At 36.9% G+C, this 60948-nt stretch overlaps 1 protein-coding gene across 2 annotated transcripts; it reads left to right on the forward strand.

Moving 5' to 3' along the window:
- Positions 1-13851: 13851 nt before the first annotated feature.
- LOC140141266 (uncharacterized) lies at positions 13852-55918 on the forward strand. 2 transcript variants are annotated; one of them, XM_072163073.1, is made up of 15 exons: positions 13852-14029; positions 23063-23150; positions 30228-34028; positions 37494-37555; positions 39341-39614; positions 41144-41382; positions 42276-42437; positions 43015-43178; positions 46797-46926; positions 47913-48113; positions 49353-49493; positions 50140-50275; positions 51480-51621; positions 54418-54549; positions 55176-55918. In XM_072163073.1, the coding sequence occupies exons 3-12, from the start codon at positions 30413-30415 to the stop codon at positions 50167-50169; spliced, it is 5019 nt and encodes a 1672-aa protein (XP_072019174.1). In that variant the 5' UTR covers positions 13852-14029; positions 23063-23150; positions 30228-30412; the 3' UTR covers positions 50170-50275; positions 51480-51621; positions 54418-54549; positions 55176-55918. The 2 variants fall into 2 exon arrangements, with proteins under 2 accessions (XP_072019174.1, XP_072019175.1); XM_072163074.1 differs by lacking the exon at positions 13852-14029 and having other exon boundaries at positions 22972-23150.
- The last annotated feature ends 5030 nt before the right edge of the window (positions 55919-60948 follow it).

Here is a 60948-nt window from a genome sequence, read left to right on the forward strand (position 1 = left end):
TAGCAAAAATATCTTGCAATTTTAATTACGTTCTGGTACACCAGAACAAAATTACAACACATTGTCTATGGAACAGTGCAATACACATAATCATGCATTAACTGGCAAACGCAAAATCGGAATCAACTGAAATTTTGGGAATAAGCGTTTTTTTCGTGGATATCCACTGAAAATGTCATAAAAAGAGGATGCTAGGATCACGAAATACTCCTTTAATGTATCCTGTATCTGATTGACCATGTTGACGATGACGTGCAATTGAAATTGACGCTTATGTAATAGATGCAGTTCAGAGGATGATTTAAGGAAGCCCCGTCATGCACTGCAAAAGTGTTATCACTAGAGTTTCAACTGCCACTTATAACTTTCAAATCCCATTGAACTCTGTGCAAAAGATGTTGTTTTAGAATTGTGTGTGTGTCATTATTACTTGGTCGATTTCAGAACAAAAGTGACGTGTGTATAAAGGATAATTCACACCTTCTGTAGATAACATAAAATGTGAAATCGACCAACAAATTAACAGTGTTTTTATTGTAAATATAGCAGTACAAATTCAAATTTTACCATGCATGTCTATGCAATATAGCGGAGTAGTGGTGTCATGTTACTCATACATGCAGCTCTGCTCACTGCACAGTTAACCCAGTGGGGTGTTGGGTAGTGCTTAAATCATCCTCTGGATGCAGTTGCGGCACCATGAGGGTTAGGGTTCATGTGCTGCCCGTCCCCCTAAGAAAATGTCAGAACAAACAATCATCTGAAAATGATTTTGGGCAAACAGTACCGATTTGGGAGCATACATTTCACATCTCGCTGCCGGGAACCAATAAGAACACTAAACACTTCTCCAAATCGGAAGGATAATGGCATTCTGGTGAAAGAAGTTGGAGCAAGTAAATCAGTGGAATTCCATCAAAGAGAAGCCAGGGTATCCGTTTCTAGCCATTTAAACCATACACGTATGGGGAATTGTCCCTGAAAAATTCGACGAGGTGCCCCCTCCCCAATGTTGAATGTGAAACGTGGTATCAAGGGGTTATAAAGCAATGCTGACAGCACTAAAACTAAAGATAATTATGGACATTCTACTAAATATTGTCTCATCGCCCCCCACCGCTCCTCTGATATATAACTGTAGTATGTGACTATAATGTAGTAATCATTTGCTAAACAATACTGTAGGCGCTACTCTGAAAGACTTCACAAATGCATTGAATTATAACTTAAGACTTCACGAAACATGAACTCAACCGGTATAAATACGCATGTAGCTTCAGAGCTATCACGATATTTTAACATAGAACATGTAGAAAGAATGATGGTTTATTTACGCGAATTTTGACATCACCTTCGTCCAATGTCGTTATGTCGTTCAAAAATCCCCGGGTAACCTGATTGACAATCTCATCCCCCACTTTACCTCATCAAAATGCTGATTTTGGTATCAGATGAAAGCTCATATTTTAAATTCCAAATCGGTATATTTCCGAAGAAATCATCAAAAAACTGCCGAATAATAGCTATTAATTAGGCAGTTTTTTGATGATATCTTCGGAAATACACTGAGTTGGAACTTCTAATTTCAATATGTTTATGAGAAAAATAGGGCCTTTCACTTGAAATCAATATACATGTATTACATGATCATGATGATTCTCATTCAATAAAAACACTGTAGATTATATCATGCTGTATAAATGTCGGTAATTCCATTTGGAATTAGTCACATTTACAAAAAAACATTTACATGTTCTTTTTGCATGAGTGCTTGAAAGGGATGACATTTTATGTTATACGTAAGTTTTAAAGAATTTTATTTTCCAAATATATCAGGTCACCTTCCTTTAACAACATAAGTGAGGCGTGTAAAACCCCTCATTATCTTCGCGCTGAATTCAAATCAATACAATTTACTGCAATACACTGAGACAACAATATCTAACAAATTGGGGTCGAAATGAGGTGTCAAATTACCATAACTAAATGTTCGGAGTGAAAATTTCCCCCACTTGAACCCATATCTTATATGCACAGTTTATCCCTTACAATACACTGTGTCTTGAATAGATATTGTAGCCCATCAACCCTGTGGTTAAGAGGCTAGGAAATAATTTCTAATGTCTCATACCTAGGTTTGTATCCCTTTATTTAATCCTCCCCCACATGACAAGGACTTTTTAGCACATCTTATCTTGTATTGAGACAATGGCAGACAGGACTATTTTTTGCCTCTTTTCTAAGCATGTTTACTATTGGATTGAGCCATCACATGATTATAATAGGCTTTACTGATTGGTGGGTAAGGTCAATGCTATTGCTTATTTTGTGATAAGGCTGAGCATATTACTGCATATATGAAAAATACTATTTTGATACAGGCGATTTACTCAATTATACACTTCCAACTGACAAAATTAAGTTCCTGATATCTACCCAGTAATGTTTGCTTATGTTAATTAGAGCTCTAGTGGGCCAAGGTTATTATTTGCATGGTATAATTGACTTGGAAAGTTTGTTTGCTGGAGAGTTATATTATGCCTCAAATCACTAATTTATTGTAAGATCAGTGCAGAGTAGGTTAGATATGAAAATGGAAAGTTGCAACTGATTCGTGAACTGTGTCTTTTTGAAAGACTCTTCTTGTTCTTAGTGTTTTCAAATACCAAATACGACTAATTTGTTCAAAGTTATATACGTATTTTTAACGGATGGGTTAATTTCAGTGAAGCCTTTCTGGACATAAAAGTCCCACTCAGTGATTCCAGCGCAAGTGTATAAAAATTGCTTATAAGTTGCTTAAAAGTTAAGGATAAGATATACAAATTGTTATTTGGTATTTTTGACAAAATATTTGGCAAAAACAAAGAAAACAGCAGTATGAACGAAGTTGAAGCCCCATTCAAATACATGTAGCTAATTTATATACTGTTAGTATGTAAATTACCGTCAGATTCATGTTAATGCCTTATTTTGTCTTAAATACACAGCTTTCGGCTGAACTACTGACAGGCTATGTTAGCACATCTATGACAATGACAAAGGCACCAAAATCTGAATTATCCACAGACACTGAAATAAAGAAACCTCTCACACCAATTTTTGGACCTCTTGTCAGTCATTCAGAAAGAACGCATAATTTATTCGTGCAATGCTTTGAGAAAATTCATTGATATTTATTGATTTATGGTCAACTTTTTCGCTCGCGGTAATTACCCGACCGAGCCTCCCAAACAACTACTTTGAAAGCCAGTTGCGCCTATAAACCAAAAGTTCCCTTAAGGGGTCGAGCTGTCTTGTTTCAAATATCTCCGAAACGAGAGAAATTTGCCATGTTTGCTGTGAATTTTTGCCTAGCAATATTGATCATAGGTTCAAAATTGATGGTGCATATCAATGACCAAACTCTCTAGTTTTATATTTGAGCCTGATCACTTGTGTAAGGTCTTAGGAAATTATGTAAATAGGCGTGTATATTTGATGTTACAATATTGCTCACGCACTTTCTAGTGGCAACGAAGATTTCATGAATTTGCTTTGCGTTGATTTCGCCAGAAGTTCGCCTTAATATGTTGGACTCTCTATATAAATAATTACGGTACTTACTTTCAACTTGAGGGTAAGGCATGTGCCTTAATTGGTATCGTTTGTGCACACAATTCATCGTGATTTTGCAAGTTTGGAAACGCCTATTTCTTATTGCAATTTTGTCCATCAAAATTTAAAAAATGTCCCACTTTTTAACGAAAAAGACTTCTACACCCATTCCGTTAGCGAAGAAACCCACATTTGTGTGTATTTAGTACATGCATCCTATTCAAAACGTCCACTTTAGTGCTGAGTTTTGCCTTTATATGTCATATCTACAGAATTGATGTTATGGAATTTTTTAGCATAAATTCATTGATTTTACTATTTGTTACTCACCGCCTTGCCTCGAAATTTCACACATAAGAAGGCCAAACACAAGCGTTGCACAGTGGTTACTATGTTTCTTCCGATTGGTGTCTTGAATTAGTATAAATCCACATTTTCCTGGTAAAAGTCCATTGCAATACTTCATAACTAAAAACATGTGTCACTCTGAGCAGCTCTGGATTCAGTGTCGATATATTTATCATCATTTCAAGGGGTAGGTTGTCAATATACGCTTAATGTATAAAACCGAACTTAGTCTCTGGCCGCGATACTGCAGAGATCATTTTTCTACTGCCAAAATATGTTCTAAAAGCCTTCTAAACCTTGATCGCTTCGGCTAACGACTAAAATTTACAGGGACCGGCTTATTCTATACACTGTTCAATAGCCTTATTGTGATCTGGAGCTAACGTTTTTTCATAAATATCGCTTTCAGCATCTATTGGACTATAAACCATTCGATAAAGTAGGCTGGGCATACATCGGAAAAAACGACAACCAATATTTTATATTCCAACATGTATAATATAGAGTAATTTAGTGATGAGTTATTAGTAGAATTTAGTGTCGAGTTATTAGTAGAATTAGAGTTAGATCAGAATGGGGTATTGGGGGGGTAGCCCGGGGGTAGGGGTGTGTTTGAAGTCGATGGAGTGTGGATTTATTGATGTAGGTGCTGTAGGGGTTGTGTGGGATGTGCGTGTGTGAGTATTAAGGGTTGCGAGAAATGTGTGCATATAGGTGAGGAATTGGAAGTCAGAATTAAGATTCAGAGAGTCAGGGATTAGATAAGGTTTGGGGCTAGTTTTAGGTTTAGGATTAAAACTTAGGTTACAGGTTAAGGCGACGTTTAGGGTTATGGTTGGGGTTAGGTTTAGGGTATATTTGTGTCTTATCATTAATTGTGAACAAAAAGAAGGAAAGAAAAACAATAAAAAGATACATTTCAGCATATACCTTCATATTAAATAAATGTTTCATTCAGTCAAACATTTTACCTTATAAATCACCCTAAGAATATAATACCACAAGGCAAGGGCAAAAATTAGGAAAAAGCAACTTTTTTCGGCAGGCATAATTGATGACGTTTTAACGTGAAATGTGTACAATATTTCAAAACCAAATTGTTTTTGTATAGGACAACGGATCAATTTTTAATATGCCACAAATGGCCATTATTAAAAGATAAGCGCACCCTAAAACAAGCAACCCGCCCTACACACCATCACATGTTACGCCACACTATAGGCCTACATGCTACCACACAGAGAATGCTGCAGTATTTTAAAACGTAGTTTAAAAACGCTGCAAAGTAAATCACAACTCGCCAATACTATATATTCCACAAATATGGACATTAATGTATTCGGATCACTGAGGTGTGTCCAATTTAGACATTGGAACTGATTTCTATAAAGCTTAACAATATCAAGCTTAACAATATCAATTGTTATACCTTTATGGTTAAGCTCGTTTGGTTTATTCAGGGATGAGACATGGGACAGCTTTAAGGTGATAGAGGCACAGGTGTGTAGTTCGATTCCAAAACCACTAACTACCATTCATACCTATCACATGTTTTTATCTGTATTATCATTCGAATTGTCCGTGGTACCTTATACGATGTCAAAATTTTATATCGATGATGAGGTTGACATGATTGAGTGACATTATATTGTATACCCTCTGTTGCTTTAGACTTGACCAAGTCTTTTGACATGGTTAGAACAGTAAAATTAATTTTCAGAGAAAATTCATGTAGGCTGTATAGGCCTATGCCTAAATTACTAAGTTATAAGTCACGCGCAGGCATATAAAGCAATTGTTGAATAGGCCTATATTGTATGCTTTCCCACATGTGACTTATAGAACCAAAGCCTTGGGCCAAGGCTACTATAATTGCTTTAAGCAATGCATTATGTAAAGCCACAAAATTTATTACTCAAGGTCTGACCGTCTGTTAATGACCTGGCAACAGACACGCCCACGGTACAAATAGTTGTAGCTTGTAAACATGATAAAAGATAATGTTTATCGCAAAAAAACATTAAAAAACGATACTTTAAGGTATTGTTTTGTTAATTTTTGTATGGCACATCATACATACACATGTGCTGAGGTCAAAAAGGTAACAATTTTGTTTTTGACCCCTGACTCACCTGTCATTCAAAACAACCCCTTAACAGGGAATGATAGAGAAAATATAAAGACTCCATCTAACAATGGATAGAATATAAAGACTGCATCTAACGATGACAATATAAAAAGCCGCGGACTTACATATATCAAAAGAAATTAAATGGCTGACCCCTTTCTCATTTTCATATTATATTCATATTTAGATTACATGGTGGGCATCAGCAGAAACCAACGCCAAATCTTCTAGTAGGCAACTACCCACGAAGATTGGAAAGACTAAATAGAATTTATTAATGTAATATATGTATAATTATGTACATTAAATTGATCCAAATAACTGTCCCAGATTCCTTGACACACATTGTCATGCTTTGAAAGCTTATGATATCGTATACATCACTCGGTTATGATGCCTACTCTAAATACAATAGGACAGCCTACCCTAGAATTCAACGCGATAACTAGCCGGCTGCGCAATCTCATAAACACTTGATCACAATATTTCCTTTTTATATTTTGTTGAACAAGAAAAATCTGAGGGCATAGTACTTGGCCCCTGTCTAGCTACCCCATGCCAACCTGGTGTTGATTCCTTCCTTCCCGCTATACACAACATTCGTCAACCAAAATACCGCCCAAGACTGAAATGGCATAAATTTTTAACAATTTACTACTGCTTCTGAAGAAGAAGCAACTTAACCACACTATTTTACAACGAGATTTGAACATTTATAACTGCGCCACAGCATAAAAACGTGTTGCTGAATTAGAACTGAACCTGAAATGATCTATTCACGCACTCTCACACCTTAGTCATATTATTACGCACGGAAAGAACATCAGTATATTCTAACCCGAGGGCTCTCAACCAATTATGTTTTCCTTTCTCCTTCCAGACTCAAAATGGCACAATTTAAAATTAATTTTACTAATGCTTCTGAGGCAGAAGCAAACTTCACCACACTATTTCACTGAGAATAATATTACAAGTGGGCAACAGAATAGAACATGTTGCTGAGATCGAAATTGAAGCTGAAGTGAACTACTCACACACGTACATCCATATAGTCATACTATTATGCAACACAAAGAACCGTGACATCCAACATATTCTGATTTCATTTCAATCTTAATTACATTTTGACTTAACGATGAAACCTTTATGTGATTTGTCTCACTCTTGCGATACTAATTGTTGACGCCCTGTCCACTATTTTGATCAATTTTAATCCGATCAACCCTGACATAAAGGGAGTGGTGGGTGGAAAAAAATGTTACGCCCGCTCTGAACGCTTGACCGACAAAGAATGAATCCAAATATCGGCAACCCGTGCTGAGGTCCTGCCCGCGAAACTATCACGTGACTTCACTACGGAAGGAGATTCCAGCCAACGGGAAAATAGTGAAACTATCACGACTTCACTACGGAAGGCGATTTCAGCCGCCTGGATAATTGTGTTTTTATTCGACAAGCGAATTAAACTGCATTTTGATTTTGATGATTTTTACGATCGTCCGGATGAGCAAATCACTGAATAGGCCTTTAACTCTTGTAGACCTGTTTATGTTTTAGCGTAATAGTCTGCTTTATTGCTGCTGTTTTCATTGTAAAAGGATATGTTTTATACAGGTCTTTTCTATAATCGGCTCTGTATTATTATCTGTGTGATGTTTGATTTCAATGTATATATATTGTATTTTGATTGTTTGTTTCAATGTAATTCAATTCAATGCAGTTCATATCTTAACTGAAATGTTTAGATATGGGTTACTACCGGTATTTTATGTATTAGCAACGAATTTGAAATTGCCATGACAACCAACCATATGCTTCAACCTCATCTTTCGTCATTTGTTTACCCGCTCTTTTTATTTTTGACTTGGCCATAATTTATACTATTTTTATGTACCTTAAAATAACAAAACATTTTGAACAAAATAGAAAAAAAGTCTAATTTTGATCCTCTTTGGCCCATATTTTTAAACCGAAGACACATTAACTAGTGTTGTGTCTTTAAAACATTACACATGAAGTTTTTATCGATTTAGAAATTTAGGGTATAAGATAATATGGTGGAAAATCAAATTTGGCGGTTTTTATTTAAAAACTGCTCATCATCATAGTTGGATTTCTTCCGAAAATGTATACTTTTATGTACTTATTATTATTACTTTTATATAGACACAATACAAACATCTAAAACTTCCAACTTAGAGTGAACCCTGCTGATATTGATCCTCTAAGGGATCGTTCAATATTTACGCCAGGGGGAGTAGGAGTTTTGACCAAAAAAATCGACCAAAAAAACAAATTGCGTTGCCCCCTCGCGTCAGGTCAAAATGTTCAGATTCCCTCATGTTTTCCCAATTTTTCCCATTTAAATGCTTAAAATTTTCCCCTCATCGTTCAAGCAAAAAATTCAGATTCCGTTCTCCTCATGAAGACAAACAAAAGTCGGATTTCTAAAAGCGAGTATATTCACGACCTTTTAAGGGTAAAGCCAACCTTTTCAATATGTTGTTTTCTTCTGAATCAACATCTTCAAAGAGAATCTTAAAAGAGACAAACAAACATTTCACAAAATAATGGATGTAAATTGTAATAGAATTATAAGAACTCCATAATGCATGATTTATGGCCCGCTGCAACGAAACACTGTTAAGGGTATCTTACTTATTAAATAAGGTTAGGAATGTTTTCAGAAAGCAAAAACCGATACAAGGCCTCAATGATAAAACAAATTCCGTTTTCCTTTTGATTGCTGTATTTTGTTTGTTTCTTGTTGTTGTTGTTGTTGTTGTTGTTGTTGTTGTTGTTCTTGTTGTTCTTGTTTTAAGGTGTGTTTTTTTTTCAATTTTATTTAAAAGTGACTTGTCGCTTTTTTAAACTGGAATTTCACGGATATATTCAATAATTTATATTATAACCATAACAACTATAATTATACACATTTACCACAATTTTCATTAAATGTGTATTTCTTTAGGGGTAAAAAAATGCCATTAAAAACACAGCCGAATCTGTAATAAACAGCAACATGCAGACAGCAAAATTACCAGCATATTAAAAAATAATCTTTTTTTCCGTTTTCAAAAACATCCTATGATTTTCTTTTTAATCCGGACAATTAGCAAATACCTTTAAACCCAAAATTAGCAGCGAACAAACTTAATCAATATTATGAGGATGATGTAACAACAGCTAAAGATTCCGGTGATAAATATATTTTGAACTGAGATCAACATTTAATTTTTTTATATTCAGAAGAATTAATTACTTCAAGTTCAACGTTGTTTTTATTTTTGTTAGAGACAGTTATTTCCTACATAATCGATATTCTTGCGTAAAGAGCACCGTTAAATGATGATGCCCGGTTTGTATTTCCGTACTTAAAATTCGGAAGTGTGTAATTAAAGGAAAAGAATCCTTATGCTTCTGAAAATAGTACTTCTGACGATAGTATTACATAAAAGAAACTATAACCTTTTCCGCAGCCATTTCCCGTTTCTTGTTAAAATGTTTAAAGTAAATTTGCCCTCAATAATACTAATTGAAATAGATATCTACTGCTGATATTACTCATTGATGAAACTATTTACTGCTTATTTACACATTGATGAAGTAGATATCTACTGCTGATATTACTCATGCATGCATGTAATGGGGTGAAGCAGTGCATATCTTCTGCATGGTTCATCTTCCTGCATCCTCAGGACTGAGAGGTTTCAATCTGTTAATATTAATGGAGTGGTTTCGGACCCATTTCCATTACAGTACGGAGTCCCTCAAGGTTCCGTACTTGGGCCGGTTTTATTCACTCTTTATTCTCAACCTTTATCCGACATCATTATAATGCACAAATGTAATTTCCACAAGTACGCCGACGACACGGAAGTCTCGCAATCTGACACCCCAATAAACTTTGAGCTCACCATATCTTCCATTCAAAACTGTATTAGTTCCATCTTGAGTTGGATGAATAGCAACAAACTTTTGTTAAACACCGACAAGACTGAGATCTTAACTGTTGGTACGTCCTCTCGCATAAAACAAGTTGACAGAGAAGAAGATGATACCATCCAGATTTTGAATTCTGACATATCTTTCCAACAATCTGTTAAATACCTCGGTGTTCGGCTGGACCAAACGCTGTCCATGTCTGACCATATAAGTGATATATGTCGCTCTCTTTATTTATCTTTAAGACAACTTGGCACAATCCGTCCATATTTGTCTGAGAAAGCGACGTCGTGTCTTGTTAACTCTCTTATCACGTCTCGCCTTGATTTCTGTAATTCCACTTTGGCTGGTATCACTTCTGATCAAATTCTCCGCCTCCAGAGGATCCAAAACTCTGCCGCCCGGCTCATTGTTAAAAAACGTAAATATGATCACATCACCCCCATACTTTATGAGCTTCATTGGCTACCCATAAAATTCCGGATTCAGTTTAAATTATGTGTGTTTGCATACCGGCACTTTGAGGTACCCTTCCGTCTTACCTCTCCGCGGTTCTCTGTACTTATGTTCCTCAACGCTCCCTCCGTTCATCATCTGAAAAGCTACTCAGGACCCCGCGTGTTAATTTATCATCTGCCGGTATGCGTTCCTTTCGTTATGCTGCCCCTGTAGCTTGGAATTCCCTTCCCAACAACATCCGCAATATCACTTCTCTTGCTCAATTCAAATGTAGTCTTAAAACTCATTTTTTCCAACATGCTTTCCCTGATTCCTAAGGTTTTTTGTGTTTCACTGTGTGTCCTTTGGTTCTTTTTTGTTTTCGCGCCCTGAGATCTTTTTGATGATTTTTGCGCGTTATAAATACGCTCCATTATTATTATTATTATTATGTAGGTAGACCTCCTCGTGGAAGTGTAACACAGGGCTGACGAGAGCCAGGAATAGTTGTCGTGATCTGACAGAGTTGATAAGACGCACAGTGTTGGTGATGGTATAGACCCTTTCTTTCATGAAACATGATGTATACCAAAAGCAGATATTACTCATTGACGAAGTAGATATCTCCTGCTGATATTACTCATTAATAAATTAGCTATTTACTGTTGATATTACTCATTGATGATGTAGCTATCTACTGCTGATATTAGTCATTGATGAAGTAGCTATCTACTGCCAGGGCCGGATTTACCTTTTGGGGGGCCCTGGGCCAGGCCAAAATTTGGAGGCCCCCGTACGCACCGTGAGGAATGCATGTGCACTCAAGTGGTAAAGTTTTCAGACTCTATTAGGACATTTTCAATTTTATACTATTTTAGCCCAAATTGAAGCTGAAATTTGCTATACAATAGGCAATTTTGCAATTGTTGGTGTTACTGGTGTTTTTCGGCTAAAATGGAAGATGCACACTGCACAGGGCAATTTGGGGGGCCCTGGGCCCGGGCCCATCTGGCCCTATGGTAAATCCGGCCCCGTCTACTGCTGATATTAGTCATTGATGAAGTAGATATCTACTGCTGATATTAGTCATTGATGAAGTAGCCATCTACTGCTGATATTAGTCATTGATGAAGTAGATACCTATACTGCTGATATTAGTCATTGATGAAGTAGCTATTCACTGGTAATATTAGTTATTGGTGAAGTAGCTATCTACTGCTGATATTAGTCATTGATGAAGTAGATATCTACTGCTGATATTAGTCATTGATGATGTAGCTATTCACTGCTAATATTAGTCATTGGTGAAGTAGCTATCTACTGCTGATATATTACTCATTGACGGAGTAGCTATCTACTGCTGATATTAGTCATTGTCGATGAAGTACCTATCTACTGATAATATTAGTCATTTATGAAGTATAGCGATCTACTGCTTATATTACTCATTGATGAAGTAGCTATCTACTGCTGATAGGCCTATTACTCATTGATGAAGTAGCTATCTACTGCTGATATTACTCATTGATGAAGTAGCTATCTACTGCTGATATTACTCATTGATGAAGTAGCTATCTGCTGCTGATATTCCTCATTGATGAAGTAGCTATCTACTGCTGATAGTATTCATTGACGGAGTAGCTATCTACTGCTGATATTACTCATTGATGAAGTAGCTATCTACTGCTGATATTACTCATTGATGAAGTAGATTACTCTGCTGATGAGGTAAATATCTACTGCAGACAGGTCCGTAGCCAGGGGATGCGGGTGGGTGCGACTCCCCCCCCCCTCCAAATTTGCGAAAGTATATAAAAAGTCCCAAAATTAAAGAATTTGCTAGCGTAAAATCAGATTTTTAAAAGCTTTTTTGGCCAAAAAAGGTCCAAATTTGGGGAAGAAAGTCAACTTTTCACAAAATTTCCCTCTAGAAAAAAGTTCACTTTTTTCAAAATCAGCACCCCCAAAAAATATCTTGGCTTCGGGCCTGACTGCTGATATTACTCATTGATGAAGTATATATCTACTGCTGATATTACGCATTGATGAAGTACCGGTATATATCTACTGCTGATATTAATCATTGATGAGTTAGATTACTCTGCTGATGAGGTAAATACGGTATCTACTGCTGACAGGCCCGTAGCCAGAGGGTGCGGGGGTGCGACACATGATATTAATCATTGATGAAGTATAGACTGCTGATATTACTCATTGATGAAGTAGCTATCTACTGCTGATATTCCTCATTGATGAAGTATATATCTACTGCTGATATTACTCATTGATGAAGTAGCTATCTACTGCTGATATTACTTATTGATGAAGTAGCTATCTACTGCTGATATTACTCATTGACGGAGTAGCTATCTACTGCTGATATTACTCATTGATGAAGTAGCTATATATCTACTGCTGATATAAGGGCCTACTCATTGATGAAGTAGCTATCTACTGCTGATATTACACATTCATAAAGTAGCTATCTACTGCTGACATTAGTCATTGATGAAGTATATATACTGCTGATATTATTCATTGATGAAGTAGCTATCTACTCCTTATTACTCATTGATGGAGTAGATATCTACTCCTTATAGGCCCTATTACTCATTGATGAAGTAGATGTCTACTGCTTATGAAGTAGCCATCTACTGCTGATACCGGTAGCTTATCACTCATCGATGAAGAAAGAAAGAAAAAAAGAAAGAAAGAAAGAAAGAAAGAAAGAAAGAAAGAAAGAAAGAAAGAAAGAAAGAAAGAAAGAAAGAAAGAAAGAAAGAAAGAAAGAACAAAAGAAAGACAGAAAGAAAGACAGAAAGAAAGACAGAAAGAAAGACAGAAAGAAAGAAGAAAGAAAGAAAGAAGGAAAGAAAGACAGAAAGAAAGAAGGAAAGAAAGAAAGAAAGAATTAAAAAGAAAGAAAGAAAGAAAGAAAGAAAGAAAAAAAGAAAGAAAGAAGAAAGAAAGAAAGAAAAAAAGAAAGAAAGAAAGAAAGAAAGAAAGAAAGAAAAAAAAAAAGAAAAAAAGAAAGAAAGAAAAAAAAAAGAAAGAAAAAAAAAGAAAGAAAGAGTTTTACAATATTTAAATAAAATGAGGAAGGAGAGAAGAATATTTAATGTTTTAAATATGTCGAATTTTGCCTTTCACTATATTTGCCAACTTCTCAGTGTTTTCTCATGGTTTTCTGCAGTCAGCTGTTCAGCGCGTTCATCTATGGTTCGTAAGTGCGACCTCTCCTTTAATATTGTCTTGGTTTGTTCAAAAGATTTGAATCAAGTCTATGATGTAAAATAAAAATACCACCTGCTAGACTTGTCAGAAGTCTGCACACATATGCACCCCACACGTACACACATTCGATTCAGACGTGATTGCAAATCTGCACAGCACAAAATGGTTGAAATGATTGAGTAACGGGAAAGGGGAATTTCCCACGCTTCTGGGCCCACTTTAATTACTCTGAACTTGAGAGTTGTCTTACGGTTTCCATAGAGACGGATCCCTTGTCAATCCTGGAGGTTTTTAGACCACCGCTAATCATTTTAAGTCTGAGAAGTTCCAAAATGCAAGGTAAGTTAGTAAGCTTATTAATCAAAAATGCTATCATCACTCGAGCTCACACTGTTTACATTCAATGCCATGTTTAAGTGCAGCTTTGTGCACACTGCAATACTGCATAGACATTACAATACAATATGTCATGTTGAATGTAGCACATGATTCAGAGCACCATGGCATGAAACTATATTGATGTGCACTTGTGCAGCGAACTGCTGCCACAAAATGTACCGGAATTATTGAGCACAAACAACAATCCCACTTCTGACACCAACATCAACATGACCAATTGACGGGCAAAACAGACGTGTCATTTATTCATTTATCGGTATGACATTTTCATTATTGATGCTGCCCTATTTTAGCTAAGTACGGTATGGGTTCCTCGTACTAATGACCAATAGGGCGCTTGCACGAAAGGTTTAAAGGTTGATAAAAATGACCTGCATTGAGAGTCAGTCAAGTGCGGTGGAGGACAAACAAACTAAATCATCCTCTGTGAATCTTTGGCGCGTTATTCAAACCCATGCTTTGTAAGGAATATTAGCACTCTGTAGGTGATATTTCATTTTCACGTACCGTACTCCAATATCGCTGTTGTGCCTCCAGGGCTACATGTAGTGACCCGTGGCGTACATAAGGCCGTTTTATCGTTTGGTGGATAACTTCAGCAGCATAAAAAACACAGGGACTAGCAAATCATAAAATAAAAGGGAAAAAAATCATTTGATATCTATTGTGGAAAAAATATAACACATCTTTCAAAGCGGGACTTGAAATAATTTCACTCTTTCTTGTCCTACGTGTCACATCGTCTAGAAAATTTGATATAGCTTTGAGAAGATCAATAACCAATTTTGTGAAGTCATATTTGCCAAGAGCATGAAGACAACCTGCTGTTAATTCTTTTAGAACTTTTGCCCCTCGTGTAGGGTTGGCAGGGGTAGCGCGAGCACAAAAAATCAAGGGGTCCAATTTAATTTTCCTGGACCCTTTGGTACCTGCAATAACCAACATTTAAGGGGTCCGATGAGAATTCAAGGAGTCCATCTGTCCGAAATTCTAAACTTCGGAACTTGTCAAATATCCAGTGAAATTATTAGTGTTGTTGGCCTATGGCGATTCAAAAGATTTACGGATCTTTTTATTTTTTTATATTTTTATGATTTATTCCTCCATGCATCGTGAAATTAAGGAGTCGACCATACAATTTTATCACACCCTTTGGTCACTTTCAACTTGAGATTTAAGGAGTCCAAAATGGGCAAAATCAAAAAATAAGGAGTCCCTCCTTAAATGTGACCCCAGAGGGTTGGAGCATCAAATTTATTAAAATGGGGGGGGGGGGACACTTGTATCAAGTACAGTGCTGTACCTATTTAGGGTGTCAAAAATGCCAAAAATCAGGAAAAATTGTATACTTTTTAGACCAAAATACTTGCTTGGGGTACCAAAGTTTAATGGCAAAATAAGGGTTAAATAGGCTATGTTTGGCTGACAGTTAAGTGACAGTAAGTTATGGGCGAGTTACTGTTAGACCATTGGGCGAGTTACTGTACTGTTAGACCAATGGGCGAGTTACTGTACTGTTAGACCAATGGGCTGAGTTACTGTTAGACCATTGGGCGAGTTACTGTACTGTTAGACCAATGGGCGAGTTACTGTACTGTTAGACCAATGGGCGAGTTACTGTTAGACCATTGGGCGAGTTACTGTTAGACCATTGGGCGAGTTACTGCCTACTGTTAGACCAATGGGCGAGTTACTGTTAGACCATTGGGCGAGTTACTGTACTGTTAGACCAATGGGCGAGTTACTGTTAGACCATTGGGCGAGTTACTGTTAGACCATTGGGCGAGTTACTGTTAGGCCAATTGGCGAGTTACGGTTAGACCATTGGGTGGATATATATCCATATATATGCTAAGATGGTGTGGTGGTGTAGTGCAACAGGGTGGAAAGCAGTTAAACTGTAGCTTGGGGTGGGTTAAGGTGTGTTGGGAGGTGGATTAAGTTGTGGTCATTCAGGGTCATTTGCGGTCAAATCACTACCGGTACGGTATATGGCTCAAAATAAGCTAAGGTGTCATAAAAGTGTAACACACAATTATTTTTCCAGCTCTTTTCTTTTGGTCTCCAACCAGGTTTAAATTATAGTATGCACATATATCGTTCATAATACACTAAAAGAAAGATAAGTTATAGACCATTTACTTCACAAATTTAATTTTCTAGCCCTTGCGTACGTTATATTTGACAGACACAATTTTGATGGTTTTCTGCAATCAAATAAAAATTTATAAAGTATTACATAAGGTATTTTGTGGTTATTTAGGTGTAGGACCTACAGCAACTGATTGTGGAAAAAAATGTGTCCAAATATTACAATAAGGAGGATAAATTGTTATAAATAAAATATGTGTGTCTGTCAAGCCATAACATACGCAAGATGTCTGTCAAATGTAACATACAGAATAATAATTTGGCAAAAACAGTAGTTCAAGATGGAAAATTGAATAAAGATCACATGCAGTTTATAAATCACATGTTTTAAAACACTTTTATAAACTCTAAACTATCATCATAATGTGAACATCAAGTGATTTTTAATTTTTTTAAACATATTGCGTATGTTACTTTTGACAGACACATACAAATCTTGCGTATGTTACTTGCGTACAAATGTTTGACAGACAACACTTAACAATGGATTGTGTCATCAAAAAAGCTTCTCCTCACAAAGTGATAGTGCCACAAAGCTAGGTGGAGCTAAATGCTATGTCATGTAGCATAATTAGCTGTATCACCCTAGTTTAGCAGGAATTACAGCACCGTCTTGCGTATGTTACTATTTGACAGACATTTCAAGAAAAATTTTAAAATTGTTATATGTTCAAAAAAGATGGCAGCCACTTACAAATTGATTATAATATGGACAAATGAAGTTATTTACAATAGATTTACCCTTTAGTTTATGCTTCAAGTCTTTGTTTATAAAAAACTGAGGGACTTCAAAATCAATCAAAAGTTTGACAGACAATAGTAACATACATAAGGCAAACTTTTAAATCCTTTTTTGATCTGTTAACTTATAATTCATAATGCCTCTTTCTGTTTTTTTTTGATTGGTTTACTGCACCATTTTGGGAAACAGGTCACATGAATTTCTATAAGGATCCATAAAAAAATTAAAAGCTGTTGAATAAAGGCGTCTATTGGCATGTTACAAATAAAAGTGTAAAAATAGGCATTTTTACAGCTATTTTTATTATTTTTATTATTTAGAGTGAAAGGATTTTACTTAAATTGTGTATGCTATGTCTTTACTACCTAAACTTGCCACTAAACTAGCAAATATTCCATTTCTATAATTATTATTTTTAAAAAAAGATGTCAAAATATATGGCTATAATATGACACCTTAGCATATTTTGAGCCATATAGGTTTATGTAGATTGTTGTATGTTCATGAAATTTGGTGGGAATGATTGCAGAATGAAGACACGAAATGGCAAGATCATTTTGGGGTCATTCTGACTATATGACTAAACTAAGCATCAAAACTCTTATAAAAAAAAATATCAAAGTGATTTGTGTGTGTGTGTGGGGGGGTGAGATTCACTGTAAACCCAAATAGTTTCTTGTGTTTTCATGGCACAGATCATGGGAATCAATAACATCGACCTTTGGAATATTCATTAAACACTGTACGGTATATTGGTTTTCTTTGTATCTAGTTCCACATGTTCCAAGGAAAAGGAAGTAAAAGATGATACTGTAAAACCACTTAATTTCGCTAGGGATTTAATTTCGCTAATTTCGCTAGAAGCCTTAATTCGCGAAATTAAATACCCGCAAATTGAACAGTTTTACATTGAATTGTACACATAAATTGCTGGATTAGCGAAATTAAATACCCACAAAAATGGTGGTCATTGGCAATTAGCGAAATTAAGTACTAGCGAAATTAAATAGCTTTACAGTATATTTACTCACATTTTAGTGCCATTTCACTACCACACTGGTAGCTTCTTCAGACTGGCAACTCATCTTTGTTTTCTGCTTGCTTTTAAGTTTTACTATTGAATACCGAGAAAAAAGACTAGTTTTCGTATGACGTCCTGTCAACCAGACCAAGAATGCTGTACTGCATGCAAGTCAGCAACCAATCATGTTGCGCGTTTGCCCTGTCGTCAGATGCAAACTAGTAAAATTTGGTCTTCAATTATATCAGCAGTCGCCATAGAGGGCATGATGAGTTGGGCAAAGATGTTGTTGAGTTTGTAAGTTTGGAAAATAGTAAAGGTTGGAAATTTGGATCTTGGCCAGTCCCTTTAAAGCCATAATGTGTGATTTGCATAAAGAATAGATTCCTATTCTAACCATAAATCGCGAATTGGTCTAACAGTAACTCGCCCAATGGTCTAACAGTGACTCACCCATTGGTCTAACAGTACAGTAACTCGCCCAATGGTCTAACAGTAACTCGCCCATTGGTCTACACAGTACAGTAACTTGCCCAATGGTCTAACAGTAACTCGCCCAATGGTCTAACAGTAACTCGCCCAATGGTCTAACAGTAACTCGCCCAATGGTCTAACAGTAACTCACCCATAACTTACCACCACATAACTCGCCAACTAACCATTCCCTAAAAACAAGAACCTGAACATGCATTTTTACTTTCTTAGTGTTTTAGAAATGGCAAAATACTGAGTAATACTCGTTTAGGGTGCGTTTCGAGAGTCCATACCTGAGCATGGTGTCCATCACGTAATGTAAGTGCCCCCGATCAAAACTAACCATTTCTTTGCTCATACTGGTATGCACCTTTATTCATCATCATCTCTGAACACTTCTGATTATTAATTATAATTGATATTTTTGTATTTTTATTTTTTATTATTAACCATGTGCATACTGAAATCACAATTGGGCCGGGTTTTTGGTGTTACGGACCCAGGGGGGCACTCAACACAAATGACCATACAGGTATGCTCCCCGGAAAGACCCCCCTTTTTGATTTTCGTAGCTCCGAAAGACCCCCTATATTTGACCAAAATAGATAGAGCTCCGAAAGACCCCTTAATTTGAATAATTTCAGCTCTAAAAGACCCAAAAATTGCTCATTCCTTATATTTCTGTTTTTTTCAGGTGATTTTCAACCAAAAAGACAAGAAAGGCCCTTGATTTTGACTGTTTGTAGCTCCAAAAGCCCCCATTTTACTTGTTCACAGCTCCAAAAGACCCCCTTTTACCAGTACGCCGTCAGCTCCCAAAGACCCACCACCTCAAAATTCCGGGGGAGCATACCCACCAAAATTTTTTGATGTGCCCCCCCCCCCCTCACCGGGTTACAGTGATCTTCTCTACACAAATTTTGTATTGCACTTCTGACTACCATACGGCACAGTATCGTAAGCCAGGACTACTTTTTCAGAGGGGGCATAATTTGTTGAAAATTGTGTATTGGGGGCAAGACTTCTCACATGGGGGCAGCTGCCTCCTTTGCCCCATGCATGGATCAACTCATGAATCAACTTTCATGTGAATAGTGTGGTAAACACGCCCTACATGTACACTAATAAATTTGTAATAATTGTCATAGGACATAACCTCAAATAAACACAACTAAAGTCAAGGATTTTGTCAGAGGTAAAGGTCTTGTGCAGACTAGTATGTTGTCATTTGTTATCTTTTTGTACTTTGTACACATACTTAATGACATTTTAATTAGTTGTAAATTTGAGATAGCGTAATCAACATAAGAATCCTTGTGTAGTGTACATGGCTTGCCATATGCAGCGGAAGGGGGAGGGGGCTAAATATTAAAATAGAATAAAGCAATAGTTGCCCTGTGCATCTAGCTTCCATTTTAGCCTGAAAGAGACTCCAGGGTTTGGGCCAGTATCAGGGTCTTAGGCAAGATTTGAAGGTTTGGGTGTGTAAATTAAAAAAACTGGGTGTGTAAATTTAAGATTTGTATACAAAGTATAGGCCATGTGGGCAAAAATGGGGTGTGTAATCTGTGTATCAACTGTTTACAAATTTGGGTGTGTAAAACACTCCCTGGTGAGACGCAGCTGGCTGCCTAAGCCCTTGGCCAGTATTGAGTACACTTTTGTAAGTCAAAAATGTTATGGCTGAGAAGTTTGTGTGACTGAAACAACTCTACTCCCTAATTGGAAAACTTTTTTTCAATGTTTAATTTCTTTTTAATGCATTTCCTGTGAAAGTAGCTTGAACCAGGAAGCACATGATTTGGGATAAATGAAATCAGCATTTTTTTTTCAGTTTTTTTTTGTTTCCTTTTCTTTTGTTTGGGACAATATATATATTATGCAGTTGAACAAACTGACAGCGTCAATTGCATAGTCATGGAGTGGAACAAACTGACAGTGTCAATTGCACAAAAGTTTATCTTTCATCTGATTTGACTTATTGAACTAAGTTAAATAACACAAGTTTACAGACTGATTATAAATAAAGGGCTATTATATCACAGTTTCCGGACTTGAATTTGTGACTCATTGCCATTCTAGCCTATACAGAATATAGACAAGTTCAGGTGGTTGCACACAAGTTTGCTTACTACATGTTCTCTACCATTTGTCTACTTTGCATTGCTAGATAAAGCTAATGCAGCATCACAATGTGATACAAATGACTGGTAAGGCCAAAAAAAAAGGTTTTTCTCAAAGCTTGCATGCGCATTTGTAAAATCACACAATTTGAACGAAAAAGTAATGCGGAAATTTTTTTTATTTCAAAATTTGGCGAAAATCAGACTTTTTTTCTCAAAACACCATAAAAATACCAAGTTGGGAATAAAAGGAGAAAAAAAAATCGCATTTCGCATAAATTGTTTTCAAACCACTTGTGAGCTTCGAGACAAACCTTTTTTTTTTGGCCTTGAAGCATGGCCAGCTGTAAAAAGTAGGGATCCAGGAATGGTTATTTTAAATAATATTGTTATGGGCTGTGCAATAATTATAATTCTCCCGGGGAATTTCAAAATGCATGCCCAAAATTCCTCCCCACCTCCTCACCAAGTTGGCCTACCAAAAATATTTGCCACCCTCCCCTTTTGCACATGGCAAATATTTGGGTTCCTAATTTTCAAACCATTTAAAAATGGTAGCTATATATGTTGCGATAATGAACGTTTGCGATAATGAACGTTTTATAAACAACAAATCATGTCTGACCTCTTCTTGATGAATTGTGAGATCAGCTTTCCCTTTTAAAGGGAATTGTTTATTACAAATGCTCCATTTTAATGTGTTTTCTGTTTTCAAAATCACCCCACACACATTGTATTATTATTTACTATTAAAAAAATAAAACAAAGAAAAATGCTTGACACAAATATTTTCTTGAATTTTGATAACTGAATTGAGTTATTTTGGCATTATACTATTTCACATGTGCATTATCATTTTACCACCCTCTAAGACCCCCTGCTGCGATCACAATAAATACACCGTCACCTTAAGGGTTGGGGTATGAGCGTTTGGACAGTATTTATTGTGGGACATTAGAGCACATCAGACATATCGAATTGCATTCTGAATACGAAGAATGTCCTTCTGATATCAAATAATTTTGATTTTTGAAATTCACAATGTAATACACATTTTATGGCAAATGATTAAAAATTGATATTATTTTTTTATATTTAACAGTACTCAAAGTAAACTTTATAAATATGATGATTTATACTTGAAGTGTATGTAGATTGGATGAAAAGTCGACGATCAATTGAAAATTTTGACCTTTCATTATAGAAGATATGGATTTTTTCCCAAAACACCAAAAAAAATAGGTCTTTTGGAAAAAAATCCATATCTTCGATATGAAAGGTCAAAATTTTCAATTAATCGTCTGCTTTTCCTCCCGGCTACATAAACTTTAAGAATATATCATTAGATTTATAAAATTTACTTCGAGGACTGTTATATCAAACATGTGAAAAATATCAAATTTTAATAATTTGTCATAAAATTTCAAAAAATGAAAATTATTTGATATCAGAGAGATATTCTGTATTTTCAGAATGCAATTCGATATGTCTGATGTGCTCTCATGTCCCACAAAAAATACTGTCCAAACGCTTAAAACGCTCATTCCAGATCCCTTTTAAATATAGGGCTTTATACAGTTGTTATTTGTTGTATGACGTTTCCACAATAATTTCCTATAGATAGCAAACATTTTATTTAAATAAACAAGATACAATTTTGGCTCTATCCATCAATTGCGCACGATTTTGCTATATGTTTGGTTAAATTAATCAAGTTTAATGAAATCATTGATTTTATGCTTGTTTACAGCGTTCGAAATTTTGGTTGTCCGGTTGCCCGGGACAACTAAAAAAGACGCTGGACAACCAAAAATACTAATTCGGTTGTCCGCCGGACAACCATAAATCTAACCAAAAGTCACATTTGTAGGCCTACGGACAACCAAAAACTTAGACGGACAACCAGAAATTGTAATCTGGTTGTCCGTGGGACAACCATTTATTTTTCCTAAATTCGAACACTGCTTGTTTTATATACTATATCTGACAGAAAAACAATACTTTCTATTATGTTCATTATTGATTACACTAGCTATGACATCACACACATCCATGGGTTTTCCCCCAGTTGTCGCAATCCATAACACGTACAGTGCGCAATTTTACGCACATTAAAAATGTTCACCCAGACCTGTGTGATTGATGAGAAAACCATACGATATAACAATGAATAGGTGACTCATAGGTAGGCTCTAGATATATCACATTGAGGGTCTTTGTGATCGAACAACGAGGGCTGCGAAATCAAGCCAAAAATAGCTTAGTGAAAGTTTCACATACGTAAATATTAAAGGGTTAAGCATGTCATAGTATTAAGGCATCGTTATACTTGGCAACCAGCCACGAATAGCATTTGAGCCAGCAGAGTGAATGTTATCGTTTTCACATGGTAAATGCTTAGGGTACTTGAACTGGAATGATCAGGTTGTATTTATAAAATCATTTTTTCTTTGTTTTTGAAGACCCTGGATGAGACTTGACCTTGGACTGCTGTCAACTGACAACCAATGATTTTACGGAGAAATAGGAGGATAGCTAGTCATGCACGAGGTATGTTTTTAAATGTATAAATCATTATCCAGCAAAAGTGATGCGCTAGATGGAAGTAATACCGCTTGTGCTAGTTCAAATTGTTAATGGTTAACATTTTTTTTGCTCCACGTACAGCAATGATGTATTGTGTTGTTGAACTAGCTATTGTGTTGTTATCTCATGTGAAATATAGGCTGTATAGACTTGGCCACAATGAGGGTCTGTGTTGTGATATTAAATCATGCACTTTTTTGTGGAGTCCTGAGCCCTGTGTGTAGATTTTGTAAATAGTGTCTTTTTGGAATTTAATCAGTGAATCCTGAGCGAAGAATGTCAGACTGGGGGGTCTTCAAATAAATGTACAGGGATGTGCCATGCAGACTTTTGGATGCTGACTTTCTGTATATAACTACTTAGGGACCGTTCACAAACACTTGGGGGTACTCAAGTTTGGTTTTGGTAGGGACGTGCGCTGAGAATTTGAAAGTGGACCCATAAATATACCAATTTTTCAAGAAATTTGGACCCATTGATATACCAAAAGTCAAAATTTTCGCCAAATTTAACCCAAATTGTCTTAGTATTTACCAATTTGTCTCCTGAAAGTTTTGAGGTCTGTAAAGGGGGGCTCCGAAACATTTTCGTGATGAAATTTTTTTTCATCAGGCCCCCCTAACAAGTGTTTGTGAACAGTCCCTTATTGGTGTTTTGGCAACCCATCAATATATAACCAGTTTTTCACAAAAAGCACCAAAATGTGCCCTAATTGAGCACTTTCAAAAGGCACTGTTGGTTGCATTGGTATTCACTGAAAATCCTCACCTCACCTCACCTCACCAGGCTGTGTTCGACCATTGTTGGACGTAGCCCTCTTCATTATTCTTCCACTGTTCTCTGTCTCTTGCATTTCTTGTCCATGTAGGTCCCATGTAGGCAGTAATGTCATCACGCCACCTCCTCTTCTGTCTTCCTCTTGATCTTTTCCCTGTTCTTGGTTGCCATTCTGTAAGCCGTTTAGTCCATCTGTTATCTTCCCTTCGTGCAAGGTGACCTGCCCATCTCCATTCCGCTTCTTTGAGTTTCACCATAATGTCTTTGACTTGAGTTTGACTTCTTATTGCTGTGTTCTTAATTTTATCCCTTAACCTTAACCCTCCTGAATACTACAAAATACTACTTGATATATGCGCTGTTCGTGCATGCATCCCACGTGGTGTGATGAAGCAGTTGCCCTAAGTGATATATAGGCACGGTTTCGCTGGCCAGCGAAGCCCAAGACCCGTGGCAAAGTGTCGCCGACTGAGTGCTTGGCATGCGAGGGGTCTCGGGTTCGAATCCCACCCAGAGCAAACAACTTCTTTCTTTCTTTTCTCTCTTTATTCTTTCCTTCTTTCCCTTCCTGTCGACAAAAAGCCCCTAGGTATGAGGGTTAAGGTAATGTGTATCATCTTCCTTTCCATTGCTCTTTGGCAAACTATGGCACAACCCTAGCTATCCCTGTATATGCCTTCAACCAGGAAGATTAGACGCCAACCAAAGTATGCTTTATGCACTGCAGGCTATGCTTTCCCCTCCTCCTGTATCCCAGGGATTGTACATGGGGAAATGATGGGGTGTAATTTCAGACCAAATTACATTTTAAAGTATACTCCCAGACTCCTAGGGACCACTATAGGCATACATGCCCCACTTTCCTGAAGAAATAAAACAAGAAATAGATTTGCAGTCAATTTTGCAAAAAAATATGTTGTAGAGCTGTTAAATGCAGAGTTTCCCACGTACGATAGTTGTTAAATAATGATGTCCTTTATATCAGACAAATTAGAGAAACAAAAGCTTAGCAATTGACTGCTGTTTAAAAGAAACATCAGGACTTTTAATGCATTTATCTATTTTTATAGTATTAGTAATCTGTAATATATTTTTGAAATGATTGATATTATGAACTGCATGAAACTGAAACTACCTATATCTTCATTTGAATGGCATTAGTTGATAGATCGGTGGCCATGGTAACTGTAAATAAAATGTCCATACATTGTATGTGCAACAACATTTTTAGTTTGTCTTTTAAGAACATAGCTTCAAAACAACAAAATTAGATACAGGTATATTTTTTTGTGTCACAAATTAATACAACATATAATCGGTTATTCCTTCATGTAATTTTACACAAAATTAGGGTTAGGGTTAAGTTTAGGGTTAGTTTAGGGTTAGTTTAGGGTTGGGATTAGGGTTAGGGCTAGGATTAGGGTTATGAGTAGGGTTAGGATTAGGGTTAGGATTAGTTTACACAAAATAATTACATGAAGGATCAAGATATAATCAGCTTATTGCAGGCTTGAATGCTCGTCAAATAAGGGTTCTTTTTGCAATATTGACTTCATTTGCATTATAGGAGACAAGTAAAATAAGTGATCCCATCTGTCACTTCAACCATCATGTCGCTTGCGAACTTCAGCGTTACTTAAGTTGTAAAAGGCAATGCATCGTAATTGCTAAGCTATCAAACTTTGTGTAAAATGAGCTTTTAATTAATTAGTATTCAATGCTATAAGCTCCTTTTCAGATGCCTGAAAGATTTTTGGTCTAAGTTCCTTAGGGAATTAATCAAGGTTAAAATGTATCCATGTAAATTCTGTTCTGTCTGTCATCAAAGTAACAGGTGTAAGTCAGTTCTTCACAGAAGAACTGGCCAGGCGGGGCTTCCTCTTTTTTTTTCTTTATGTAGTTTCTGAAATACTGACTGACATTCTTTAACAACATTTTTGTGATTTTGTTGTATGCTGCATACAGCCTACCCTACCTCTCTATGTATCATGGTCTGGCAAACCATGGTTTGGTGTTCTGAATAGCCTTTGTGTTTTTATATAAAAGAATAATAGAGTGCTATATATTTTTATTGAGAAGAGTTGGAGATATATGTTGAGATAAGCTACACCTGTACTGTTTTGGCAGTTGTCAAAGTTGAGTAGCCCCTGCTGGAATTCTACTCAGGCTTTTTAAAATTCATGATATTTGACAATTTTTAAAAGACTGAAAGAAAGAGTGAAGTGCCCTTTCATTAATTTCATGACAAATTACTTTTACCATTCATTCATTTGAAAACAATTCAGTTGTATTTAATCAGGCATGCAAAATGGCAAAAATGGCGAGTTCAATTTTACAAGGTCATATAACATAACCAAATCAATGGTTTTAGCGCTAGAAGAAGCCCTATTTTAATAGCTGCCCTATAGATAATTAGTATTAATTACATTGTAATTTTCATCATTCTGCATGCTATATTGTGCACATATGACACCTGGCAGCTATTGTAGATTTCATGCACTACCCACTCGAGATCTACAGGCGAGAAACTTTTATTCTTTTATCGTGCACTAATTTTTCACAAATTTTCTTCGAATATTTTATTAACTGCAGAACGTGCATTTATTTAAAGGAAGGTGACCTGATATATTTGGAAAATTGAATTCTTTAAAACTTTACGTATTTAAACATAAAATGTCATCCCATTCAAGCATTCATGCAAAAAGAAATGTAAATGTTTTGGTAAATGTGAATATTCTCGACCAAATGAGAGCTGCACAGTAATGGAAGGAAGGAAGGAAGAATTACATCATGATATTGGTAGTCTACTGAATTTATTATTAATGATAATCATGATGATCATGTAATATTAATTGATTTCAAATGAAAACCCCTATTTTTCTCAGTACCATATTGAAATTATAAGTTCCAACTCAGTGTATTTCTGAAGATATCATCAAAAACTGTCTAATTACATGTAGTCTCAAACATGGTATACCACAGTCTACATGTACACTAGATGGACACTGAGTTTTTTGATAATTTCTTTGGAAATATACTCATTTAGAACATCTAATTTCAATACATAAATGAGAAAAACACAAGCTTTCACCTGATACCAAAATCTGCATTTTGATGAGGTAAAGTGGGCGATGAGGCTGTCAATCAGGTTACCCACCTTTAATAGAGGCAAAAATACAATTATTTTTCATTAATATTATCCAAGCATTGTTTTATTAGGTTTGTACAATGTAGTTCACATTCAGTGATTTTTTAATGCCTCAAATCACAGACCACTTGAACAATGGGCTATTCCATTTAAAATCCATTACACCCCCTGTGGAAGATTTGACCTTAATCTCCCACACAGGGAGTGTAGATTTCAAATGGAGTCACCCATATTTATGTAACCCTAGTTAAAAGTCACACTACTTGTGTGGAAGATGATATTAAGGCCATGTCTTCTATAGGGGGTATGGCTTTCAACTGGAATAGCTATGTTTTACTAGACAAAGTGCAAGTGCAAACTTGAACACAGTATGTGAAAATATTAATGCTCCACGTGCTACATGTAGCCATAGGATTCAACATAAAAAGTCCAAGTTTTGAGATATTTTCTCAAAATATCAAGAGCTATCTTAAAAACCACTGAACCAATACCAGGCTTGTTTGTACTCATTTTAATGCATTTTTCATGCTGATTCCAAATATGATCATAAAAATTTACATTTCTGAAATTTTTGAATTAGCAAAAAAATGTGAAACTTGTCGTCTGCAGTCGACACCCACGTGGAGAGAGAAAAGTTCAAATCACTGCTTCATGCAATATGTTCTTCTATTAGCCACATGGTAGTTTTCCTGCAAAGAGCTTCTTGAAAATCAATCATTAATGGGTCCACCACTGTGAATTACTTGCAAATATGGGGACATTTTATTGATTAAGGGCTGGGGTATGAACGTTTGGACAGTATTTATTTTGGGACATTAGAGCACATCAGACATATCGAATTGCATTATGAATACGAAGAATGTCCTTCTGATATCAAATAATTTTGATTTTTTGAAATTGCAATTTAATACACATTTTATGGCAAATCATTAAAATTGATATTTTTGATATTTAACAGTACTAAAGTAAACTTTATAAATCTGATGATTTATACTTAAAGTGTATGAAGTTGGGATGAAAAGCGGACGATCAATTGAAAATTTTGACCTTTCGTATTGAATATATGGATTTTTTAAAGACATAGATTTAGGTTTTTCGGAAAAAAATCCATATCTTCAATATGAAAAGTCAAAATTTTCAATTGACCGTCTGCTTTTCCTCACAGCTACATACACTTTAAGAATATATCATTAGATTTATATAATTTACCGAGGACTGTTATATATCAAAATTTGAAAAATATCAAATTTTTATAATTTGTCATAAAATTTGTATTATATTGTGATTTTCAAAAATGAAAATTATTTGATATCAGAAAGACATGCTTCAGTATTCAGAATGCAATTCGATAGGTCTGAGGTGCTCTCATATCCCACAAAAAATACTTTCGAAACGCAATAAACGCTCATTTTAGAGCCCTTAAGGTCTTCAAAAATCATACAAATGCCAGCAATTTTGCATGCTGGTGCACATAATTGCACTCATGCAGATGACTATTTTTTCAATTGAGACCGTCACCAATTTTTTCACCTTACACAGGCATATTTTCTTCCATTTTTTTGTCTAGAACACAAAACACCCTTGCTGTGATCACATTTGAGATAAATTTTACTGGAATTATAGTAATAATGTGTAATTTGTTCACAGGGACACCCTTATTTTTTTCTACTTTTTGCATGATTGTAAAACCCAATGGTGTATTTAAATAACATGTGAAAGACTAAGCATGAACATTATAAACAAAATTCAATAAGGCGCCTCTCCAACTTGATCAAAGTGCCATAACAATTAAAGCAAAAGCAAGAACAGAGACTCAATAAGATGGATTGAAATGAGACTTTAAAACCTTGTTGAAACTAGGCAGTTGGAAGAAGGGGCTATTTTACAACCTCGGAAATAGACTTCAAATTGATGTCAGTAGATCAGAAAAAATGGGTAGAAAAATGATAAGCTAGATGTTTAAAATTCAAAAAATGTCCCTAGAGGTCAACAGGGGTCAAATTTCATACGACGGTTCAAATTTCAAAATTGCTCAGATTTTGTCAAAAAAGTATTCCTCTGATCATAACGATTCAGAAGTATAGTTTGACCTATCAGCGACATACCGTTCGTGAGCTATAAGCAGAGAGGTCAAACTTTTGGCCACACAGGGTTCAAAAACTAAAAGTGCTCTGATTTCAATGAAAATGGTCACAAATTGTTCGTCATGTAAAATGAACTCAAATAAGGAATTTTGCCAATGTCAACATGGTACCATATTTTCCTATAAAACATGTTGAACTATCACCTCACCTTACTATTTGGCACAAGATCACAATATGACTGGAATGGAAAGAAAGAAAGAAGCAAATGTTCATAATTTTTCTGCACTTCAGATTTGGACAAATTGACACCAGTGGCGGCGCCAGGAATTTTTTTATGGGGGGGATTAGGGGGCAAAGTGAATTTCAGGGGGGGGCAAAATCAACAAATTTTGCGCAAAATTACCGCAAAGAGTGGAAATTATTGTAATTTTGGGGTTTTTTTTTTTTGGGGGAGGTTCTTCTGACTGGAGGGCATTTGCCCCCCATGCCCCCCCCCCCCTGTGGCACCGCCACTGATTGACACTTAGCAGCGTAAACCTCTATATCTTACACAAGTCATATCCCGATCTTGATCATGTCTTTCATGCAGATTGTGTTCAGGCTAAATAGTTGCATTTGTGTTAGTGTTGAGGACCCGGAATTATAAATTGGAGCATCCATAAATATAGGGCAGCTATCTTCGGGAAAAGGTCTATGGTGTAAGCTATAATGGCTCTTTAGTGGAAAAGTATGTGTCTATTCACTGCCTTAGTGCATGTTAGTATTAAACCATTGGTTACTGGTTCAAGCCTGGGCTCATACACCTGTTCCGAATTATGATATATGCCATAGGCTTTGTGTTGTGATCATTTTGATCAGTGGTTCGTAACAAAGAAAGTGTGAGTCAGTTGACCTAGCAACGGTCATATTCTAACATGCACTACGCCAGAGCATTGAGCATGTGAAACCTTTCTTCAATGTTGAAGGCCATCATCCCATTTTTTTGTGTGTGAAGACAAACTTAACTAGTTTCACATTTTTGTTTCGTTTCAGAATGGAAAAAGTAACCCATTGTTGCTACAATCTGATGTGCATAGCTCCAGACAAGTCATGAGACCTACACATGGAAATATTATCAAAATAATGCATCAAAAATACGACCCATACAAGAAAGATGTTCGTAGAACCTCAACCCGTCCGACTCAATAGCACATGAGCATCAGAGAAAGTGTTCCAAAATGGAGAAGTTGGATCAAGATTGTCGCTCGCAGTCTAAAACAGAGGGGGATACCACCGATGCGAGCTCAACTTCTGTAAGATGTGATGGAGGTGATAAATGGTATCAAGATGGTAGGCAGCATATGACAGCTGTTGATGATGGGGATTCAGGTATGAGCAGGTCTACTACTACTACTACCTCAACCACACCCTACCCACAAGGTGCAGAATTTTCATATAATAACAACAACGATCCTAGTAGCAATACAACTCAACCTGTTATACCTCCGGAATCCCCGAGTCGTAAATCGATACAAAGACAGCAGGCAATTGTGGAAGCGGAACAAATGCTGTGGAATGAATCAAATGTAGGAAGTAGTTCAGATATCGTTGGGAGTGCAACAGGAAGTGATTTGGGTGACAATCAACTTGAAAGGGGAAGTAATAGTGAAAGTAATATTATTATCTCTGCTCATGGAGACATGTGTATACAAAATGTATCTCCAATGCATGGTGATGACTTTCAAAGAGGACAACAGAATAATTGGTTATTTCAAGAAAGATGTAACATGAGAGACATGGGTGATGATATTCCGCCAAATTTAAGAGACATGAGCGATGACATTCGGCCAAGAGACATGAGCGATGACATTCCGCCAAGAGACATGAGCGATGACATTTCGCCATATTTAAGAGGCATGAGCGATGATATTTTGCCAAGAGACATGAGCGATGATATTCCACCAAGAGACATGAGTGATGACATCTTGCCAAGAGGCACGAACGATGATATTTTGCCAAGAGATATAAGCGATTACACTTTGGCTAGTAATATGTGCAGTGATGACATTTTGCCAAGAGACATGAGCGACGAAATAAGAGACATGAGCGATTATGTACCACCAAGAGATTTCAGCGATGATAGTCAGTGCTTCGTAATTAACAGAACACCGATAGATAACTTTAACCATCTTAAAATAAAAGCGAGCTTCAGTCCAAGTGACACACAGACTAGAATAAAATCATCTCAGTTTACAGAACAGAAACGTTTTGACACAACACACACATTTAGACCAGAAAACAATGTTTCAACGGACAGGTTGTACCAAAGATGTTCAGAGGAGAATGGTCAAAATGCAGGCCATTTTGAACCATCTCCTGTTGTTCAAAATACACAAACTCTACAGACTTCTATCAATGCAAATCAAGATCTCCCAAGTGAAAATCAATCAAGAGACTCAGAAAGCCCAAGTGAACAGGGTGAAGAAGGTTCAATCACTTCGGACCTTAGCAATCTTTCAATATCTTTCACTTATTCTGAAAACAAACCAAAAAAGCCTCTACCAGAGAAAGAAGCAAAAGAATCAATTAGAAGAATGATTGAGACTTTGAGATGGTGGAATAAGCTAGACCCAGATGACGAGGAAACAAAAGCAGTTGACAATGAATATTTGGAAGAAACTGAAGCTCTTCTTGGGGTAATGCCTTGGGAAAGAGCTGAGGATGGTGACCAAGATGGCAGAGGGTTCCAGTGTTCAGAATCCACCAATGGAACACTGATGACAGATTGCGAGTATGGGTATGAAGTACCAGGGAATGGTATGACTCATAACACAGATGGCAGTGACTCCAGAACTGCTGGTGGAATGAACACCAGTAATTACCCAGACGGCAAGGAAGCATCATACCAGAATATTACCGACAATATTGTCGTAAAAGATTTCTGCGATGGGATTTCACAAGTTAGAGGCTCTGTTGATATGTCTCAAATCAATGAAAGTACTAGTGCAGATTCCAACAGACAGGATGTTTCTGATGGAGTCACAGTTTCTGATGGTACAGGTGGTAAACCTCAAAGAGACTTTGTAAGGTGTATGGACACTGGTGTCCAAGATGTCAGTGATTCAAAAACACTTGAGTCTTTAGTTAAAAACTTCTTTGATAGTAGAACTAGTGAACCTCAACAAAGAGACTTGGCACAGCATGCCCAAAATACTTCACAAGATGTTAGCGACATCAGACAGCAAAGTATGTCAGGTGATGGCCATGTGAAAGACTTCTGTGATGGAATAAGTGTTGAACCTCGAGCAAGAGACTTCGCAGACTGTGTGGAAACTGGTAGCATAGATTCCCCACAAAGGATGTTTCCTTTTCAAAGGAATGAACAAAGTGTTCACCCTGTACAAGATTTTGCTGATGGGGTGCCTTGTGGAGGAGAAACTTACTCCAGGACAACATATGATGGATCCAGTAGTTCAAACACTACACGTGTTCTTTCAAGAGACATTGATGATGGTTTACCAGAGGATGACAAGGTCAAAGCAGGTGCAATTCCAAAACAGGGATCATCCAAAGCAACATCAGGTCTTTCCAAGGAGAGTCCAAGGGAGAAAGTCAACAGACAAGATTCAAACATGTCTGATAAAGGACAGAGGAGGAAACGTGAATTCACTAACTCGAGAGGATCAAGCTCCAAAGGAAGCAGAGATAATAGCCTGTATGCCAGTGAAGATGATCCACTTGCTTGCAGTGGTGACAGTGGGCGGAGTCAGTCTTTGTTCACGTCCAGTGGAGGAAGCTCAAGTTTAGTTCAGTTGCGAAATGCAGCAAAGGAAGCAAGAGAATGCAAGTCGTTGGAACTTCCAAAGACAAGAAAAACCAAATCAAGTGGCTATGGTTCAGTAAGTGATGCGCAAGTTGATGATGGGAAAGATCAAATATCACCTCAAGTAGATTCTCATCAAGAAGAGATTACTGAGTCTGCAACACCAAGACAGATCCCACAGTCTCCTTCTATTCATATAAATGGAATGTCTGTCCAAGACTATGCCATCGGTTCAGATAAAATTGAAGAAGATTATTCGAAAAGTTTGTCATCGGATGCCGAGTCTGTAACGCCAAGACCGGACAAGAAAGATGAAGTTCCACAGTCGCCTTCTAGTCATGTAAATAAAATGCCTCTCCCACACTTTGCCGTTGGTTCAGATAAAATTGAGGAAGATTATTTGAAAAGTTTGTCATCGGATGCAGATGAACAACAGGAAAATGAAGAAGGACGTGATGAAATTGATTTTGGTAGAAGGGAAACTGCAGAATTAGGTCTACAGTTCATTGGAAAAGATCGATGGAACAATGTTTCTTCTCTATCGCATAAGGTGCATGAAACATCAGATGAACTTGATTTGAGCAAAACTGGAGCTAGTACAGAGACCTTAAAGTCAAGTATACAACCTCTTCGTACCAACGATGAGGCCAAGCTTGGGCTTCACACAGCTTCTCTTCCATTCCAATCTAATCACGTACCTCATGATCAAAGACTCCAAAGTGGTCTCAATACCACTCCTAGAGAACAGGATGCTGACAGGATTCAGCAAAGCCATCTGGCTGCACACATACAAGATGAGATAAGTGCTGGATCTCTGGAACGTATTAGAGATTTTGGAAGATGTTTAGAGACTGCTGAGCAAAGTTTGCATGATCAAAGTGGCTGTAGTGAAGTGAAATTACAAGAGCAGATAGTTAGTGTTGTTCAACATCAGATAGGAGGAAATCATGATATTCTAGCACCAGCAAGGAATTCCTTCAGCGAGTCTTCCCCTGATCCTGAATTACAGATTTCAGAACCAAATTCGAATGGTAAGTCAATCTTGGTATATGAAAGTGGTTGTAAAAACACTTATGTATCAAATTATGTGAAATGATGAATTCTCTAATAGCCCATAGGTCGATCCGTATGCACAAAACAAGTTATACCAGGTCTAACTTTACACCTGGTCTAAAGAGTAGAGAAAAGAGTATACCAACTTCACCATGTTTGTTTGTCACTCACAGAGAGTAGAATATGGTTGCCGTCTAGATTTTAAAGGTGAGTGGCCAATCACTCGCTAGCATGATGTAAGGCGAGTGTTCGAATCACTCTCAGAGCTGAATCACTCTCTAGTATGTAGTGGCCACATCACACTCTAGGACTAAAAACAATTCATACCAATATGAAATGCACTGTTGCACCCTCTCTTCTGTTTTCAGAAATGAAGACAAAGTTATTACACATAATGATAAATCAAATACATTTGGAAGTACTGGAACTTGAATGCAGTTCAATTTTCGGCGACTCGCTGCGAGCAATATTTAGTGTCTATGGCAAGTGGAAAATCGCTCACTAGAAATCGAGTTTGGGCGAGCGGTGGCAAGTGAGAGCGAACGCTCACCTCAAATGGCAAGGCCTGAGAATAGTGCACCTCCGGATTGAGCTGGGTAAATAATCCAGAGGACGTGCATTATTTTGCACTCCATTAGCATGAGGAGTGACAAACAAAAATGGTACAGGTGGTACTTAGACCTCATTGTTTAGACCAGGTCTAAAGTTAGATCTACATTGTTTTGTGCATACCGGTCTTAGGGTGCTTACTGCTTATTGGGATTCTTATTGTGTACATCCCAGTAATATCATTCATACCCTTCATTAAAGGGGTATTTTGTGATCCAAGTATCCTATTTTTATGACATTTTGCAGTAGATAATCCACAAAAAAAGCTTATTCGCAAAATTTCAGCCGATTCGATTTTGCATTTATGAGTTATGCATGATTATGTGTACACTGCTCCATAGGCCACCAGAACATAATTCAAAGTTTACGATATTTTTGCTAAATGAATTAATCTGCGAGAAATTGTTTGTACATAAACATTATTCTATAAAAATCTGAACTTTTTTTGAGAAAAGTGATGGATGTGGCTGTGATCTACCAAATACTTTTATTTATGAGTTTGACATCATTACGAGAAACAGTTTTCATAAGAAAATGTAATATAAATTTCCATTTTCAGTAGCCATTGCATGAAGTGGTATGGTTTGGTCAGGCAAATCCAGGGGTGTGAAAGGTGCAATGTCACCCCATGATCTGTGTTCTATGAAACATTTGATATTCTTATTGAAAATTGTAATAGATACTCTCAAAAATTTCTCAGAATGCACCAAAATAATTATGTTTGAACTGAACTGAATGTCAGTCAAAATATTTTGGTTACCTACTGTCAATAGGCTAGTTTTGAAACTTAATCATCCTGGGATCAAATCAAACAGTAATGTTAAGGGTTTCTGGCAGTGGGGTATATAGTCCAGACTTTTTTTAGAGAAGGGTGGGGGTAAAAGGATTAGAGAAAGGCAACCATATGGAAAAGTAGTCTCTTTTGCTCAAATAAAAGGTGTCCCACAGTTAAGCAATGGGAGAAAATTGTCTTTTTTCACTTTCGACTTCAATTATTATAAAGGGTAAGCCTTTTATTTTTTGGCTCACTCTTAATTGTCTCATGTATATATTAAACTTTACTTTCCCCGATTTTCAAGGAAATCTGATAAAAGACCTCGTCGTACAGGAGCACTAAACACTGCAAGGTATTCCCAAAATCATACTCGATTTACGGCGAAACACACTGACATGCACCCTGTGTCATTAAAGTAGCGTGCTATAGACGGCCCTCACTTGATAATAGTCAGTCCGATCAGGGGTAGCGCTAGAACTAAACACTTGAGTGTCCGCAGGGACCCCCGAACTTGCAAAAGATTAAAAAGTAGGGGGTCCGGAGTAGAGTTTGGTGAGTCCCAGTTACACAAATGCAGCATAAATAGTATATCTGCAATAGCGCTAGATTGAAAAACTGGGGTCTGCAGGGACCCCTGAACTTGCAGAAAATTTAAAAACAGGGGGTCCCAACTCTATTTTGGTGGGTCCGGGACCCCAAAAAGCAACTTAGCGCTACCCTTGAGTCCGATTGACTTGGCTCAAACGGTATTTCCTAGAAATACTTTGCCAGATTCTACTCTCTAAAAAGGAATCTGATTGTTTACAAAATGCCATCGTACCATAGGAAAAATCATACCCTCTTCAGTACAGCCCTGCTTTGTGTGTTGTGTGGTAATGTATACGTTGTGCATTGACCTCGAACGCTTCTGTACACACAGCGTGCACACACTGGAGTCGAGTATAATTTATTTAAAGAGACTTTCATAGGAAAACTTTTCCATATGTTTGAGATGGGCAAGCTTTGTAGAAAATAGTCACAAAATGGGCATCCATGGGGGTTTGACTTGTCACAGGGGAGCGCTTCCCCCCTTGGCAACAGAACACTATATCACTACCGAATGATACTTAAAAACACTTTGGTCAGGACAATGAGAACAGAAAAGAAATAATGCAAATTGATTGTCAGTATGATCCTTTAGTTGTTGTTTTTTGAGTAGTGTTGTTTGTTCAACTTATACATGTAGGTGAAAATTATTGTGTTCCTGCGTGCATTAATCGGCTATTTGAGTTGAATTCCAAACACCCCCTGGAAGACACAATCTTAATCTCCTACACAGTGGATGTAGATTTCAAATTTGAAATTTACACTCCCTGCCTTGAAGATAAAGGTCATATTTTCCATTAGGGTATCTGGATTTCAACTGGAATATCCCAATAATGTCCCAACTAAAGGCTCTTGTACTTTAATCATATTTAAAGTGTGAGTCAGTCACGCTCATGCAATATGTATAAAGCAAACTTTGGATACCTGTTGCTCTCACCACATGTAGGCCATTCTCGATCAATTCACAATATTATTAGTCTTAACTGTCGCTCTCCTATTACAAGCTAATAAGAGAATAATAGGCTCTTGGTGTCAAGTCTGTATGACGGGAATGAGATTTCTCCTCAGGAGGAATTCCTCCTATTTCAAATTTTCACCTCGGTACAAAAGTAAAAGAAATAATTTTTTTTCCTCCTTTTTTGACCTTCTTCTTTTTCTCTCGCGTGTATGAGGTGTCGAGTGAAAAACTCTCATGAAAATTCAATTCAAAACATACCACAATATGAAAGTAAATTAAATTAAACTTCAACTACTATTTTATTTTCGCTGACTGGGAGCACTTTCAAGCAATTTTATAAGGAGTTGTAAATCAACAAAACAAACTTACAAAAAAATGAACAGATAAACAAAAAAGAGTTGATTTTTAATCATGCATAACCTTTCTTACCCCTTTGCTTCTCCTTCCCTGCCGTGTCACCATTGGCTACATGTACTTCATATTGATTGTTTTGTTTTTTTTAATTGAATTTTGCAGAGAGGTATGAACTGATTTGTAACCTGAAGGTGGAAAATGAAATGCTATCACAACAGGCAGCAGTAAGTGAAGTGGTTTTAAAATAGTTGTGAGGTAGGCCCATATGCAGGATTTTTTTTTGGGGGGGGGGGCACACCAGTGTAATGATTTCAAATTGATTTAACATGTGTGAACGTACGTGGAAGTTAGTCAAAATTATGTGAGCTGCCTACATATGTGTGTTTGGGTGGGGTGTGTAGGGGTGGGTGTGTGCACATGAGAGTCATGGCACCCTTTTATTCAATGTCCCTATTTTCATAGTTTCAAACACATATCACTGTTTTACACAGTTTACAAGAAGGGGTGTGTGGGGGTGCATGCATGAGTATTTTATGTGTTTTTGCAGGAAAAATGTATGAAATGTATGACAATTTGGAATGTGGAGTGCCCATTTTGGAAATGTCTCCTTTATGCACAACAATGTTTTATGCACAACAACTAATCATGAAAGTTGTGTGTGGTAATGTGCACTGTAGTACATTTTCTGCCTTGAATTTTTTGACTTGAATTTGTTTTAAACTACAGCATGTAGTTTTTGTTGTTTGCTTTTATATTTTGTTGTCTGTCCCTGAAGAAGAGCAGTTTATCTGCTCGAAATGTCGGTTGTTTTTTGTCTGTTTGGTTTTGTTTGTCTGCTCCAGGTTATTTTGTACTGTTTTGCTGACACTTCTGTGGGCTCTGAAATTGGCAATTTTTGGCCATCGAACTTTGCCTGTTTTGGTACCTTCATTGGTTGTTTGGTTTTTACCGAGTGTGCACAGTGATTTACATCATTGATCCTTGTTGTTTTTGCAGGTTTAGCACTTTTGTGAGCCTTGAAACTGGTCATTTTTGGCTATCGATTTTTGCCTACTTCCTATGCCTACATTTGCTGGTTTTGCCCCCCCCCCCCCGCATATTGTCTAGTCTGTATTTTACATGTTTCCCCACATCACGTTGGTGTACCTTGCTCGTTTTCTTTTACATTTTCTGCCCTTTTCTAGTTCTATAGGAACAGATATGAAGTACATTGTATGTAGGGTTCACAATTTTACAGTCAAACCTGTGTTTATTTACACATGTTCAAATAGAGACAGTTCAGTCGACTGTTTTGGTATAAGCAGTTAGTTTGGGCTATTCCATTTAAAATCCACACTACCCCTGTGGAAGATTTTGAAAATATCTGCCACAGAGGGAATAGGAATTTTAGGCCATCTTAAATTAATAGTTTGTCTTGAAGCTCCCACACGCAATATTAAAATGACCTGCTTTTTGCACATTATTTTTGCTATATTGAGTGAATTTAATTTTTTTCTCATTTTTTTTCTCCAAAATCCACCACACTTTTTAAAAAGTGCAAGTGTAACTAGTAAAGGTTTTTTTTTAAATTTTGAATATACAGTTAAATTCTTTTCATCATTTCAAAACAAAAAATGTATACTTTCATTATGCTTGTCGTTGTTAATTTAAATAAAAGTTTCATAACAAATGTGATCCTGCATGCATGCACCCTAACCCTAACACCCCAAGGGGTTTTTGGCAACTGGAAGGGAAAGAAGGAAGCAATAAAGGGGAAAAAACAAAGAAAGAATTTGTTTGCTCTATGTGGGATTCGAACCAGAACCCCCTCGCATGCCAAGCACTAGGTCAGCAACACTTAGCCACAGGTCTTTCGCTGGCCTGGCCAACAAAAGCATACCTATATATAACACATCCTGTGGGATGCATGCACGGGCAGTGCATATATCAAGTAGTATTTTGTAGTATCTGGTAGTGTTATGGTTAGGAATAGTGTCATTCAATGTTTGTTTTTTTATATTTTTTTGTAGAACCAGGCGATACAAACTCATTATGATCAGCTTACAGCTGAGCAACAGAGTAGTGACAGAGGAAACCAGCCAATGCAGCCAAATCAGGAGATACTTTACGAGCAGCAAATATCTAGACCCCAGAGTAGCGACAGAGCAATGCAGCCAAATCAGGTCGATCCCGACGACAGTGCAGAAGAGGGGGAGCCAGAGCGATCAGAAGAAGGCAGCATCGATGTTGGTCATGATAAGCTAGTTACTCCTAGAAGACCAGTGATTGTGCTGCAAGTATCGGGTATGTATAGTCTATTATATAAAGTGACATAAGGCAAAAAAACAAACAAGTTTGTTTCCTGTAGCGCGCGCATTTCGTTTTTGACAGCTTATTGTGCGCATTTGAATTTTTTTTCACTTACAAAGGAAAAAAAACAAGAGAAAATTTGCAAATTTTCAGCAAAGTAAAGCTCTGAGAGTGGCTTATGTAATTAAATTGAAAACTGAATTTTGATTTTGATCGACATCAGACTCATTTTGCTTGATCGCATCACATATGGGTCATTCACCATCCTTTGGCTGCGGAGCAGGCGACCACAGGTTTTCTCTCCATGCACAATGATGTGCCCCTATATCTGTTTTGCTTGAATTCCTTCATCATACCATCTAATGTTGAATGTAGGCTACATAGGATGTGCGTGGACGTCCTGGTCTTCTTTTGCCATGAGTTTGTATGTAGACATCATCAACTTGGCATCCAGTAAGCATACATACTATTGCTGGCACATGTGGTTGGTAAGGTGTGAGCTTTTATATTGTCAATTTCTTATGGAGTATTGGGTTATTCCACACAGGGAGTGTGAATTTCAAATGGGGTTACTTGAATGAGTGACTCCATTTGAAAGCCACACACCCTGTGTGTGGGAGATTATGGTCATGTCTTCTATAGGGGTGTATGGATTTCAACTGGAATAACCCATTGTTTCTATGAAATGTCTGGAACAAAATTTATTACTACTGAAGACTTGTTGTACCTTGTCTATTCAATGCCCGGGGGGGGTACTCAAGTTTGGTTTTGGTAGGGACGTGCCGCTGAGATTTTGGAAGTAGACCCATAAATATACCAATTTTTCAAGAAATTTGGACCCATTGATATACCAAAAGTCACAATTTTCGGCCGAATTTACCCAAAATTGTCTTAGTTTTTGGAAATTTTGGCTAGATTAAGGAAAAATTGGGCTGTTTTCCGAAAAAATTGAGAAAATTTTGAAAAAGGACCCATTCATATACCAAAATAGGCTTTGAAAAAGGGGTCATTGATATACCAGAAGGCTGAAAATGCTACCCATGTTTTGCACGTCCCGTATGGTCATTTGTACTGAGTACCCCCGGATTCAATGTCAATGTTTGTAGACTTATCCATCCAATAGATGCTCTGAAAAATAAGATACTGCCTGTCTGGTTTTTAACCCTCAAGAATTCCTTCTGCCAGGTGCAATGTACCTTGCATTTGTGGTTTTGCAGACTGACAACTCTCAACATCCCTTATTTAATACTGAGAGTTGATGGTACTGTTAGCAACTTTCTTGCATGCCATTTTCGCTACTTGTTCTTGGCAAATTTTGAAAGTCACTCCATGGATTATGTAGACTGACATATTGTATACTAGTAATATGTGTATAATATGAATTGTTAATAGTAATGTGGTATTCATTTGTTTCAGGAAAACTGTGATATTAAGTCCTTATCACCTCCTTTCAAGTTCTGCAGACATGTAGCTGGTCTCATACAGTGCTGATTATGTTTGTTTCTTCCATTTCATACCAACAGCCGAAAAAGAAGATGACGAAACTGGCTCCAGCAATGACCAAGTTGTTCATGATCCAAGCAGCAACCCAGTTCCAACGCCTCAATCATCAAATGCCATTGAAACTGCTACTGAGGAGACTGGTGGTGATGATAGGGAAGATGCTATCTCTAATCAATTAGGCCTGGCAAGGTGCACAGATTGTGGCTGTGCTGGTGCTATAAAACTTGACGCCATTGGAGAGCCTATGCCAATTGAATGGGTAAGACATTATAGAGCAACTTAACCCTATAACGGTCCCTCTGCTTTATGGCGAAGGGTAAGGAAAGAAGGGCCGAAAGAAGAAAGAAAGAAGATGAAGAGAAAAGTTTTCTCCAACCCCACCCCTGGTTTTGATCTGCCATCCCAGTGGTGTAGCAAGAGCCTCGGGGATCCATGGACAAGAAACAGTGCGGGGCCCTGTTAGCAGGGCCGGATTTACCATTGGGCCAGAGGGGGCCCAAAATTGCCCTGTGCATGTTCCTGTTAGCCAGACAACACCATGTTTTGGACCAAAATATGGTGAAATTGCAACATGTTGCGAGCTTCGCACATATCATACTGACCCTTCACATAGCAAAATTCACCTTCATTTTGAGCTAATTCTGCCACCACTGTCAATCTTATAGTATGCCCATAATTTTATAAACTAAAATTGGCCTCTTGAGTGCACATGCCTTCCTCACAGTGAGTTTGGGGCCTCCAAATTTGGTCTGGCCCAGGTAAATTTGGCTGTGCCTTTTATCTCCTTAATTAATCAGCGCTTATTTCATTTTCTCTTTTGCTTAGTATTTTGTAGTATTGAGAGCAGTTTAGGGTTAATAGAAAAGTAGTCACCAATCTAACCATAGCCCTTATCTCTTAAACCTAACCCTAATCATAACCTTAACTGCTAATCTTAACCCTAATCTTAATCCTTGGGGAGAGTGTGGCCTCAAAGGATAGGGTGAACTAATGGCACTTACCTTTGTTGCATGAGGCTAGTGTTTTGAATAGGGCCGGTGCACCAGCCATTGGCCTGTAACTTTTTGGCCGGGCTGGTATAACTACACCAAAATGACCCTTTTGCATTTAAATATTTTTAGTTTTATTTTGTTTTTCTCATGATAAATACAGGAACACACTGGAGTAGAGGAACTGAGATTCTTTGAATACAACAGACAAGAACAGGAGGAGATACTTATCGCGAGCTGTCGTTGCCATGACAGTTACTGTATGGATAAGAAATGCATGGTTCAAATCCCAGTGCAAGGCGGCATTAGATTGGTTCCCTCCATAGTAAGTGATATCATTAGTGGTAATTTGAAAATACCAAATACCATTTTTTTTTTATTGTGTAGTAATAGTAATAATAATAATAATGCATTTATAATGTCGTTATTTCTGTGTCAGGGTGTGTATAATTATGTTTATGTTGTGAAGTTTTGCAGATAGGTCTGTTTGTTTACAAATTATGCATATTTACACCCTTGCATATACCTGTCCATGTATGTATTATATATAGCCCTCAAACACTGATGTTTTTATGAAACTTTACATTCCAATGATGAATGGAGGACCATACTCGGTTCTCTAGTATGTGCCATGAGCTGCAGATAATCTAAGTAATAGTCTTTCTGTGTACTTCGATTAGCAGCCAAGATGGCTATATAGTATCTGATTGAATCATATTATCTGTGTTACCCTAAAGCATCAGTATGACTGTAAGAGAGGTAGAATGTCCTTTGTCGACCTGCTACAGGCCTGCCTAATACCGGAAAAATAAAGTGACCTGAAATGACACCTGACTATTACACAACAATTTTAATGTATTGGTAATCAACTGATGTGGTTTTCATATTTTGTATTTTTTTAGGCCAAGCAGCTTATTAAGATGTTGGAGAAATGCCTCAACAAAAAGATCCTAAGAAATTGGATATGCAAAGGCTGTTTTGATGTTTTACACTCTCTTTATAAGCACAGCACATCATGTGTGGAGGAACGTTGTGACGTGCCATTTTGCTTGTGGATTAAAGAAAGGTAAAGATGTTGTTGATATTTTGTGCCATTTATCACAAGGGGTTTTATATTTTGGTATCACTTGGTAAATTTTTATGAGCAAACAGTAACAAAATATGAGAAACTGTGGTGCCACATGCGGGGGTGAGATACTTCCATGTTGTAGTATACAGGGCGAGTTGTACGGGAGGGCGAGTTAGCGCAGCGGTAATTCCCTTGCTTTGCACCACTGAGGTCCCGGGTTCAAGCCCCGGCGCGGCCCAAGGACTCATGTGCACTTGGTTTAATCCCGATTCCATGCTCGCTTCGCAGGTTTTCTCCGGTTTTCGGTTTCCTCCTGTATCATAAAAATCGGTGATTAGTTGTTTGGTTATCAAAACTTCCTTCACCCAATGGAATTTGGGAGCTGCACAGATAATTGGTGGATGTTACAATCTAAATGCGGATAGGTGTGCTGCCGTTCGGCAGCAACCTAGTTGATGCGATCTGATTGTGATGATTCACCATTGCAGCGAAATTACAGCGCTTTGAGTCCTCAAAGATATGGAGAAAGGCGCTTTATAAATCCAAAATTTATTTATTATATATTTATTTTACAGAGATGTACCGCCCATATGTTTGTAGACACAGAAAATCCATACATTTAACAATTACTTTAGAAAAGAGCAAAGTTTTTGCAGTTTTTTGTTTGTTGTTTTGAGTACAAATTTTCCCCTAGAAAGTGGGTAAGGTTTTGAAGCTTGGTCGGGACTCAAAAAACACCATGTTATGTACTAAGCTACTTATTTTTATGAGTTAAATTACTTGATTGGCATATTTACAGCTGTATGAGGAGCAAATGACAAGGGATGTGTATCTGATTTGTCTTATTATGTTTGAAAGCCTCGGATGAAGGGGCATTTCATTATCTACAGCCTCATCCCCCACTTTTCTCAAAAAAGTTGAAATTTTTATACCACCGGAAACCTCTGCATGCTACATGATGTTTATGTGCAAACAATTTCTTGCAGATTCAATTGCTTGGCAAAAATATTGTCAAATTTGTATTATATGTTCTGAATGAAATTACAAAATAGTGGCCTATGAAGCAGTGTAATTCACATAATAATGCATACGGTCGAATCCAACCAAAAGTGTCCACGGGCCAAAAATAAAAGTCCGAAATAAAAATGTCTCCACAATTTTTTCCTTTTGCCCATTGATTGATGACATATTGGCCTTATGGGAACCAAAAGTGCCATTACTAATCTTGAAAAATAAATCCAGGTCGTGTGATAGTATATGTGATATCAAAACCCAATGTTACCTACGAATCCCACTAGGATGCTTTCACTTTCGCAATACTAATCAACCTAAAACAAATGAAATATTCCCATTAACGCTTTTTTCGGGTTTTTTTAACGCGATCAATATGATCTTATCAATTTATGCTAGTTTATTTTTGAAAATGAAGTTTAGGTCAGTTTCTGTATTTTATTTATCAAATGAGTATGAATCAATTTACACATTGTATTTAAGAACGAGTAGGATATATGTTTTCAAGAATATTAGGAATTATCGCATACACCTAACGCTTTATACAATGAAAAGGTGAAGAAACCCGGTATTCGCTTGAGGTAACATGAGCGATTTAACAATATCTATATTGAGTTTAGAGGTTTAAATTTTGCTATTATGGTAATGAATTAATAAAATGGTAGTTTTAGATCTCTTTCAGACGGTGCGTCCAAATGAATAAACGCTATTACCTTAGATCAAAACATTTTTGATGCTTTTAGCAAGATTTTGACCACTTCATTTTGATATACAAGTAGTTAATCAGCAATTTTACATAATAAATAATTGTTGAATGAATCCGTATATGGGTAATAATAGTGTCCTGGGGTACCGCTTAAAGTTTTTGACAATTAATTTCCATTGGTAGGGACACTTCTTTACATATGTCATGTATTATGCTGTATTCGTAAGTAACATTTCAGTATTTGTAGGTAAGAATTAGACTTTTGGTGGATATCATAATCAAAACTTCATTTTATAAAGCACTTTGAATGTATTATTTGCTTTATGTGCGTTTATTGATACTTTAGACCCTATCATGTATTAATAATGTAGGTTCACAGCGGTTGAAAGAGGATTGAAGTAAGAAACAAAGGCACTAAAGTGACTTTAATTTGCTTAATTGCACACAAATCGCTTAAAACCGTTATTGCAGACTTGTGAAGTCCATCTTGAGTCAGTTACGTCTTGTGGCCTTTCGTTTGAAGGCAACACGATTAGCTTTATACCAGGGTCCATCACTGTGTTGTCTAGATCATGAGACAATGAGAACAGTCGTTTTTTCCATGGTATTCGTAGGTAACCTTAGCGAAAACGTCAAAAGTTACCTTCGAATAAATCAATTTGGACACAAATTACTCAGAAACCAGAAGGTCGGTAAACATTTAAAATGAAGCACACATGACAGCTGACAAATCCAAGTATTTATCCCTTCTAATCTTCTTTGAATCTGATTTTTCTTTCAAATGAGCAGACCGTCGTCTATTTCAGTACATATTTTTCAACAATTAAGCCGTATTCACTTTTGCATGGTGGGCATGTATGTGAATTCGCAACTTTCATTGACATATGATTTGATAGCAAACATACTGGCCTTCGTTATGTACCAATATGGGCATTGGCATGATGGCGGTGTTTCACAATACTGTCATGATGTCAAATTGTATTCGTAGGTAACATTCGGTTACTGAAATTTACCTACTGAATACTTGCTTTTATTGTTGACATCTCAGAAATATTTAAACGCAGGCTATTGAAACTTGGTAGAAATAAAGAGTGTATTACCCTGCACCTATTGCTTAACTATTGTTTACTATTCTCTCACTTTGTGGAAATGACACAGCTTTTAACATGTATTCGGAGGTAATGCATATTTTTTACCAAACCTACCTCTGTGCCTGTGTGCCATTTAGAATTTCTGGCAGCTAAACACAATAATACAGATGTCCGAATGCAATGCATTTCAGTATTGGACATATCAAAGCTTGTATCAATTGCGCATTTATTAGTGATTTCCATTTTTTAAAGATATATCTAGTGCTATGAAAAATTGTATTCGTAGGTAATGTAAAAAAATACCACTCAAAAAATTATCACAAAAAATTCATAATTATGTATAAATATGTGAAAAATTGAACAGGTAATCTTTGAATACACACCTTTCAGGAAATCAATTTAGATTCAATCCAATGACTTCTTTTCATAACTGATTTAGATGTTTTTAAAAATACTTTAAGAAATATTTTGAAAAAATGGGTAAAAATAGCATGTTTTTGGGTCTCTGTGTCTAAGTTTTTCACAGAAGGGGGGTCTTATTATATATGGCGCGAAGCGTATGATCAGGGCGAATAAACACAATACAAAAACGAATGCCAATTGATTAATACTTTTAAGTTATGGCCCTGAACATGCCGTGTACACTTTTGGTTGGATTCGACCATACATGTAACTTGCAAACACAAAATCAGAATCAACTGAAGTTTTGGGAATAAATTTGTGGATATCTACTGGAAAATGTCATTAAGAGAGGATGCCAATATCACAAAATACTCATTTAAGTTCATTCATTTGATGTTTTAACAGAACATGGGTAGAGTGCAATGGAAGAGTGTTGATGACTGAGTTGATCAGAGATTATAGGAAGAGACGAAGTTGGACATGTACCATGACGGATGGGATTTTCAGATTAGGAGAGCACTTTGATCTAGTTTGGGTATGTCATATAGATAGATCTTTTACATGATTGGTCTGTTCCATTTGAAATCCACACCCCCCTGTGGAAGATATAGCCAAAGTCTTCCACAGGGGGAGTGTGGGCCAATTGGGTAACTTACATTTGAAATACGACTGATTTTGCTTGATCGCATCACATATATTAAATTTAAATTAACCAAATAATATGAGTTATGCCTTACATTTCATGATAACAAGTTTTTTGACAAATTCCTTGTCATTTGTTAGTCTGTTTGCTGATGTTCTAATACCATTATACAAGTGTCTACCCCTCGTAAAGATGCAAATAATATTTTAGATAAATAGCGCCATCATTGTTCAACTTTTCTTTAAAATGACTTATAACTCAGTTTTATATGCCATCAAACAACCGTATATATATATATATAATAGACCTTGCATGGTTGGTTGTGGTGTTTACTGCATGTGATGTTGTTCTGATCTAATTTCCAACATTTTCTGATCAGCTGCTGAAATCAAATTTTAATTGTGTTATTCTTTACTCAAAATGCGCAAATAATATTAGTAATAACTGTCAGCGAAGGTTTCTGTCCATTTGAAGCGAAAAAAAGTGAAAGGAACCTTTACTGGTTATTTTTGCCATTTAACTTGGAGTTCTATGGATGACTTGGTGTCTCTGAATATGTCAAAATTACAAACACAACAAATTTGGTTGATTGATTCTTTATATTTAGGTGTAAGTTGGAACATGTGTAAACATTACAAATATGCCAACAAATATTGAAAAGTTTGAATCAAATAGAAATTTTATTTGAAAATTCCTACATTATGGACATAAAAGTGATGAAGACCAATTTTTTTGTAATATTTCAAAATAAACCTTTTAAGGTTCTTTTTGTAGTTCTTAAAAGAACTACAAAACCTTTTGAGGTGAAAATGCAAGATTTTCCTGATAAATTAATGAATTACTTTTCAAAAACAGTATTGACCATATCTGTTTTGCAGATGAATGACAACTCAGCAACGATAACAGATGCAATGTGGAAGACTGGTCAAATAAACCATGGCTGGTTCATGGATGATTTTGGGAAGTTAAACGTGGAATACTGCAAGTTTAGGTGTAGGCCTGAGGACAATAGGGCTAGGCCTGGTGGCAGTACAGGCAGGCCTGATGACAGTAAGGCCATTGGTATTATTATAAAGAAGGTAAGAAGTTTTCATAAAAGGTTTCTGTCATAATACTTTGGAATTCAATCATGTTTCACCATTTATCACCGTTTAACAGCGATTTGTCCTCGTCATCAGACGCGCCGGACGCGAGATGTTAAACGGTGATGAACAATGGTGAAACATGATTGAATCCCTTTCAACAACATAAACAAGCTTAAGATTGCCTAATTCACAGGATTATTTCTTGACTAATGTCCAGTTTCGTTTTCAGGCCGAAATTTTTAGTCATTACCACTCAACATTACAAGAAGATTGATGATTTTTTTCTGTTGATATCAGCAATAGAACTACTGTATATAAGGGCAATGTTTAGTTGGTTCCTCAAAAATAATGAAAACAGAATGTAGCGTACACAAGTTCCAGTCATGGCCAGTTTTATATGCGCTTCCATACTGGCAAAGTGTGGATTCGTCACTGATTAACAATGGTTGGCTCCTGTACAAAGATATAGAAAGAGTTGTTGAAATTAATATTAACCAGATCAACATTAAAGGCACTATTAGTGGTCACTAGGGCATCACTTAATATTTGAAAGCTCTTTTTATTTCATTAAATGAAATCGGAGCGTGGCCAGTGGCATAGCGATGGTAGGGGCCTGTGCCCTGGGCCAAATTGATCCAATTCAGCATCGATTCTGCGCCCCTCCAAGCAATGGAAGTCAAAATTTTCACGTCCCCTCACGCGCATTTAAGCACAAGATCATTTGAAAGATCAATTTAATACCAATATTCAACTTCATTATAACCAAAATTGATTATTGGTAGGCTCTATTTGTGCCAATTTGAGAATGCTTCGCACGCACTTGTTTCAAGAATAGGGGCATCATTATGTATCCTTAGCCCTGGGTGCCACAACCCCTAGTTACGCCACTGAGCATGGCCTAATGTCCAATCCAATTTTGTAATGATTTTTGGGAGTTTCGTTGTAATGAGCCACTGATATTGTCTTTTATAAAAAGTTGAAAATCCTAGAACTTTCCAAATCATATGATGTTAAAATATCAACTTACGTCAAATTATTGGCTGATTAAAGTTACATCTTAGAGATTACTGTAAGCATTTAAAAACTGTTTACATCAGCTTGATTGTATCAGCAAGTTGTAGCTGCAATTTGAATCTTTTTATTTCAAAAAGCAGAGATTCCAAATGTTCGATGAAATTTGGTAAATTGGAAAGGTTTTCAATGAAAAACAGTTAATTTGACCTCTTCCCTCAGGCACCATACAATGACGATATACGAGAGATACTACCAAAGATCTCCATTATGGCAGAACATGTTGTGGAACATTTCTGGTGTCAGCAGTATAACCATGGTGAAGCAAGTAGCGGATGTATATCTGCACAAGATTTCATCAAGGTAAGCTTTAATTAGAAACTTTTGAAGATAACAATTCCTGGTGGCATCATTTTGACCCGGTATTATTGGTGATCGAACATGTACCAAGTTAGTGGTTTTGTTATCGGGTTCGTAGTTGGGCAAGTTTAGAACTGTCAAGCTTTTGTCAGGAGTAGCTCCAACTTCTTCAGGACAAAGTACCTAAGAATGAGACATGTAGGCTGCCCCTTGCCTACTGATAGATCTGCTAAATTTGAAGGTTTGGTGGCTCAGAAAAGAGCCGTTCACTGAAGACTGCCCCTTGTCTACAGAAAACAAGCAGACCTCGCCTATCTGCTAAATTTAAATTTAAAGGTTTTGGTGGCTCTGAAACGAGCCGTTCACTGAAGACTGCCCGTTTTTGCATATGATCGGGGGTAAGGTTTTGGTGGGAAACAGGCTCCTTTCCCCTTTTCTTTTGCTTTGTCTTCCCGATTTTCTCTTTCATTTTTTGTTCCGGGGGGTGGGGCACTCTGCCCTTCCTGCCCCTGCTGGCTATGCTTTCACATCATTGTACTAATACTTTATTTATCTGACATATGAAAGTCTATGCCCAAGTCTTTGTTTCAGGCTTTTGAATGGGTCTATGTAATATTCCTTCTCTTGCCTCAATTTTCTGTATAATTAGGTGGTTCTCTGTATCTCTGGCAACAACTGAACACAAAACAAGACACCTGGAACATTATTACAGCTACTGAAGCAAGCTTTGGATGCTACTGAATTTCTCCATGATGTTTTTGGAATACTCTACCTCAATTGGCATGGTAAGGTGTTAACATTTTTAAAAGGTCTGCTGTTACATTGTTTTGTATCATATAATGCACTTGTTGAAATGATAATTGATTAGGCCAAACAAATTGTTTGGTTGCCCTTCCAATACAAAAATTTGAGGGTCTGTAGGTCGATCCTTTTTTCCTTTCATGGACTGTGCCTCCATTTTTTCTATATTTTGAAAAGGCTAGTATTGACAAATGCTTGAATTTAAATGGAAATACTTCTTGTTTTTAATCAAATATGCATTTGATAAATAAAATGAGTGAATAACAAGTATAAAATGTCCTTGATACTGTCCAAATTTAAGGTTTCTTTTAAAAAAAAAGTGATTGGGAAAAAATAAAAACGACTCAAGATTTCCAATTTTTTGGGTCGGTCTCTGAGGGCAACCATTTTTTTTTTGCTTTACATAAGTGGACTGGCTTGTGGCAATTTGTTGATTCTTGTTGTGACTGCTTGGCTTTGACCTGATAGAAGAAAACAACAAAATTGGATCATTGAGTTAAATTTGCCTTGGCCACTTCAAAAAGCCAGTCCTGGCCAGTTCAAAAGTCAGTCCGGCCTGTAAAACTAGGAACCAATCAGTACTTCTAGTAAAAAGCAAAAAAAATATGCAAAAGATATGCAGTCAGATGTTGTTTACTATTAGGGAACAACCCAAAAGTTCGATGAAGCCCTATAAACGAAAGTCCTTTCGTTAGAAGGCTAACCCCTCCCCCCTCAAATATTGAAAATTCCAACCCGTATTCATTGGGCACAGGGCCATCGCTATGGTTGATTGGGTTGTGGAGGGGTGCGACATTGCTAGGCTATTGATCACGTTTAATGGATTTTCAAAGTGCGGTACAGCTGCTTTAAAAATGAACTGACAAGTTGTAGGTTACGAGTGCTGCACTATATATTTATTTGAAATCATTTTGAAGCAACCACTGTAAAATGTCAATATCGTACTTCAGAAAATACTAAAATTTTACAATTATATATTAAATCCTTAAAAAAAGATCAACTTTGACCGATGTTTCAACTACTTCCCCCCTCCCTCCCTAACGAAAGGACTTTTGGGTTGTTCCCTTACATTTTGTGTGAAAAAATTTGTGTTTAAATGGACTTTGGTGTTTCAAACTTCGTTGAGCCACATGAAAAACTACAGAATAATATTTATCAATGCATGTTAATAACATCTAATTGTTTCAGCTAATAATTTGGTCCTGAATGAAACTGCTTGAGGGTTTATTTGTCCAACTTCACATCAGCTGTCATACTTAACGATGATCGCAGCAGAAACATACGACCCGAGAGAAGATTATCCGTCAATCCAAGAATCGCACCTCCAGAGGTAGGAACATTTGAAAATTCTAGCACTTAAAGGAGGATTTTGTGATCCTAGCATCCCCTTTTTATGATATTTTTCAGTAGATATCCACGAAAATAGCTTATTCCAAAAATTTCAGTTGATTACGATTTTGCGTTTGCGAGTTATTATGCATGATTATGTGTATTACACTGTTCCATAGGCCACTGTTGTAATTTCGTTCTGGTGTACCAGAACGTAATTCAAATTTGACGATATTTTTCCTAAAGACATTAATCTGCAAGAAATTTTTGGTACATAAACATTATGTAGCCAGAGGTTTCTAGTGGTATGAAAATCTCAACCTTTTTTGAGAAAAGTAGGGGGATGAGGCTGTGGGTCACAAAATGCCCTTTTAATTGTTTTTATAGTGTATCAAACTTTGGAGGTGAATTTCTAGGGTCCGTGTCTGGATCTGCATTGATAGTGATCATTGAGCTCTGTTTTAAATTGGTGGAGAGTCAGGCAGTTGACGACATGCCATGGGAAGCAGCTTTAAGTTTGCCACTGAATAATCTAGTTTCAAGAACATCCATAGCTATCCATGTAATAATGTATGTATGTAATAAAAACTTATCATAGCAGAGTGTTTGAATTTGAAGGAACTCGAGGAAGTTAACCCCCTGGACACTACTGGTCATTTAACAGCATTTCTGATTGGTTGATAACTTGAAATGCTCATTTCAATTGGCAATTAAAACTAGGCTTTAAACTATATGTGGTCTAACTTGCATTTGCAGATGATCTTATTAATATCCTCCTTGATTGGTTCAAAATTGGACACAATATTCATTTTGGCCAATCGGCAGGCAGTTCTAATGGGGTTAGTTTTCAAACAATGAGGATTTTTTATTTGTCACATACAGTAGACCGTTTTGACGTACCTCTATTTGATCTTGGTATATCTAATAATGAAATAGAATGGAACAAGAAGCCAAGTTACAAAACTATACATAGAGACGAATTTCATAGTTCTTGTCCAATAAAACAGCACTTACTGTGGACGTTTCGAAATCTGTCAGATTTCTTTATCAACACTGATGTTGTTGTACGACCTTCTGTATACAACTCGTTGTTGCTTAGCAACGTGGTTGCCAGTTGGTTTCTTCTTCAGGAGATCGTCAAACACGTGAGTTAGGTTGTATTGCCCCTCGTCTCGGTTCATGATGGTGCCCTGTTGTCTGATTTTCACTGCTTCTTTGCCTAAAATCTTAGCCTCCTCCCAGTCAATGATGTGGTCTTTCTTAAGAACATGATCTGTGATGGCTGATTTATTGGTAGCTGATTGAGATGCTTTTCTGTTTGCTCTCGTGCAAACCTTAACACATTATTGGACTAGAACTATGAAATTTGTCTCTATTTTCAATAACAGTCCTGATGAACATGTTCAGTAACGAAACTATACATTTTTAATTTTCTTATTTCAAATAAATATTAACCAGGTTTTGTTCAGTTCATTTTTGTCTCGCCTGATAAGGCAGGAGACTATATAATCACTTTTCCGTATGTATGTGTGTGCGGGGGTGGGGGTGTGCGTGTGTGTGTGTGTGTGTGACAAATTTGATTAAAGTTTTGGTTTTTCTCGGAGACTAGGAGTCGAACGTGTATAAAATTTGGTGGGTGGGAGCATATTGACCAGAGACAAAAACGGTTTGTATTGGTTAGTGGGTCAAGGTCACTGAGGTCCTCTAGGGTCATCTGAGGTCAAATTAGTAAAACTGCCATATGGGCATGAAACTTGGTAGGTACAGTCAACATTTCAAGCCAAATTTTTGGAAGGTCATTTCAAGGTCACCAGGGGTCATCTGAGGTCAAATTAGTAAAACTGTCTGATGGCCATGAAAGTTGGTGGGTACAGTCAACATTTCAAGCCCAATTTTGGAAGGTCATTTCAAGGTCACCAGGGGTCATCTGAGGTCAAATTAGTAAAAACTGTCCGATGGGCATGAAAGTTGGTGGGTACAGTCAACATTAAAAGCTAAATTGTTGGAAGGTCATTTCGGGGTCACCAGGGGTCATCTGAGGTCAAATTAGTAAAAACTATCGTATGGGCATGAAACTTGGTGGGTACAGTCAACATTTCAAGCCAAATTTTTGGAAGGTCATTTCGAGGTCACCAGGGGTCATCTGAGGTCAAATTAGTAAAAACTGTCGGATGAGCATGAAACTTGGTGGGTACAGTCAACATTTAAAGCCAAATTTTTGGAAGGTCATTTTGAGGTCACCAGGGTCATCTCAGGTCAAATTAGTAAAACTGTCAGATGGGCATGAAACTTGGTGGGTACAGTCAACATTTAAAGCCAAATTTTGGAAGGTCATTTCGAGGTCACCAGGGGTCATCTGAGGTCAAATTAGTAAAAACTGTCGTATGGGCATGAAACTTGGTGGGTACAATCAACATTTTTGGACGGTCATTTTGGGGTCACCAGGGGTCATCTGAGGTCAAATTAGTAAAAATTAGTTGTATGGGCATGAAACTCAGTGGGTACAGTCAACATTTAGAGCCAAAGTTTTGGAAGGTCATTTCAGGGCCACCAGGGTCAAATTAGTAAAAACTGTTGCATGGGCATGAAACTTGGTGGGTACAGTCACCATCAGCCAGATAATCGTGCCCCGGGATCGTGCCCAGCCGATAACCGCCAAATTCATTTACCTAGAGCTACCAAAAGTAATTGCAAAAGCAAGCGGTTGCGAAAGCAGGCGAGACTCGTGGTTCGAGAACCGCCTTGTTCATATTTTACTTATTTAACTTATCTGTGGTGCTTTAATATTATTTGTTAGCTTATCCGTGTTGATGAATTGAGCAGCAAATCTGATGTATGGGGCATTGGGTGTCTCCTGTATCAGATGATTACTGGAAACATGCCATATCAGGATTCAAGCCACCATGACCCAGAGAATCTCAGAATACAGGTAAGAGTCATATTGAGGGCCACAAGAAGGCTCCATATGTGATGCGATCAAGCAAAATGCATGAGTCGGATGTTGGAAATATTGATTTTGAGATATAGCCAATAATTGTATTCAACTTCCTTTGTATTTTATTGTTCTGAGCAACACTAAAATGGCCATATCTCTGGAACTGTAAATCAAATTATGATGGGGTTTCAGCAAAATAAAGTTCTGAGAATGGCTTATGTAATAATTTTGAAAACTGAATTTTGATTTTGATCGACATCAAACTCATTCTGCTTGATCGCATCACATATGTATTGCCAGGCAGGGGTGTGTATTCTGACAGAAAGGTTTTTTTTCTAAAAGACTTTACCTAAACACTTTTACTTGAATGATGGACATGTCAATTTCACCAAAATGAAAGTCTCTTCTTTGCATAAATACCCTGTTGAGGAAATTCTATTGAGAAATAAGTATGAAGCCAAATCCAAGAACAGAGTTTTCAATTGCGATTTTTCTACGCATCTCTCCGGAAAAAAAAATGCAACTATATTGATGATTTATCTTTGTATAGATATTTGTTGCACTCAACATAGGTATTGCATAATTCAGCTCATATTTTTGTTTGTTGTTGTTTATTGCAGATAACAAATGGTTGCCGCCCACCAGATATACATCGGATCATTTGCAAAACGCAAGTTGAATTCATTTCCCGTTGCTGGATGCTAGATCCAGAAAAAAGACACACCGTCCAACAATTAAAGACACTTGTGGAGAGGTCACTACAAAGATAAATCCTTACACATGACCTAGGCCCTATGCCTCTGTTCTGCAGGGAGGGTCACCTTCAGAGAAAGTATCTTACACATCCCACAATTTCTTTCATTTCACTTTTCTGTACTGATTTGCTGCCCAGCAAACACAAAATGTTTTTGACATTATTTGCAAAAGGTTAGAAAAGGTTGCCAGAAAACGTTTAAAAGTTGGATTATATAAAGGGTATATAAAGGGTATAAAACGTTTTCATAACATTCAAAAACATTTTTTGAAAACGTAAAATATTCTAACATAATGTTATTTAAGTCTTGACAAAGTATTTTACAATAACATTTTGTCAACATTTTAAAAATGTTGTTGCAGTGTGGTTTCATGCAAAATGTTTTAAAAACATTTTCATGACCTTTATATAACCCAACGTTTTGTGTTATTAAAACATTTTTACCAAAAACAAAACCCAAAATATAACCTGTTTAAAACATTTTGTGTTTGCTGAGTATCGAGTACAGCATGGGTCGAAAGTGACAAAAAGGAAAGAGGACATCCAGATCTTGCAAAATGTGTTTATACAATCGACCCATGTTTAGCTAGTCTATTCTCAACATGAAAACAAAAGCCTACAAGTAATAGGAGTGTAATTTGATGTAATGAGGTGATGTATCATGTTGCAAAGGATTCTGGGAAGGGTAAGATACCCTCTCTGAGTCACATTACATTGTAGGCAGACAAGCTAGCTCAATTGGTAAAGTGTAAAGCGTGTACATTAGGGTATAGGTTTGAGCATGTAGTGTTGTGATAAATAACTTGAGCTACCTTGATATTCTTCTTGATACAGACCTGCCAACTGTCCCTCATTTTGACGGACTGTCCCTCATTTGGGGTTTTCCAAAGTGAAAATGAGGGACAGACCTGCTTTCTGAAAATTTCAGTGATGGCAAATTTAAATGTAAGAACAGCAGAAAATGATGCAAATTTCACTTTAAAATTTTGCTATAGCATTCTCTTTAGTCTTCCCTGAATTCTGAAATATTGCACACCTCAAGTCTTTGAATTTGTCGGTACCTAGATCGTGCACATGTACAAGGTGTTGGCCTCAATGTCTCTCTTTCTGACTTTGGTAGGATGGGAGGTCTTTTGATAAAAAACTTGATGGCTTTTTGCTGCTGACTGTCATGGTATTACCTGTATAAAGCAGACCCCGCATGTGAAGGGTTAATGTGGTGTATGGGTGAGTACTTATTACCATTCACCAGGGTGTGGATGTAGGCTGGGTTGGTGAAATGGTTCATGGACTCACATGCATCCCTGCATTAGGAAATGAACAATAATGATATGCCCAGGGGAAGTGGTAACATGTACAAAATGATGTGCCAAAATATTTTCTTGCCCAGCTACCCCCTCCCCCCCCCCTCCCCCAGCTTAGCAGCTGCCAGAATTTTGGACCCAATTTGCAAACCATAAAATGATGTGTGATACAAGTGTAGTGAGCAGCAAATGTTACTGATTTGAACATTATTATACTGCTTTTTTTTGTGCCTTTTTAATGCTTAAAAGTGCCTCAAAATGGTGTGCCAAAAATATTATTGTTTTCCCAAATTTCTTGCATCCTGTCCACCAATGTTACCCTCCCTGGTGTGTATAATTATTGTACAGTCCCTAACAGACTTTACAAAGTTTTTATTATCTGTGTGTATTACAGATTTCTTATGGCATCAGTATGGGCTATTCCAGTTGCAATCCATACACCCCTATGCAGGACCTGACCTTAATCTTTCACACAGTGAGTGTATATTTCAAATGGGGGTCACCTCATTCTGGTAACCCCATTTGAAATCCATATCCTCTGTGTGGAAGATTAGGCAAAAAAAAACTGTTGTATTGTTCTCATCCAAATGACCCTAATCTGGAAAATCTGGAACTATTTTTTCAGTCATGGGGGCAACACGCACTTTTGAGATGTGGTGCTAGAGGCATATGCTTCACATCTCCTAGATTCAAAAAAGAGATACTTTGGCCACATCGCAAGACGTAATTTGGTGACCATTTAGAAAAGGTCATCATGCAAGGTTCGGTTGAAGGCACGAGGAGGCAAGGAAGACAAAGGGCATGGTGGATTGACCAAATTAAGACAATTGTAGGGCACACTCTCCAAGAATGTTATACTCTTGTTGAAGATAGGCAACTATGGCTTTGCATCTCTGAACGAGCTGTCGGCCAAAACAGGAGCATACCAACCAACCAACCAACCAAGGTTATGTCTACCATAGGGATGTATGGATTTCAACTAGAATGGCCCAATAATGCTACTTTCCCATAAATTCTGTCCAGAGTTTTCTTGTATTTCTTGTTGTATTGTACAGTGTAAATGCATTCAAAATTCCTGGCGATGGATATTTATTTGACTACAAGCAGGTGCCTAATTTTGTAGGTACGGACATGCTCAAAAAAGGTGAAGGAAATATGTGTGTCCCAGTCAGTGGCATATATAGCAATGGGGGTGGGGAAAAGATTGTAGCTGACCCCACCCCTCTTTAAAATGTCCTGGCTACGTAACTAGTCCCAGTTTCACAAAATTCTCATGGAATTTTATAAAATAATTAAACATATTTACCAGGGTTAGTGATTATAAATCAAACAAATTGATTTATTTGATTTAAATCAGATTTATTTGATTTAAATCAGATTTATTTGATTTAAATCAGATTTATTTGATTTAAATCAGATTTATTTGATTTAAATCCGATTTATTTGATTTAAATCAGATTTATTTGATTTAAATCAGATTTATTTGATTTAAATCAGATTTATTTGATTTAAATCAGATTTATTTGATTTAAATCAGATTTATTTGATTTAAATCAGATTTATTTGATTTAAATTGTGCCAACCCTGATATTTACTCTTTTATATACCTCAGTAGGCATTTTCTTAAAGGTAAATGAATACTTGAAAACATTCAAAAACATATCAGTACTGCATAATATATGAAATAGTGTTTGAAGTATTTTAAAAACTTTTCAACTCAAACCGCCCAGTATTATTAAGATTGCAAATGAAATTTGTAAACCCTATTTTTGTAATGTTATCGCCATAATGAAATTATATAAAAAATGAAATATAATGGTATCCAGTTTTGGTCCCAAGCTCAATTACTGCGCTAATTATGCTCATATATAATATTCTGCTGTTTCATTTATATAATTATGTTTCATGTAATTTTATCTAGACATGTAATTAAAGTCATAAACTGTAACATTTGCTAATGAGGATGCCCTCATGTTTTGTCAAAATTCTGATTTTTACATATCAGTAGGACACAGTGTCATCGCCCCGATATCTTCATGGCAGAAATCACCATGGTAGGTTGAATCCACAGCCACGCATGGCCATTTTGTTCCGACCTGTTTAATAGTTTTGAGATTCATAATGGGCAGAGGGACATCCGACTAAGGCTATTGACAATAGCCTGGTGACTGACCTCTGTACGGTCAGTGAGCATGGTATACGCCATGAGGTCATCTGCTTTTAGACTGCATCCACAAGTGGCCTACGCTGCACTATAGTTTGGCACATATAAAATCAGAATTTTTGTCAGTTTTTGAGCTCAATACACACGGTTCTTTCTCAATACGCAAGCTAACGACTATCATATCCTTTCAACACATATATTCAAGTGCAAGCATAAAAATATGGCTTCTTTAGAATAAAAAAATTACGGGAGATATTCATCATTTTCTACCCCGGTATCCAAAGAATATCAAATCGTGCATAGCACATTCATGTGTATCGATCCCGTGTATTCATTTTAGTGTGTCTGCTGCACAATGTAATTATTAACCAGGCGATGTCGGTGTGCATGACCAACCTCAGTCATAACCAATTACATGCAATGGCGACATATGTACTGCTGGACTTAATTTGCGATCAGTTGTTCTGCTCAAAATTAAAAGAGGATATCTGACTGAAAGTTAACATTTGTGGAAAAGAAATACAATTACAAATCTATTTTTATGGAAATGTTACAAATTGTAACAATGGCTTTAACTTATCAATGTACATATAGCACTACTATAGTGCTTCGCTAAATCAGAAAATGTAAAAAATCATACATAAATATTAGGGTAGTTGAAAGTTGTGTGTACTTTTTGCTAATACACTGCCATCTTTTGATTGATTGATTGGTTATATTATGTGTAAAAATAGTTAGTTTTAAATTGTACAGTAAAAACATTCCAACCATTTCTCGTCCATGTATATTTGTCTAAAGGCCTGTAGCCAGGACGTAATGTCTATATTCTTGTTTGTTTGCTTGTGCCGGTAGAACAGTGAGTTCTTTGTTCGTCACCTACCAAGAAATACTTTAGAATGACCTTAACGTATTCATGTGTCCGTTTAAAGTGCAATATTTTCAGTAAAATTAAGGGTCGGTACTCACAAAAGGAAACTTACTTCAGTCCTGGATGAAAACCAGGCGTATAATTGCTGTAGAAGTGATGATGTAACAGGATTAAATACGATAACAATAGGTTGAAACAATTTTTGAATATATCGCCCTGCACTACAAACAGGTTGCTTTCATCACCTGTGTATGTCTGCAATCATAGATTGAATACGATACTGCTCTTTTCAAAGATACTAATCTTATAGGTGTGAGTAATTCTATAGAATTTAATATGATCCGGGTCTTTAACCCTGTTCTTTGATATCTATGGTTCAATGCAGAGGTATCGTGTGATTGTACTAGTGCAGTGCGATATATTCAAAAATTGTTTTAACCTATTGTAATGGTAGTTAATTATCCTGTTACATCATCATTTCTATGGGGCATAGTCCTGTGCTACACTGTAGGACATTAATTTAATTTCTGAAATAAATTATGTGTCAGATTATACAGTTACAAATGTAAAGATGAGATTATGTTAAATAGCCTAATACTCCAAAGGGGGGAGGGCACCTAAGTCTAATGGCCATTCCAGTTGAAATCCATACACCCATATGTAAGACATGATCTTAATCTCCCACACACAGTATATGAATCTCAAAGGGTGTTACCTGAATGGGCAACTCCATTTAAAATCTGCACCCCCTGAGTATGAGATTAAAATCATGTTTGCCATATGGGGTGTATGGATTTCAACTGGAATAGCCCAATGCAGCATTTGCCACAGTGGGAAAATGCACAAAAATGTTGACTATATTGACTGCATGGAGCACAAAAACCACATCTACAGGGGGATGGGGGAATAAGTGGATACCCCCCCCCCCTACAATATTTTGCTAGGGGGGATGGTCCATACAAGGCCCCCCCATGTTGATGCCTGTATGTGGGCTTCTGATCAAATTAACCACATGCGGGCAATTTTAGCCCCAAAAGTGCAGATTTTTGCACGCTTTGTTCAAATATATTCCACTTTTCTTCAGTTTAGCTTCAATATGGCAACATTTTTCATGCACATTTGTACCATAAACTTATTCTGTTGCCAAAATGGTGCTGCATTCCCTATACTTCAAGAAATTTTTTCCAACCCCACCCCTCAATGTCAAAAAGAAATCTACACCACTGAACTGCATAGAGTCTTTTGGAGCTCTGGTCAAATTTATGGAGGGTCTTTTGGAGCTGCAAAATCCAAAAAGGGGGTC

The sequence above is a fragment of the Amphiura filiformis genome, chromosome 19 (assembly GCF_039555335.1).
Source record: "Amphiura filiformis chromosome 19, Afil_fr2py, whole genome shotgun sequence".
Taxonomy (NCBI): Eukaryota; Metazoa; Echinodermata; class Ophiuroidea; order Amphilepidida; family Amphiuridae; genus Amphiura; species Amphiura filiformis.

What these genes read in the sequence shown, in the direction of transcription:
- LOC140141266 (XM_072163073.1), top strand. Translation starts at nt 30,413, where the DNA reads ATGGAGAAGTTGGATCAAGATTGTCGCTCGCAGTCTAAAACAGAGGGG. An exon ending in TTCAGAACCAAATTCGAATG is followed by an intron (nt 34,029 to 37,493) that starts GTAAGTCAATCT and finishes TGAATTTTGCAG; the next exon opens with AGAGGTATGAACTGATTTGT. An exon ending in TTAGATTGGTTCCCTCCATA is followed by an intron (nt 42,438 to 43,014) that starts GTAAGTGATATC and finishes GTATTTTTTTAG; the next exon opens with GCCAAGCAGCTTATTAAGAT.